The sequence below is a fragment of the Xyrauchen texanus genome, chromosome 7 (genome assembly GCF_025860055.1).
Source record: "Xyrauchen texanus isolate HMW12.3.18 chromosome 7, RBS_HiC_50CHRs, whole genome shotgun sequence".
NCBI classification, from domain to species: domain Eukaryota; kingdom Metazoa; phylum Chordata; class Actinopteri; order Cypriniformes; family Catostomidae; genus Xyrauchen; species Xyrauchen texanus.
In genome coordinates, this window is record NC_068282.1 from 15,959,829 (window position 1) to 16,016,567 (window position 56,739).

General features: G+C 38.3%; 2 protein-coding genes and 1 long non-coding RNA gene across 4 annotated transcripts; 2 read left to right on the top strand and 1 right to left on the bottom strand.

Moving 5' to 3' along the window:
- The first annotated feature begins 4,457 nt into the window (after window positions 1–4,457).
- LOC127646589 (signal transducer and activator of transcription 1-alpha/beta-like) lies at window positions 4,458–25,840 on the top strand. 2 transcript variants are annotated; one of them, XM_052130344.1, is made up of 25 exons: window positions 4,458–4,655; window positions 9,583–9,714; window positions 11,465–11,612; window positions 11,714–11,809; window positions 11,901–11,993; window positions 12,073–12,160; window positions 12,340–12,416; window positions 12,903–13,054; window positions 13,152–13,310; window positions 13,407–13,496; window positions 17,059–17,118; window positions 17,225–17,245; window positions 17,989–18,082; window positions 18,344–18,391; window positions 18,862–18,945; window positions 19,030–19,128; window positions 19,241–19,376; window positions 19,924–19,976; window positions 20,078–20,172; window positions 20,258–20,397; window positions 20,562–20,750; window positions 22,012–22,069; window positions 23,332–23,390; window positions 24,620–24,652; window positions 24,852–25,840. In XM_052130344.1, exons 2-25 carry the CDS (start codon window positions 9,584–9,586, stop codon window positions 25,220–25,222), a joined length of 2,574 nt encoding a protein of 857 aa, XP_051986304.1. In that variant the 5' UTR covers window positions 4,458–4,655; window position 9,583; the 3' UTR covers window positions 25,223–25,840. The 2 variants fall into 2 exon arrangements, with proteins under 2 accessions (XP_051986304.1, XP_051986305.1); XM_052130345.1 differs by having other exon boundaries at window positions 12,076–12,160.
- Window positions 25,841–28,225: 2,385 nt separating this feature from the next.
- On the bottom strand, window positions 28,226–41,704 carry LOC127646679 (G-protein coupled receptor 84-like). Its single transcript, XM_052130483.1, has 2 exons — window positions 41,543–41,704; window positions 28,226–31,256 (listed from the first exon to the last, which is right to left on the bottom strand). Exons 1-2 carry the CDS (start codon window positions 41,653–41,655, stop codon window positions 30,029–30,031), a joined length of 1,341 nt encoding a protein of 446 aa, XP_051986443.1. The 5' UTR covers window positions 41,656–41,704; the 3' UTR covers window positions 28,226–30,028.
- Window positions 41,705–43,507: 1,803 nt separating this feature from the next.
- On the top strand, window positions 43,508–47,326 carry LOC127647104 (uncharacterized). The gene is made up of 3 exons (XR_007970996.1): window positions 43,508–43,563; window positions 45,756–45,811; window positions 46,867–47,326. It is a non-coding gene; the product is annotated as an uncharacterized LOC127647104 (long non-coding RNA).
- The last annotated feature ends 9,413 nt before the right edge of the window (window positions 47,327–56,739 follow it).

The window sequence follows — 56,739 nt, forward strand, 5'->3', positions numbered from 1 at the left end:
TCACAATGACAACGTTTTCACACATACCAAAGTTTGCTGCAAAAACAGCACGGGCACAACCGATGAATTCAGATATCGACCCTTTGTTTCTTTCGATGGTCTGAAATCCTCAGGGGTAAAATATTCACTGCACACCCTCCAATACTCATGATCAGGTATAGATAATTGATGAAAAGACAATTAAACTTTTGTACAGCGCTCCTCTTGTAAACGATGCACTTTCTGCCTCCTCCACCATGCGTGACCTTACCAACGAGCTTACTTCATCCCTCTCATGAGCGCACGTCACAGAGATGTATGGAAGCGAACATTTGTAGTTAAAAAGTATATGAGTATTGTTTTGTTTCTAAAAATAATCAATCGTTTGGGTTCAGAAGAACTTTATTTGTCGACTGGAGTCGTGTGGATTATTTTGTTGCACCCTAAATATGCATTTTGGACCATCGAATAAAATTTAATACATTACATATTGTTTAAAGGAGGAGGCCTGAAATGAAATCCTTAAATTCTGTTTTAATGAAGGAAGAAACTCTTGGATGGCCTGAGGGTGAGTAAATTATCAGCAAATGTTCATTTTTGGGTGAACTATTTCTTTAATGAAGGACAATGCTTGCTGTGGGCATATATATAAATATATAAATTATCTACGGACATTCTAAGCATCTATTCTCAGTTTGGCCGGAATCATCAGAGCAAAAGCGACCTTCCGTTGATGTAAGAGATTCTTGCATTCCCTGAATCGTTCATGTTTTTCTCTTGTCGAATTCGCAAAGTCTGGGAACAAGAAAATGCTGTGATTCTTCAAAGAAAGCTTTCCTTTACTCCTCGCCTTGCATAACACGAGATCTTTATAGAATGATTGCTGAAATTTGGCCAGAATTGATCGGGGCTTATCTCCCTCCACGGATCTCTGATCTGGGACCCTGTGTGCCCGCTCGATTTCCAGTTTATGGCCTGTTATGTCGAGCAGACTCGTAAAGAGCTTGTCTAGGAATTTCACCATATCTCGGCCTTCTTCATTCTCAGGAATTCCAACAATTTGGACGTTGTTTCGCTGATTACGATTCTCCAAATCCTCTAGTTTTTCCCAGATGCTCCAACTCTACCTTGGTCACTAGCAGGTTAGCAGCTAATCTGCAGCTAATCTGTTTCTCAACAACCGACATTCTTGTAACCATCTTAGGGAATTTAGTCTCCATGGCATTGATCGATCGACGTATTACAACAAGATCCTCCAAGTCTGCAATGACCTTCGTTGGCATTACCTTAATATTTCACAGTTGATGCCAAATCTCTTCCACCGCACAGGCCGAATTGGGTCCCGTGCTTTCGGCCTGTTGTTCAGGGGCTTCAGCTTGAGCACATACGTGTCTTTTAATGTCTCCAGACCCCGAGGATTTAGAATTCTTCTGTTCACCGTTCACATGTCCAAACCACACATGCCAGCACACAACTCCCAAATGTATTAATTCTTAAGTAAACATGACTGTGACAGGGCGGAGGGTGGGGCCAGGTCGTGATTATACACACCCGGTCCCTTATCAGGCTAATTAATAAAAATTAAAGGCCGACTGCGGAAGGTGGTGCGACAAGAGAGAGATCGTTTACGGTCAGCTGACCGTCATGTGTGTGTTTGTGTCTTTTGGTTACATTTTTCATTAAACTATTATTTATATTGTCAAGCCGGTTCTCGCCTCCTCCTTGCCCATTTATATCCCTTAACAATGACATTTATATATGGCCATTGTTTTCATATGTGGGTTGATATTGTGACAGGTCTAAATCTTCCTCCTCAGTTCTCATAATTTGTAAACAATAGCCTTAAAATGATGAAATGATTGTTATGCTTTGTAAAGTAATTTTTGTCTTCAACCAGATCTAATGAAGGAATTTATGGCCAAACCTTAAACAATTATAATATACAGTAAACCCTGTGACTATTTTAATATAAATAAACACACAGTATTATTAAGGGTGCTTTTAAAGTAATTGCTACTTGTGTTGAAAGTGATAGCTAAGATGAATATGGAAAAATATTTGGCCCCTGACAAGTTTTCATATGGATAATCTTGCCCCTGCAAGAAAGTAGTTGAAGAGCCCTGGTGTACAGTATGCCTATCCTCACAGCAGGGACGTGTCTAGAGCATTTTCAGTGGGGGGCCATGCTGGGGCACTGCCTCCAAACGGGGTGGCCGCCAGTGACCAAAAAAAAAAAGCTAAATTCTACAATATATTACATAATCCTATTGATTTTATTGTTTTTTTAACTTGAATAAAGTTACTTGTAAACAAATGTAGTAATAAAGTTAAATATTTGGGGATTATTATTTCTAAAGATAAAGATGTTATGGAGAATAAAAATGTGTTGAATAACAGATAAATGTAAGTCCATATTGAATAGATGGCTGCAGAGGGATCTTACAATTTTTGGAAGGGTTCTTTTATCTAAAATGGATAGTTTGTCCAGACTCATCTATCCAGCCTTCTCCTTGCCCATATCGACACGAATGATTAAATTAATAAATAAGGTGAATTTTTAATTTATCTGGAGAAATAAGTGTCAGTACATTAGAAAGGAGGACATGATTAAAAAATATGAAGACGGTAGGGTGAATGCTATCGTTTTTGACATTATGAATGGTGTTTTGAAATTGAAATGGTTAAAATCCTTCATTCAAAATAGCCACTCCTTTTGGTTTATTGTCCCCAATGCTATCTTTAACAAACTGGGGGGAATACACTTTCTGTTATGTTGTGACTGAGTGCACCTCGTTACCAGTTAAACTTTCAGCCTTCCATCAGCAAGTGCTGCTCTATTGGAAACTATTGTTCAAACATAACTTCACTCCTCACAACACTCCAGTTTGGAATAGTAGATATATAAAATTTGGCAGAAAATCTGTATATCTTGAGGAATGGATATCTAAAGGGATTTGGGCTATTGCCCATTTCTTGGATGATAATGGAAATGTATTACTGTATAGAGTGTTTTGTGAGAAATTCCAAGTACAGTGTACCGTTAATATTTTTAATAGAATGATTAGAGCTATACCAATTCCGTTAAGATTAATGGTTAAAGAAGACATGTTGTACTCCAAAATCTCCCCAGTACTGAGACAGCTCTCCTTAGAAGGTTATGATTTTTGTGATAAAAAATTTACAAATAGAGTCATTAGAATTTTTTTTTTACAGGCTTAGTACCCAAACCCAATTAGACGGGAATACGTGCTTAAAGATTTTGATAAGGTTGAAATAAAAAAAATTAGGAAAAATGATTTGTCTTTTCCTCTCCCTCCTAAAGCTAAGGAGGTGAACTTCAAAATTTTAAATGAGATTTATCCTACTAAAGAATTTTTAAGATTGAAATTTAATTTTGATGTGAATATTTGTGTTTTTTGTGAAACAAATATTGAAAATCTAGAGCATGTCTTCTTTGATTGTGATCTGGTGCAACCCTTTTGGAGTGAGGTGCAGAAATGGTTAAGGTCTAGGAGGGTTGAACTCCCACCTCTCACGTGGAAGTTAATTAGGTTTGGTGTTTGTCTGGAAAACAAAGATTGTGATTTTGTTATTAATTTCTATGCTCAAACTATGGCTGAACAATTGAGGTTATATTCAGAGATTTGTTGATGTACTTGTTTGTTTGTGTTGTTGAAGGATAACAGTAGTTATTTGAGAAAATTGTTATGTATATTTTGATAAGTCACTTGTGATTTGTATCCTTTTTTTTTGGCAATAAAGATGACTTTATTAAGCTTTAAAAAAAAAATACTTCTTTGAATCACGAACTTCAGTAGAGTCTATAAACTGATTGGCCGTAAAATGAACCAATCACAAGACGTCTTATAGGGGGCACCTGGGGTGGCCAATCGAATCCCCGGCCACCACGTAGACCCGCCCCTGCCTCACAGCCTAGTTTTCATATACAAAATTGAAGTATGAAATATGGCGCTGCTGTGATTGTGAATAATGTCAATATGAAATCACTTCTGATGTATATAACATGTAGGCTACTTGTAACATCGTAAATAAATGTCATGTTTCAAAAATAGGCTATTCTGTGTTCATATTCTCTGTTATTGTTTATTTACTCGTGTTTTGTATGCATAGCGTGAAATCCTCAATAAAGTGTAGAGAAGAATATACTGTACCAATTATATCTCTCCTAGATTTATCTCAAATTCGAAATACATTCACAAAGAAATTGCATTTAAATTTCCGCGGTAGCCAACATCCCTACGTAACACCACTTTCGCTTCGTCATTTCTTGGAAAGCGAGAAGAGAATCATTGAGTTTCGTTTCTTATGATCTTCAAACAACACCCCTCTGCTAAGAAGGTAATGATTGACGGGTGCTTTAACCAATCGTGTGGACACGAGGTTCCACATGTGCCAATAAACGAACGCTCTCAGTATAGGTACCTAAATGGGTGGGATTAACCTGTTTGAAAGTGGGTGGGTAAAACTGCAGAGGGAAGTTTATTATTTAGCCGTCAATATACAGAGAATTGCGTTTATTTACTAATCAGCTGAGGGTCAGTTCACTGAACGCTGAAGCGCATACTCGTGTCTTGCCTGTAGCCTACGCCTGCTAAAAAAGACTCGCAAAAATAATATGATCAGGATCACTTCTTAAGTGCAGACGACTGTCGCAGGTAAGGTAATCATGAGTATGAATAGTTAATTTTCTTAGTAAAGTTTACTGTAACATGCGAATTATGCACACTGCATCACTATATATGCTGTTGAACTTTTGCAGTCATAATCACAAGTTGTCATGCGTTATCAGCACGATTGGAAGAGTAGAAAACGCAGTTCTTTAATAAGTTTTTCCACTGTTTGCAGAGGAGTGGTTTTATTGCAAGTGTGCAAGTGAGTGCGCGCGCTCGTGCGTCCGTGTGTTGCCTTTCTTCTGGAACCGCAGCGGGTCCTGCTCGCGCAGCTCTCGACGGCCAGATGTTCTTAAAATAGTTTTTGTTTTGTTCACATTTTGCATATGACAGCGAACATGAACTAGTTATTATCATACCTGGCAGGTAAATGCGAAGTTCAGCAAAGTACTTCACTGATGTTTCTTGCTGGATTAGCTGATATGGGCGCGTTCCGATCGAAAGTGATAATCCCTATGCCCTATTTACTCCACAGGACAGTAGGCACTCTTAAGGGTACATTGCGTTACTGTATGAGTGTACCCCTCGCTAAGAGGCATGTGGATGGGCCGTTCGTGAAAAGATTTTTACTGCTCAGACTCTGAGCAGGTGTTTAGTTACCCTTTAAAGGCGCAAAAATGCAGTTAGGAAAAGGCTCTCTGCACTGTCGTTTGGAGAAGAGTGCCACATCTTTGTGTTAAATGGCGGGTTGGTGCCATAAGCACATACCGCCACCTACTGCACACTGCCTCACACTGCCTTTTCACTGCAGTTCGCTTTTTTCTCGTCTTAATAGTCACTGTTAAGATAACCTTTTTACAACATATGTAATTGTATACTATATTATTTGTTGTGGATTTATTCAAATTTTCAGTTAGGTTTCCAAATGTCCAGGGTTCTTTCCAAAGTTTTTTGTTATTTGTTAATTTAAGGCTTGGTATCAGTATGGCATGTGGTGGTGGTGTAGTGGGCTAAAGCACGTAACTGTTAATTAGAAGGTCGCTGGATCGATCCCCACGGCCACCTTGAGCAAGGCACTTAACTCCATGTTGCTCCAGGGGAGTTGTCCCCAATAAGTTCACTGTTAGTCGCTTTGGATAAACTCGTCTGCCAAATGCATAAATGTAAATGTACTCCCGTTGTGCCAAACAAACATGTTTTGGGCTGTTGTGTGCATTAATGCAAAGGCATACCTGACACGTTTATATTAGTCTAAAGGCACAGCAGTAATGCTCACAATCTAAATCATACTGTAAACAATTTATTAATAAATGAAATGACACTTTTAGTTTTTCATGCAATTAAAATATTAAAGCAATTCAGGAACACAATTCTCAAGTTGTTTTGATGCATAGCCTACATAAAGAATATGGCATGCAACTGCCCCACACAAAAATAGTATTTTAATGTAAATTATATTAATCTAAATTAATAAACATAATACAATATCAAGGGAAATATTTTTCAGTTATGAGTTTCTTCATAATCATGCAGCCCTCATAACAACACAATTCTAGAACATTAAGTAACAACTTGATTTCACTGCATTCTATCCATTTAAATTTGTAAAATGGAAGTTTACTTAATCCATTTGAGTTGGGAATACATGCATACTTTGTGTGGCGTTAATGTAGCAACAATGAAATTGGACTGGGGGGTTTCCTTGCCAGTCCCATAAACTCACATTTTTTAATTTTTTTTGCAGTCCAACCAAAGATACTATGAAATACGGATGAGATTTTGAAGTGTAGACAACATCTTTGAAAGGGGTGTCCTTAAGGGGTGTCCTTCAGTAATAATCAGAATTAATGTTTCCTCCACTAATTAATGTACCACATTAGCCTATCTTTAAGCTGTTTACAGTTTGCAAGCTATGAAGCAACCTGCATTTTAATATGATGCATTCAAATAGTTTGATTTAGACCATGGCATGATTGTTGTTGCCAAATGGGCTGGTTTTTCTGTAACCGCTGAACTCCTGGAAATTTCACGGTCAACAGTCTCTAGTTTACTTAGAATGGTGCCAAAAACATCCAGTGAGCGGCAGTTCTGCAGACGGATATGCCTTGTTGATGAGAGAGGACAATGGAGAATGACCAGACTGGTTTGAACTGACAGAAAGACTACAGTAACTCAGATAACCAGTTTTTACAATTGTAGTGAGCAGAATAAAATCTCAGAATTCACAACACATCGAACCTTGAGGCGGATGGGCTACAGCAGTTGAAGACCACGTCGGGTTCCACTTCTGTCAGTCAAGAACAGAAATCTGAGGTGGCAGTGGGCACAGGCTCCCAAAAACATAGCCTGATCTGAAAAATCTCGATTTGAAGCACCTTCACCCTCAGCTTCTTTAGCAAGGCAGTGATCATCTTGGAGGTGTGTTTGGGGTTGTTATCATGCTGGAATACTGCCTTGCGGCCCAGTCTCCGAAAGGAGGGGATCAAGCTCTGCTCTATTATGTCACAGTACATGTTGGTATTCATGGTTCCCTCAATGAACTGTAGCTCCCCAGTGCTGGCAGCACTCATGCAGCCCCAGACCATGACACTCCCACCACCATGCTTGACTGTAGGCAAGACACACTTGTCTTTGTACTCCTCACCTGGTTGCCGCCACACACGCTTGACACCATCTGAACCAAATAAGTTTATCATGGTCTCATCAGACAACAGGACATGGTTCCAGTAATCCATGTCCTTAGTCTGCTTGTCTTCAGCAAACTGTTTGCGGGCTTTCTTGTGCATCATCTTTAGAAGAGACTTCCTTCTGGGATGACAGCCATGCAGACCAATTTGATGCAGTGTGCGGTGTATGGTCTGAGCACTGACAGGCTGACCCCCCCACCCCTTCAACCTCTGCAGCAATGCTGGCAGCACTCATACGTCTATTTCCCAAAGACAACTTTTGGATATGACGCTGACCACGTGCACTCAACTTCTTTGGTCGACCATGGTGAGGCCTGTTCTGAGTGAAACCTGTCCTGTTAAACCGCTGTATGGTCTTGGCCACCGTGCTGCGTCAGGGTCTAGGCAATCTTCTTATAGCCTAGGCCATCTTTATGTAGAGCAACAATTCTTTTTTTTTCAGATCCTAAGAGAGTTCTTTGCCATGAGGTGCAATGTTGGACTTCCAGTGACCAGTTTGAGGGAGTATGTTTAATACTTTTAAATTTAACACACCTCCTCCCCATTCACACCTGAGACCATGTAACACTAACGAGTCACATGATACAGGGGAGGGAAAATGGCCCAATTTGGACATTTTCACTTATTGGTGTACTCCATTTTGTGGCCAGCGGTTTAGACATTAATGTCTGTGTGTTGAGTTTTTTTGAGGGGACATCACATTTACACTGTTATACAAGCTGTACACTCACTACTTTACATTGTAGCAAAGTGTAATTTCTTCAGAGTTGTCACATGAAAAGGTATAAACAAGGAGATTAAACTGAGTAAACCTCAGTTACACCAGTTCTGTCTGGAGGAATGGGCCAAAATTCCAGCAACTTATTGTGAGAAGCATGTGGAAGACCACCCAAAATGTTTGACCCAAGTTAAACAATTTAAAGGCAATACTATCAAATACTAACCAATTGTATGTAAACTTCTGACCCACTGGGAATGTGATGAAAGAAATAAAAACTGAAATAAATAATTCTCTCTTCTATTATTCTGACATGTCACATTATTAAAATTAGTGTTGGGGAGTAATGAAATACATGTAATGGGAATACGTATTTAAAATACAAAATAAAAGTAACTGCTTTACGCTAAGCTAAAATGCTAATTCTAGCCATTTTATATGCACAAGTTACTAGGCACTGTAACACTTTTCCCCAGAAATAAATGGTTTAGTCCGACAAATTACGGAGCCAAACATCAAAAGTCTGTATTCCACACATTTAATGGCAGGTACACAGGCTGCACGCTCTTCTCATACATGAGAAAACCATTAGTGTCACAAAACATAAAAGGTCAGAGAGAGCAGCTCGGTCATCATCCTCCTGCACCTGCACACAGACGGATTAGTAACTCTCTAATCACACAGCACACACATATGCAAATGAGTTCGCATCTTAAAGGTACCCTCTATACTAATAGAATGCATGTCTTAATCATTACAGAATGATCATATTTTTAGAAAATAAGAAAATTCATGTTGGATCATAACTTCTTTTTTTCTAGTAAGACCTTTGATGTTAGGGCAAAAATTCTTAATAATAATTTTTGTATTATTGTAAATATCAAAAAATCCTTAAAACAAGATCAATTTGATATATCTTGTTTTAGAAACAACACTGCATAAGATATTTAGTTTTTCAGAGAATGTTATTTTAACATGTGAATTTTGTCTTACTGTACTGGCAGAGTTTTTATAGTCAAAACAAGTGAAAAAATCTGCAAGTGCTGAAGAAGTAATCCAAAGTATTTAGAGTATGTTACTGAGCTTGAGTAATAAGTGGAATACATTACAGAATACATGCTATAAAATGTAATTTGTAATGTGTTGTGGAATACATCTCAAAAGTAACCTTCACAACCCTGCTTAAAATAGTGATCCTGACTGACCTAAGACAGAAAATGTTTTCTACAATTAAAAGTCAGGAATTGTGAAAAACTGAGTTAAAATGTATTTGGCTAAGGTGCATGTAAACTTCTTCAACTGTATGCATGTTATGCATTTTGTTAGCTACATTGTTAGCTATGCATTTTAGGGTTAAAAGCACTGTCAAACACTTGAGCTCAGATATTCCAAGCCTTCTAAATAAGTCATGGTGGACAAAGCGTTGGCCCTGTCCATTTACCTCACATTGTGTTGCCGTTAACGCAATGTTGTAACCTTTTTTTGACCTGTGAAACAAGATGTTTCAAGTCCTCATCATTTGTTCATCAGGTGAATAACCTTTCATGAAATATGTTTTCATTTGTAGAATGACACAATGGGAAAGTTTGCAGCAGCTGGATACAGCGTATCGGCAGAAGGTTTTTGATTTGTACAGTAGAGATGTATTATCTATGGATGTTAGATATTATCTGGCACATTGGATCGAGGACCAGGACTGGTGAGTGTTGTACCTGTGTGATAATCTGTAAAACTTGCATTTCCATCTGAACACAGATTGCTTGTACAGCTCTTCATTACTGAATGTTATAAATAACCATAACTGAACATATATCACCCACACATGACCACACCAAGGAATATCAATAGCACCAGTGCCTTCTGCACTGCTACCTGAATGGGGAAACAACAATACAAAAATGTTTTTTTTTTTTTTACAAAACATTAGTTGTGAGCTTTCACTCGGTAATTGAATGTGATAAGATAAAAATGTACCTCAAAATAATGGCATGAAAAAACATCTAACTATTGTCTGCTGTCTGCACTCGTAAACAAGCATTCAGTGTGACTAGTGTTAGGACTTAATGACCGATTTAGGACTCAATGACTGTAATAACTGGTTCTTTTAATGAAAAGCACAAAAAGATTCACAAACTCACAAGTTATTGTTTTGAATCAGTCTTTCTGAATCCATCAGTGTGGTTAATGCTTTCAAATTTGATTCACTGAACTGCAAGAATTTATTGTAATCTATTTTAGTTTGTCTAAAATTGTATTGAAATAATTTAATCTGTTTTGTTTACTGAAGATTCATGAAACTTAAATCAGTACCGTTACTGAGTGGTTGTATGTAGGGATGTAACTGTGTCACGGTTTCACGGTATACACATTTTATATATGGTTAGCTAACCGTTGGCATTTTTTAATTCAGGTTATTACATTCACTGTATTACTTTGATTTTTTTTTTGATTTTTTTTTTCTGAAAGGCATGTAAAGGAATTAAAGTATTCATTGTAAATCTAATTTAAATTATAAGAGAATCTGCTATATTTACACAGCATCATATTAACTTGATCAAATTAATCTCTAACTTGCAATATTCTATTGTTTTACACAACCGTCATTTTAAGAGACACACATGTGAACAGCATGGCTGTTCAAACGCATGCAACACACATACAGTATGCTTACACTCAAACAGATGAAAACATCAGTCAGAGATGGTAGAAGCATTTTAAAGTGGCCATTTAGAAAATGTTGCCTATACAAAGTACTTTATGCAACCAGTTAATTAAATATTTTATCCATCATAACATTCGTTTTCTAACAAACTTTAAATTTCATCACACTCAGTCAGTGAACCGGATAATTAATGTGAAGCATAGAGGGTTCAAATATCAGAAATATCCACAGATAGCCGGTCTCAACAGGCAAACTGTTCTAATCACAGACTAAAAGCTATTTATTTGTATACAGCATAGCTATATAGCATAGATATCTGTATTTCCAGAGCTAATTTAATCTTCATTTTGAGCGAATGAATGGAAGTCGGGACTGGGGTGGCTGCTCCCGGGTCCTATTGCCTGCCGAATACAAATCTGTCAGTGGGACTTATACAGAGATGCGACTTATAAACAGCTATGACTCTATGAACAATGCAACCAGGTGCGACTTACATTCAGGTGTGACTTTATTTCCGGAAAATATGAATAAATATTAAACTAATAATTTTAGCAAAGCACCTTAATACCGTAACACCACCGTATTTTTTTGTGAAGGTTATCGTGCCTTGAGCATTTCTAATGTTCAAAATGTAGTTAAAGATACACATTAGCAGTTTTGTAATGAATTATATTTAAATTTGTACAGATATTTTGTATTTTCAGCTACCCTCCTGCAAAAAATGCAATCTGGAGGAAACAATTAGAACATTGTGTATAATGTGATGTTGCATTTGTGTTTTTTATAGGGAGCGTGCCTCTCGGGACTCTTCCCAAGCAGTGCTCTTGTATCAGGTGTTTCTGGAAAATCTCGATAACCAGTTCAGTCGTTTTGCGCATGAGAGAGAGTTTTTCCTTCTGCAACATAAATTCCGACAATACAAACAAAACTTTCAGGTCTGATCATTTCTCTCCCTTGCATCCCTGTTTTTTTTTTTTTTTTTCAAGTTAAATATATGACACCTATCTCATAATGGGTCGTGTTTCCTGGTTTCCAGAAGTATCAAGAGGAGCCCTGTATTCTAGCTACTAGTATTCACTGGTACTTAGTTAAGGAGAAAGAAATCCTAAATGAAGCAGAGCTTGCACAACAAGTCAGTAACTAAAAACTTCTTAATTATCACCCATCGTCTTCATTATCGCCATCATGCACATCTTCTGATTTGGTCTATCTCATTGGCTCAGGTAAAGATGTTGCAGGTTCAGCCAGCTGCAATGGAGTTGGAAAGCCAGAGACAATTAGAAAATAGTTTAAATGCTATCAAGACCAAAGTAGAGGTATGTTTTTGTGTGTATGAATTTATGTGTGTGTGTGCATGTGTGTTTTTTTTTCAAGATAATGATTCAGTTCTTGTAGCAGGTGATGGAACACAGCATAAGGTGTTTGGAGGAGCACCAGGATGAGATTGACTTCAAATTTCAGACACACCAGATGGAAGGTGGAGGTGTGGTATTACACTCTCCTTTTTTGTCCTTTCTGGTTCTCTATATCTACTGTCTCTTCTTGAATGATATCACATTTCTGTGAAGCAGGTGAAGTGGTAGATGATAAAAAGGATGTCTGTGTTTTATCCACTGGTAACTGATGTCAGAACTTTGTGTGCTTGTGTATGTATGTGATTAGTTTGCTCAGAAGAAGAGAAGAAGCAGCAAACAGAAGAGATTCAGAAGATGCTCAACGCACTCAATAGGTCTAGAAAGGTAGGTACATGTTCTGAGTATGTTATGTTCTGTAAGTGTGAAGATTATTCATTAATGTGGTGGGTGATGTGCTAAAGGCTTCAGGTTGGCAAACGGAAGGTTGCTGATTCAACCACCACCAGGAGCAGCCCATAAACCATTATTAATTATTTGCTCTTAAAGACACTTAAAGTCAATGTGAAATGATTTTTGCAACCCATTTTATTACTTTAATCTGAAATATTTCCAAGTGAAACTAAATATTCAGCAAGAAGAAAATGCAGGATGGGACTTTTATCCATCGGAAATTGATTGATCATGAGAAATTGGAGTTATATATCTCTTTGGTGTCAGGTGGTAGGAGGGGAGGGGTTGAAAATCAGGCACAATTAGAAGTTCACCAGAGCTAGTCATAAATATTCTAATCTGATGTTTCCAGTGTCTTCACCTCTCAGTTATGTCTTTGTCTTTGCCCTGTTTGCCCTTGCTCTTGTATCCTTGTCTCAGACCTTCCTGTCTTATATGTCGACTATGTTGGACTCTGCTGATTCTTTGTGCTCTGTACTCGTTGACGAGGAACTTGTGGACTGGAAGCGGAGACAGCAGAAGTCCTGCATTGGCGCTCCAGATGATACAAGTCTGGAACAATTAGAGAAAAGGTAACCCCAGGACAAGAATTTCTTTCAGTCGTAGTCAATTTGAACCCCATTTGAAACCGTTACTAAACTCTGTCTGTCTTTTTATGACTTTCGTCAGGTTTACTCTGATGGTGGACTGTGTTTTCCAGCTGCGGAAGTTCTTACAGAAGCTTGATGAGCTGGTAGGGAAGATGACCTACACAAATGACCCCATTCCAGTTCAAATGTCCCCTTTAAAGAATAGAGTGGACACTCTACTGACCCACCTGCTGAAGAGGTACCCAGGAACGCACACACAGCATATTCACTACTACTTTCTAAATATACATTCTATATATGTGTCTATGTATGTTTTATTATTAATGTTTTTCAGTGCATTCGTAGTGGAAACTCAGCCAACCATGCCAAAATGTCAAGGCCCACTGGTGTTGCGCACAAGTGCAAAGTTCTCAGTCAAAGTCAGGTCAGGCTCTAAAATTTATCAGATTCATACCTGTCACATTATATCAATGTTTATGAAACACTATCAATATCACAATTTAAAGGGATAGTTCACCCAAAAATGAAAATTCTTTCATGATTTACCATCATGCCATTCCAGATGTGTATGACTTTTTCATCTGCTGAACACAAACAAAGATTTTTAGAAGACAATTTTTAGATCTGTAGGTCCTCACAATTCAAGTAATCAATATTTAAGTCATTTTTTTTTTACTATAAAGTATTTTCCCTGCCCATTAAGTGGCAATACAAGAAGAATGTTCATTGAACAAAAGGAGAAGAATTTGAAAGTGGGGGATTGATCATAAAAAAGGACTTTAATATTGATCTGTTTTTAACCCACACCTATCATATCGCTTCTCAAGATTCAACAACTGGAGTCTTATATATTACTTTTTACTCTGCCTTTATATGCTTTTTGGACCTTCAACATTTTGGTACCCATTCACTTGTATGAACTTATAGAACTGAGATATTCATGGTTGGTAGCTCATTCCACCACAGAGGAATTGTGAAGTGGACATTGTGCCTCTTTTCAAAGGGACCACCAGGTGCCTCTCGTTCATTGACCACAGAGTGAGTGGAGACATAGACCTGGAGGAGTGAATTGAAGTTAGAGGGTATTGTGACATTTGTTTTCATGAAGGCCAGAGTCAATGCCTTGAATTTGATATGGGCAGCTACAGGTAGCCAGTGGAATGAAATCAGAAGGGGGCTACTGCTTTCTGGACCATCTGCAGCAACGTAATCGTGCTAGCTGGGAGGCTGGCTAACAGAGCGTTGAAGTTAAGCTGGTCATCAACCACTACTCCCTGGTTCCGTGCAGTCCTGGTTGACTGTAGTGTAAATGACTCAAGTTGAATGTTGAGGTTGTGGTCAACAGACACGTTGGCTGGGATCACGAGGAGCTCTGTTTTGGCAAGGTTGAGCTGAAGATGGCGTACCTTCATCCAGGCTGAGTTCTCCAAGAGGCAGGCAGAGATACAAGCTGAGATGGTTGAGTCGTCAGGCTGGCACGTTGGGTAAACATTCGTATCATTTGCTTAGCTGAGGTAGGAAAAGCAATGTGACTTGTATAGATCGAGAAGAGGAGGGGTCCAAGCACTGATCTCTGTAGAACACCTGTGATTAACTGGTGTGACTTAAAACACCTCTCAACTCCAGGTCACTGTGTCAAAAGCAGCAGATAGGTCAAGGAGGATGAGAGCAGATGATGAGAGCAGATGATTTGAAAGTTTGCTCTCACCAATAGCAGGGTTTCAGCTAATGACAAGAGGGCAGTCTCCATTCGGTGTCCTTTTTTTAAGCCAAACTTATGTCTGTTGAGTAGGTTGTTCTGTGAAAAAAAAAGGAGTCAACTAGTTTAATACAACACTTTTTAAGCCAGGAAAGGTAGGAGAGAGAACAATCTGTAGATATCATCTACTTTTTTGAGCAGTCGTGTTACTTGAGCCTGCTTGAATGTGTTGAGAAAGTTTCCAGATGTAAGAGATGTGTTGATGAAATGTGTGAGTGGGGGCACAATTGATGGAGAGGCAGCTTGTAGAAGATAGTAGAGTATAGGGTAAAGGGGACATGTGGCAGGACAGTTAGAAAGAAGTACTTTGTATACCTCAGTCTCAGAGAGAAGGGAAATAGAAAAACAGAGGATGGAATGTGAAAAGAGAGTAGTTGTGGCTGAGTGGTGTAGAGAACTGGCTGCAGATGCTTGCTACTTTGTCAGTAAAAAAATGTGCCAAAGTCATCAGGAGTCAGGCGGAAGAGAAGAGAAGAAAAAGTTGAAAACACTTTGGGGGAATCTGAAGTATTACTTGCTTACACATTTGACATTTTAATGCTTTTTTGTTTAAAATGTTTCAAAATTATAAAACTTTGTTTATTTCCAGGTTTAAATTAGAATATAGATTTACCTTTCAGGGTGGATATTGCGAAACATTAACTCATTAATTATTTGTATGTTCATTATAGTATGTTGTTCTCAACTGGTGGGTCGCGACCAAAAAATGAGTCACAGATATCTACTGATAGGGTCGCGAACAGCAGGATGAATAATGCTAAATGCAAATAAAATGAAACTAACAATATCACGTATAATTAGGATGGTAAAATAAAATTCAGTGATTGATTTGATTTATGGACATTTTGTTTACTTTTTGTATGACAAAAAATGTTGGTACCATTTGGGTCACTACTTGTGTCCAAAGTAAAATCTGGGTCCTGAAGCAAAACTGCTCTACATGACCCTACCAGTTTATTAGGCTTTCCATGAAATTTTACCCAAATCATTATCAAAGAACAAATATTATTTACTCTAGCCATTGCTGGGTAATATATTGTGTATATGTATCTTTCATTTAGCCTACAGAATGTATTTTCAATTACAAGTATGTTGTTTTGTGGTTTGACAGCTTGAAAGAAAGACCTATTCAAGGCTAAATACAGAGAAATTGCTAAATAAACAGCCATTTCTGATCATTCAGTTTGCACAGTTACACCAGTTTCATACACTAACCTGCAAAACTCATCAATGTCACGTTGTTCATTCTTGAAGAAGTACAACATCTTGGACTGCCATCTGTTGCGGCATTCAGCTCGACTGTCCCAACTTTTTTGAAGCGTGTTGCAATAATCTGATTTGAAATGACTGTACATTTTTTTAAAAACTATGAAATTCACTTGGTAAAACATCATATAATGTGTAGTTGTTGAGCTTTCAATATAGCAAAGGGTGATTATAATTTACAAATCACTCCTTTTTGTTTTTATTAGTATACTATTTTTCATACTGTCCCAACTTTTTCGGAATTGGGGTTTTAATTTAAATGTCAGCTATTTTTAATATATTGATGCAAAAAAATTCAAAAACGTATCGATAAAATAACATGCTGATCAGTAATCGATATATCGATATTTTATGACATCCCCTCAGTTTATCCATTCAAACATTAACTGATTAGGTATTTGTATATTTATAATACTTAAAGCAGACTTGTATAACTCATTTAGTGTGTTGTTCTGTACTTGACCCTAATAGTTATGAGGAACTAAGTACTCAAATATTTGTTCCTGCTAATGCCAGCACTTCATTTGTATGGTTGTATTTACATTATGTATTTACATTATGCACTTCCATTCTCATACATTTGCATGAGGTGGGTGGGATGACTCAGAACAAAAAATATAAAACAAATTCAGTAAAGAGACTATGCATTGCTAATCTCAAGATAAAACATGGGTTTACTCTTAAAAAACATGTGGCTAGAATACAAAATCTATGTTGTAAGTTATTAATGTATTCAGAAGTCATTTTTCAATTAACTTTTATTTCTATACATTTTTCCATGTGTGCTTGGAATATTCATCAGAAGTCTCTGTTTTAGTCCAACTTCTTTCCATCAGTGTTGTGAAAACAGAAAATATATTTGCAATCCTGATAATGAAAATTACCCAAACCTGAAATCACTTGTTTGTTTATACAGTACAGTTCTCTCTGTTTACTTATACCATCACTTTCCTCACTGCAGATTCTTGTATAAAGTTCCTGAGCTTAACCATGTTGTGAAGGTGACTGTCTCCATTGACAAGTAAGATTTATGTCTCACTTTCTTTCTTTGACTGTAATAGGATTATTGAGAATCATATATGAGGATAAGTTTACACTCTTACGCTCTCCTTCATCCATTGTTTCAGGGCTGCTCCTCAAGTAAAAGGGTCAGTGTCGCCATACACACCTACAGAACACACTTATTTGTCTTATTTAGCACACATTAAAATACTTTACTTTTGTTAAACATCACATCTGGGGTTTTAGAAATTACACAGACCAGAATCAAACAGTTATAATGTCAAACAGAATACATTCTTAAACTTCATAAAAACGTGTTAATCATATTTCATTAATCACATGCCTTAACACGTTAAATTTGAAATGTGTTAAAAAAATACACATTTTCATCAGCAAAAGGACAGTGTTTTAAGGAAATGCATTTATTATGTATTCACACTCTTGTGCTGTTGTTGTTTTTTCTGTGGAACACAAAATTAGAATTTAATAATCTTTACGCAGAATTTTTCCATTCAACAAAAGTTGTCATTTCACAAGTATTCCTTTAAACCATAAATATTGCCACAAGCTGCAGTATCCAGGATCCAAACTCAACCAAGAGAACAATTTCACCATGCAGTTGAGCAACATTACCGCCACCTCCAATTTAAAAAATAAATGCAGCAAAGTTTGCTCTAAAAACTCTTGCAAGCACAATTAGCACTTTTTGTGTGCTCTTTTTTTCACAGTAGCTTGTCAGGCTGTTTGACCACATCTCTTATGGTCCAATGTTTTGTATTGGATTAATTATTCAGCTTTAGAGAAGAAAGCAGAGCTTCAGTCCAAGCAGAATATGAAGGAATATGATGTGATAATATGAAGTAATTTTAGTAATGTGTGTTTGTGATAGGGTTCGGAAGTTTAATTTGCTGGGTACAACGAGCAAAGCCCTTAACATGGTTGAGAGTAAGAATGGGGGTATGGTTGCCGATTTCAGACATTTGGTGAGCTTTCAAGTGTGTCTTTGAATGTGCTGTTATTGTAACATTACGTCTTCATTATGTAATAAGAAATACTTATTGTACTTAAATAATCTGAGGACTATCAAAAGAGAAACCAGATGCATTTTATTGTTCAGTTGATATTAAGTGGTAGCACAACAGCATTATATATATTTGTTTACTTCTATATTGTATGTGTGAGAGGTCAGGATTATGATAAAGAGAGGGGGAAGAAACATTATTTGTGTGTGCATTTGTTCATAGACTTTGAAAGACCAGAAAGTTGGTGGTGGAGGAAAAGGAATCAATGAGGTGAGTTTTCTAACCTGTCCCTGGAGTTAATGCAGATTAATGTGTAAACGTGTTTGTGCATCCTTCAGCGCTGTATTTATTTTTATTTTCTGTGTAAATGTGCAAGACGGACGTATTTGACCATTGATCCGCATCTCAAATTTTTTTAGCATCTTGTGCACGAGCGCCACATTTTTAAGCGTTTTGTCAAGTTAAAACAACTTCAACTTTTAAAAATGTGTTTCGAGATACCTGCCTTCTGTTCTATTCGTTGAGCTGCATTTAGAATTGTTTAACTCAAGAACGTGTTTGGTCTGAACGGCCTTGTAAGAGTCACCCCTAAAAACAATTATTAGTATTGATTCCTAAGGCAAAACCGCTAAACCTTTCAACTTTTTCAGAGGCATTTGGTGCAACCATTTAGTCACAAAATGCGTTCTGCATTGTTTTGTTTATGTGTATGAGTGTATATCCTGTGACATGTTTTGCAGCTCTCATTGAGTGTGACTGAAGAACTACACAAAGTAAACTTTGAAGCACAGTTTGACTATCAAGGCCTCTCTGTCTCTTTGGAGGTGAGACATTCCTCATTCAAAACAGTTGAACATTCCAGAGACTTGACACTCAGATTTTATAATCATACTTCCCTTTTCTCTCAGACCTCTTCTCTTCCCATTGTGGTGATTTCGAATTTAAGTCAGCAGCAGAGTGCCTGGGCATCTGTTCTGTGGTTCAACATGCTCTGTTCAGATTCTAAGGTCAGAGAGCAGCAGTTATGCTTGCATTTTTGTGAATGAGTCACAGTAATAGTGCAACATAGAGCATGTTGTAATTCACATCTTAACAGTTCATTTTTGTGTGTGCATCTAGAACATACCATTTTTTGAGAGCTCTCCTGTTGCCACCTGGCCGCAGTTTGAGGAAATGCTGAGTTGTCAGTTTCTCTCCTGTGGAAAACGGGGTCTTGACAACGATCAGTTGGAGACCCTCGCCATCAAACTCTTTGGTAAGCACGCATCACACCTTTCGTTACTTAAATGAAAACATCCTCATATAACATTATCTTCCTTTTGGACATTACACACCCCTATATACATGATTTTATGCATTGCACTGATGCCACACGATTGGCTGATTTGATAATAGGTGTAGAGGTCTTCCTAATAAAGTGCTCAGTGAGTGTATATAAACACTATATGTCACTATATACATTTGCATTTTTTTCATTGCAAAGTACAGTATATTATCAGCATAAAAAGCTTGTTAACTTCAATGGAAGCAATGATTGTCCAAAGGAGTTATGATCAGAAATGTGCTTGTTTGATTAATAACCTAGAAATGAAAGTAATTTTAAAAGCTTTTTCATTTTACATCATAATGTTTACTGGTTTAAAATCTTTCAAAAATGTATTTCCAGGTTTAATTTTATTTTGAATCCCAGATTTTTTTGTGTGATCTTTGAACTCCACTGTATATAATATTTATCATGGTAAAAGCTAAAACGTAATCTCCTATTTGATATTAATGTGAACGTGTATTTATGTCTAAATCAGGTAAACAACAGCATTATGACAACTGTAAGATATCCTGGGCCAGATTCAGTAAGGTAAGAACAGCCAAAGACAAGGATCTTATAAAGCTCTTACTGAAATGTCTAAAATGAATGTGTAAGTGTTTATTGACATGTGCGTGTGTGTGTGGTTTTAGGATAATATCCCTGGTACAACCTTCACCCTGTGGGAGTGGCTGGATGGTATTCTCAACCTGGTTAAAATGTACCTGTCAGATCTGTGGTGTGATGGGTAAGGATACATAGAGATATAGATATATAGATAGATAGAAATCAAGCTGTAGATGTTTGTTCAACACAAGTATGTTTGTGTGCAGATCTATAATGGGTTTTGTGAGCAAAGGAATGGAGAAGAAATTATTGAAGAAGAAACAGAATGGCACTTTCTTGTTGCGTTTCAGCGAGAGTATCAGAGATGGTGGAATTACGTTTAGCTGGGTGCAGTATTCTAACGATGGTAAACCTATATTTATATATATATATATATATATATATATATACTGTCCAAAGGGATGCAGCTAATCTCATTTCAGTCTATGACCACATTTATCAAATACAATTCAGAATAAATGCACACATTGTCAACAACATTTCAACACACTTTTCTATGTTCTCTTTTAGGCAAACCGATTGTTCGAACAGTGCAGCCATTTACCAGTGCAGACCTGAAGCAGATTGCTTTGCCTGAGATTGTCTGCAATTATCAGATCATGAAAGCAGCAAATGTTCCAGTTAACCCACTGTGTTACCTTTACCCAAACACACCTAAAGACCAGGCGTTTGGCAAGTACATCAGAGAAAACACTGGCGGTGAGCAGGTGTATGTCTTGCAGATGTGTGTGCACTTGTGTGAGAGAGAAAGATACCTTGAGAGAAAAAGAAAAATGCAAAACTATGTAAAAAAAAAATTCAAAACGAATTGCAGTGAGGTGAATGTGTTTATGGTATGAGATTTGTCTCATAATTTAAATCTGAAGTTTGTAACTTTTTTTGATGTTAAAATACTTTCTCCTTTCCCAGTTTAATACAGTATGTAGAAGCAACTATTAGTAATTTATACGTACATTTTCTGAACAACTGTAAACATTATACCTGTGGCGCTGTAAGCACTGCTTTGTTTGTTGAAGTAGCCCGTCCAGCTCGACACAGCAACACTGACTCAACCAATGGCATGAGTTTGGGGTGGAACTATCTGTTTATTCAATCAATGCAAGTAGGGAGTATTCAGGAAAGCTATTTGAAAACAATGTTTATTTTCGCAGTTCAGTTTGTTGGCACTAGAAGCACAGAGATTATACACATAAGCTTTAAAGTAGTTAAGTTACAGTTAAACTACCCTTATGATAAAATAGTTTGCCTCACTTAAATTATCTAGAAAGCTTAAATATTAGTAGCTAATAAACGATTTAAAATATCTAAATACATCAATTTGATCAGTGCATGTGATTTTAGCTGTCTTTCGGAATATTTTTCCCATTAATGTTTTCCATGAAGCCATGAATAAAAAGACAAAGGTACTAGATTGTGTACTTTTTTTTTTGTCCCATTTTCTCCTCAATTTGTTACGCCCATTTCCCAATGCACTCTAGGTCCTTGTGGTGGCATAGTGACTCTCCTCAATCCAGGTGGCGGAGGACGAATCTCAGTTGCCTCCGTGTCTGAGACAGTCAATCCGCACATCTTATAACATGACATGTTGAGCATGTTACCACGGAGACCTAGTGCATGTGGATGCTCACACTATTCTCCGCGGCATCCACGCACAACTCACCACGTACCCCACTGAGAGCGAGAACCACATTATAGCGACCACGAAGAGATTAAACCAATGTGACTACCCACCCTAGTATCTGGGCCAATTGGTTGCTTAGGAAGCCTGACTGTATTCACTCAGCACGCCCTGGATTCGAACTTGCGACTCCAGGTGTGGTAGTCAGCATCTTTACTTGCTGAGCTACCCAGGCCCCCATTAGATTGTGTACTTTAACATCTTTCATGAGGAAATAAACTACAATCCCAAGAAGCCTTTTGTCTCATACATACGGTAAATGTGTTTGTTTGTTTGTTTCAGAGGAGAATCCTTACTTGATATACCTCAAAACCAAGTTGGTTTTTGTCTCAAAAAAAGAGTACGTATATTTTGTTTATTATAATTATTTTGGTTTATATTTCTGTGTTGTGTGCATGCATAATTATTTAAAAAATTGTGTAGTGTGTAGTTCCTTTTTTTAATCTGCAATTGATGATACTGACTGCTATCTAACTTTTGTGACTGTGCACACATGCCCTGGTGCTGGGGTTTAGTGCCATTTTTATTTTATGATATTTACAGTGGTGGAAGGTTACTAGGTATTTGTTCAGCACTGAAGAGCTGTGCATCATTCGTGCAATTCGTTCCTTGTTTCTTGTTGGAATGTTTTGGTACTTTAATAATTGTGTATGTTTTAGAGTAGATGTGGTCACAATATTTTATTTATTTTATTTTTCCTTTTAGGTGTTTTTGCTGTTGAGCTTTAATTACCGTGCTGATGATTAGCTATTGGACATGATAAAAGCCTCTCAGAAAAGTTGTTTTTAAATGTATCCACTTTAAAGCACAACCGCTACAGCCATACATATTCAGACAGATGCTTTAAGCTGTTGTGTCGTGTATTGCGCTGTTTTCTGACATGAGAGTATTGATTTAATAAGTCAATTTCATTATGCTCCATCTGGCTTTTTTTGATAGCAAGTACACTTATGTAAATGCTCCCGAAGAAAACTTGTTTGATTGGCATCAAGTGAACCAAAAACCAGCCTAATTATACAGAGCTTTATTAAGACCAACTAGTCATTTAAGCAACCCACTGTCTGGTTGAATTGGAAAATATGTAATTTTGCACATCCCTATTTTAGAGTTACTTTTGGTGATACTTTGTTACATGGTTAGTAACTGTAGTAAGTTTTAAAAATCTGAAAGTTTGTTCTTGTTGGGCTTTCCATAAAAAGTAATCTAATTTATATAATAGCCAGCATTATACTATAATATTTACTAATGACTTGTTACATGGTAGAGACCGAGTGGTTTTAAGCTAACTCGGGTCAGGTCAGATGGATGTCCAACACACATGCATGCGTATGCTGGCTTCATTCAGAGCTTAGATAGGTTGCTGGATGCGCAAGAAGATCAAGTTGTAAATCACTTTCTTTGGCTAGTGAAGACATGTTTTACCTGGATGTTGTAACGTTGTGACCTAAAGCTTTTCCTACATAGTTACTATATTGTCTGGAAAATTATGCCATGCATTTGATGTGAATATTCAGGAGTGAAAGAATATGCTGTAAAACCCTGGTATGAGTAGATTAACTGGTTTCCATAGTAAACTGAGTCCTCTGTGCTTGGTTGCTGCAGGAACGGATGTACAAGCATCAGAGAGGGGCCAGATTCTGACCTGTGTACTCAGTACAGAGGTGAGTCCAGCCTCCACGGCCCCTCAAAACCTAATCACCTCATCTCTATCCTGTCTCTCACTTGCTGGATGATCATTGTGGTGATACTGTACACCTTGGATTTCATAACGCATGACTTTCTGATAAATAGAGATCTATAAATAACTAATTAAAGCTTTTTCAGAGACCAGTTCAGGTGTCTATAAATAGCCAGGATCTTGATTAGACCCTCCATTTCTTACTCTTTCCCTCCCGAAGTGCTTTTGGTTTACAGTGCACAAAGGGAACTTCAGTTTGTGTGATGGACTTTGACTGGGGAGTGGGCATTTATACTTTTCTGTTTCAATAACACAAATGTAACCATTATTCTTAAGCGATTCCACACACTGAATATATGGAGTGGAGAGTGTCTATGGAGTGAATCGTTAGCGTTGCTCCCGGCGGTCAAAAATTCTAATTATTTCAACTGTGACTACCTTTTTGCTGTCCTTGCAAAGTGTCAGCCAATGATTACCAATTTACATATACACAAAGACTTTCTTAACAATGACAGGGCCAACTTTTCAGCAAAGTAACTTTCACGCACGTTTTTGTCTCACTACTGATGTCTTTTAAAGTACAAACCAACAAGAAACATTTAAAAACTCTATGAATATATATATATATATATATACACAATATTTTCTATCCATAAATATTTACCTTATTGTTTCCGAGCATTCAGACTCCAGAGACCTAATTTCTTTCATTTAAAGGGGTCATGAAATGCAATTTTTAAAATAATTGTATTATCTTCCCCGAGGTCCAAAATAAGGTTTGTAATGTTTTTTGTATCAAAATTTTTTGTAATATATGATAATTTTCCACCCTGTCATTGGCCCTCTGACTGAATTTTTGTCAAAAAGAACTAGATGTTTAAAGCTTGAAAGTGCTGGAAAAGTGCTTGAATTTCACTCTTAAAAACCTCTGCGAACCCTACTTGTAGGCGTTTATGCCCGACACGAGTCATGTGTAAGCCGCTTAATTCAAATGTAGCAATTTTTGTGTGCATGGAAGCTAGTAGACTTGAGTTAACTCTTGAGGTTACATGCCATTCACATGAACTTGCTTTCTTAAAGTGATAGTTCACCCATAAATAAAAATTCTCTCATTATATACTCTGCCTCAGTCACCATTCACTTTCCATACAATGAAGGTAAATGGTGACTGAGTCAGTCAGTCTCTAACATTCTGTTTTTTTCCCCCCACAGAAGAAAGTTATTTGGATTTGGAACCACTTGAGGGTGAGTAAATAATGAGAAATTTACATTTTGTGTAAACTTAACCTTTAAATTATATTAAAATGCATGTAATGCATCCTCAGTTATTAGAGTCCACCAAAGAAGGAATGTGTTAGAACTGCAAGAATTTGCTGTTGTTGTAATGGTGCACTAATTTTGTTTATAGTATCTCTTTCTTTAATTCTCTTTCATTTAAATAAAGAACCTCCTGCTTCTGAGGTGGAAAATGATGTCATGCTCTATGGGCCTGAGAATTCACCCATGCTGTCCAGCTCTACCATTGATGCTGACTTGCTTAACATCAATGTAGAGGATGATTCCAGTGATTTTTTACAAGCATTCACAGAAACCGTTTCCAGCGTTTCATCACCATGCTTCCAAGACACTTTTCCCGAGCCTTGTGTGAACGACCTCTTTCTGGAAGCATTCTCTCCATTGCAAGAGTTTCTAAGTGATCCAAACATTCTGAATGGAATGAACCCTTCTTTCCTGCAGGAGGAGCTAGAGCCCTCCATCCTTGATCATGGTCTTCTTGATTATGGTATCCCTATTAGCATTCCACTGACACCCTGATTTTGACCTTTTTTTAAACTCAAATCCATTACCTAATTGAACTCTTTGTCTCACAAACACATTTTCCTTCCTAAAGCTTTCATCTTGCAGACTTAAGTTGCATCATTGCAAGCTGTTTTCCGTAGATCTGGTTCAGTATTAGAGATGCAAAATGCTTATTACAGCTCAGAACTTCATTTGCAATATTAATTTCATGATTAAACCATCCATGTATATATCTGTCTTTCTGTTCATCCATGTATCTGTTACTGGGATCTATTCTCTGTTTTAATAGAAGAAAGCCTATGATCATGCGCATCCAAGTCAAAAAACAAAGCCTGCACTCTAGAATGAGGTCGTAAGCTGCTAGTAAATGTTTGTCCCGTGAAAAAGAAGATGAATGGAACGAGGGGACATGTTTTATTGAAAGTAATTCAAAATATATAATATAACACCTTTGTCTTTGGAGAATAGTACATGGACATTTTGAGTTATATTGAATGTGTTTGTGAAAATACAAACCCTTCTATTTGATCTAAGCATTGATTGGCATTTTTAAAAGTCAAAAGAGTAGTTTGTCCTCTTCTATTCTTAAAAAAACTGGAGAGATATTAATAAAGATATATAATTGAATTGTTAATGCTGTAAACTTTATTTAGTCCCTATTATTGTGTTCATAGACGCACCTTAATGTCAATCAGCCATTACTTCCCAGCTAATGTTTAAAGTTCTGTGGTCACGTGCATATATTTATGAATATAGAACAAATTCTCCAAGTAACCTGAAGAAGTTTAAACTTTTAAGATGTGTAAATTACATGAAAATGTCTTAACATTAGTGTTTTTGATATGTTTTTATACCCTGGTTTGGAACTTTAAAAGAGATACAGTTGTCTTGGTTGTTGACATGTAATGTCTTATGTAATTTATGGTCAGTCATATTTTACACCACTATGAGATGGCACAATGTAGAGTAGTGCCTGAATGTGTTTTTGAATATTTTGTTTGAGTCAGCTGGATTTATTCAGTGGCATTTATCTGGCCAGGCAGAACTTTTTACAGGGATGCAAACTACTACTCACCTTTCAGCAAAAGTCACCTTTTCTAAAACTAATTTGCCCAAATTGTTTTACAATTTTCTACATTTCTTTATTAAAATCACTTGAAAGGGTTAAGCATAACATTTAAAAAAGCTTTATATACAACAAACAGTTCAAGAGAAATTATGCACTCAATGAGCACTTTATTAGATACACCTGTGAACCTACTTATTCATGCGATTATGTAATCAGCCAATCATGTGGCTGCAGTGCAAAGCATAAAACCCTGCAGATACGGGTCAGGAGCTTCAGTTAATATTCACATCAACTAACAGAATGGGGACAAAATGTGACCGCAGTGATTTGACTGAGGCGTAATTGTTGGTGTCAGATCGGCTGGTTTGAGTATTTATGTAACTGCTGATCTCTAAGCAGTCTCACACACAATGGTCTCTAGAATTTACTCTGAATGGTGCCAAAAAAGGAGTATAGCAGAATAACAGCTCAGAATGAACAGCAAGTCAAACCTTGAGGTGGATGGGCTACAACAACAAAAGACCACGTCGAGTTCCACTTCTGTCAGCTAAGAACAGAAAGCTGAGGCTGCAATGGGCACAGGCTCCCCAAAACTGGACAGTTAAAGAACGTCAACAACACAGCCTGGTCTAATGAGTCTCGATTTCTGATGAGACACGCAGTTTGTAGGATCAGAATTTGGCGGCAACTGCATGAATCCATGGACCCAACCAGCCTTGTGTCAACAGTCCAGGGCTGCATTTCCAAAAAGCATCGTAAGCCTAAGTAGATTGCAGAAACCATTGGTGCCAATGGCCTCTATGATCAACTTAAGCTTAAGATGCTTTTGGGAAATGGTGTGGGGAATGTTTTCTTGGCACACTTTGGGCCCGTTAATACCAATCAATCATTGCTTGAATGACAGCCTATTTGAGTATAGTTGCTGACCATGTGCATCCTTTCTTAGCCTCAATTTACACATTTTCTAATGGCTACTAATAGCATGTTAATGCACTATATCATAAAGCAAAAGTCATCTCAAACTGGTTTCATGGACATGACAATTAGTTCACTGATCTTCAGTGGCCTTCCCAGTCACCGGATCTGAATCAAATAGAACACCTTTGGGATGTGGGAGATTTGCAGCATTAATATGCAGCTGACAAATTTGCAGAAAATGTATGATGCAATCATGTCAACAGGACAAGATTCCTAAAGGAATGTTTTCAACATCTTGTAGAATCCATGCCATGAAGAATTTCGGCAAAAGCGAGGTTTTGAGAGCAAAGGGAGGCCCTACTCAATATTCATATAGTGTTCAGTGAGTGTGCATCTGGAACACCTGTTATGACTTTTTTCACTGCTCATGAGTTTACATCCCTGTATTTATATAGCCTTCATAGAATGTTGAGATGTCATGCCAACAGGTAAAAAAAATAATCAAATGGGTGAAGCAGTCGATATCTGTTCACTTACAGGTGCCTAATATTCAAATGGAATGCTTGTTAGAATTGACACATATTCCACAGTGTAATGGATACACATTTAGTTTATATATTTGATGATTTACAAATTGGGTATGACATTTTCTGCTTTCTACATTTGGTGTAATCTGGTTGAGTATTATCCCACAAATATAATAACAGCAAACAACTTTTTAGAGAGTATTAATGAGAATTTTGAAGCCCTTTAACATGGTATTTTACTGACAACAAAATAGCTTGTTTTTATCTTACCTCAGCTTTGCTGTCACTGAGTGTGTGGCTGTTCCTTTTTGCAATGTTGAGATTACGCTGTAAGAATGTCTAAGCTTGTGAAATGCTTGGTTTACTAGCATTACGGTATTGTGTGTGTGTCCAGACCAAAGCGGAAATGTCTATTATTTGTGACTAAATATAATTAATAAGAGAAAATAGCTCTGTCAAAAATATTACAACACTGCTGGCTTTGTTTAATTTCAGTAACTTTATTTAAAATGAAGCAGTTTACACATAAAAAATAAAACTTATTTTTTTTATATATATATATCAGGCAAAACACTGATATCAATATGCATATATTAAGTCAAGTTTTTTATATATATATATTTGACATTATTTTAATAAGATTGTGCAAATATTCCTCAAGACAAAATGCAGCTATGGTTTCTTATTTAATTTGTAGATGGCAGAGCATAAACAACTGACAGATGTTTCAAACAAAAACAGAAAAGTAAATTGAAGAGAGTACTTAAAATCTTGGCTCTTGTGGTTTCAAATGTGAGGTAATACATGAATCTGTGACATTTCTGTTTGTTTTCACTAGTTGCCTCACTTTAAACTTCCATGTTCATTTGTAAATGAGGTTACAAATGTCCTTTATCTTATGAATCATGTTACAGCACACAATATTTCCTCTTCAGAAAAGGGGAAGTTTGTGTGAGTGTGTGCGTGTGCAGTGAAAAGTGACAGGACACATTTTCTTTCAGATCTTTGACAGAACTGGAAAATCCCACAGCTTAAAAAAGAATATCTTACAAAGAATTATATGTTTAATTACAGAAGCCTTCTTTTTAAACTTTAGAAGTACTCCAGAAAACCTATTCTAATGTGCAAAGTAGCCTTAATAGAAAATAGGAAATAACATAGACAATACAAAACATACAAATATCAGAGCACATTGAACATCTGGGATTTAAATCTAACATAAACCTGAAAATAACATTTCAGGATTTTGAGAAATTGTCAACAAAGAAGAAAAAAAAACATGTAAAATGAGTGACACATTTTTACAGTTCTGCTATTTCACTAGGTCACTAATGATATTATCTAATTTATGACATTCTTTGTACAAAAGGTCAAATTTCCTTGCTTCCATTGAAGTACACAAGATGGTCATTGGAACATTTCTCATGTCATGTTGGAATAACATGGGTAGTTATCTTTTGCACAAACTTGTAGACTCCATACCAGCTGGAGTGCATCCTGTCATTGATTGTTTTTTCTATTCAGATTTATTGTGTATTATTAAGATTATTAAAATTTTCATTTAAGATAACTAAAAGCATCATTGGGTAAGTTACTCAAAATTTAATCTGTTACATATAACTATTTAAAATTGTAATTCGATTATGGACAACTTCATTGGAAAATTAGACATACTCTGCACCACAAGTTTCTTCTCTAAAATGACTCGTAATGGACATACATATGAATATTATTCATGTTTTTATATATTAAACAAAAATAATATTCTTTTAGAAATGTGTAACCCTCTCCAGCCAGGTCTCCCAAGCAACCAAATTGGCCCGGTTGCTAGGGAGTGTAGAGTTAAATGGGGTAACCTCCTTGTGTTCGCTATAATGTGGTTCTCGCTCTTGGTGGGGCGTGTGGTGAGTTGTGCGTGGATGCTGCAGAGAATAGTGTGAAGCCTCCACATGCGCTATGTCTCTGGTGATAAAATGCACGGATTGACAATCTCAGATGCGGAGTTAAATAAGATTGGTCCTCCACCACCCCGATCGAAGCGAGTCACTACGCCACCACCAAGGACAATTGGGAATTGGGCATTCCAAATTTGGGAGAAAGAAAAGAAAGAAATATGTAACCCTAGCTATGTCCTTGGAATTAAATTAACTGAAAGTAACTTATCTGATTACATCTGAATTAAAAATGTAAATGTGTAATTAGATTACAGTTACTACAAGGATTGAACCCAATACTGTTTAAAAGGCAATAGCTTGGGGTGAATTACAGTTCTAGTTCAGTTTGAAATGACTTGTGGTGTACAAATCTTCATTTTATCCTGAATCGTTGAGATCTCCATATCCATGTGAGTGGCTGTATACCTTTATGTAGCAGGTCTTTGTAGGCCTGGTTAAACTGTCGATTCATGGCTGCGTACAACAAAGGGTTAATGCAACTATTTAACCAAGTAAGGTTTGCACAAATCATATGAATGACCTGTGGAGCACGGTTTGCCTTATCAGCTACATTCAATAAAATAAATGGTGCAAAGCAGCCGACAAAACACAAGAACACCGTAAAACACATTCGCGTCACACGTTTAAATTCGCTGTCCTCTCCGGTAGTGGCTGCTGGAGTTGTGGTCTGGATTTTGAGCATTGAAGGCTTTGCATTGTTCTGAATGGTACTTGAAGTTGTCTTAGACTCTTGTTTAATTGTGTGACCCTCAGGATCTCCAGAGTTCTCAAGGGCTTTGTTATTGTGGTGCTCTGGTCCAACGGCACTGTTGTTGCTGATCTCACAGCTTTGAGTTGAAGCTCCAGCACTGATTCCACTGTCATCAGTCCCCTCAGGTTCAGCCTGCTTGCGTTTGGATGAGCGAAGACTGGGCCTGTACTTCAGAAATGCTTTAGAAGCGATACGGACCTTACGATAGATCAGAAAGTAGAACAGTCCCACGAAACCCAGGCCGAGAAAGAAGTAAATGAAAAGCAACACAGTGGTGTAAGGTCGCCCCTTTGTGCGATGGAAACTACAGGTGCACACCTGTGGTGCAAATACATAGACGGACCAAAGGGGACCAAAACTAGCCAGACCCAGTGTCCAGGATGAAATGAGGAGCAAAGCAATACCACGTTGAGAGAGCAGCAGACGAGCAAAGCGTGATGTGCGATGAGCAACAACCAGGTAACGACTCATAGCGATGAGACATAACGTAATAATGGAAACACTGTTAGATAGGAACAGGAGAAGTCCAAACATCTGGCACCAGGTGGCTGTGCCCCTCCAGCGCAGGTGTAGGTAGGAGTCAACGCTGACTGGCTGAAGCATAGTGCAGTAGAGGAGGTCAGCGACGGCCAGGTTTACAATCAGAACATTGAAACGCGTCCTCAGGTTGGTATCAGTTGCAAAGGCGAGCACTGTCAGAATATTCCCTAATGTTCCTACTATGGTGACAGCTGATCCCAAGAGGACACCAAAATAGCGGTAGCCCTCCACCGATGGGGAAGCACAAGAAAAGGAATTGTTTTGCAGGTGATCCGTGGTGTTCCACATCCTGAGAACAAATAAAAAAAGTAACAATGTGATTAAAACTTTTGTTCAATTTTACAAATTAAAAATACATGTAAAAACCTTGTGGTCTAGATCTGTGGTTCTCGACTGGTGGATTACAAAACAAAAATGGTTGGAGGATAGTGTCAAGGAAAGCAGGGAAAAAACGATGCTATAAACAAATAATACAAATAATAAAAGCGCAACTAATCGTATAATCGTGCATAGTTAGAATAGCAAAATAAATAGGCTTGTCAACATCCCTTAACTTTCGTTACTTATGTCAAATGTTGCATTCTATTAAACTATACTGTATTTTGTATACTGTAAACTGTAAATATCACTTGGCAGACGCTAGCATAATTAGACTTTCGCCAACATGGACATAACATACCCTCATTCTCGAGATCCATGAACAAACACTATGCAAGGTAAAAAAAAAAAGAGCATGACCCAGACCCAGACTATAATAAATACAGGTTTTGTGATTGTAATTCTTAACTGCTGAGAGCATGAAACTATTAGGACATTTAGAATCCAATAATAAACCAATCAATAAACTTCAAGATTTTATTTTATGTGTATTTTAAATTCTGTACCAAATAATTTTTGGTAATTGTAGCCACTTGATGTCTGTGGAAAGAACAAAAGGTAGTCACAAGTATAATTACAACAGAAAGCAAGAATGGTGTTCCAAAAATAATGTTTAATTTTGTAGAGGTGACAAATGTGCAAATAAAACAATGCTTGAGTAGAATGAAACCATGGTCATAGTGATAACAGAATCATCACCTCTCAGTTGACATATGTTAAAGCTGACATTTAACAGCAAGAACTCTGTTCCTATTTTCATTGTGTGTGTGTGTGTGTGTGTGTGTGTGTGTGTGTGTGTGTGTGTGTGTGTGTGTGTGTGTGTGTCAGAAATAATATGGTATGGGTTTCCCGTTTTTTCTTCTCTGAATGTCTCGAGTTAAAGCTTAAATACCACTCATCTGTTCTAGAATATTTTGTTTAATTTATATAACTAACGTAGAATCTTTATGTATGCTTTCTCCAAATAAGGTCATGTTTAATGTTATTGGATAATGTAGTTAGTGCTGCTTTTTCCTGTTCTTACAAAGATATATAATGCTGTGCTGAACAATAAAGTACGAGAAATCTTTGACGCATACTCCGTGTCTGTGTCATTAATTTCTCTCTTCGCGAGAATCTGGATCGAGACAACGACAGCAGACCTGACTTGATACTCCAATCCTGAAAATTACTAATAATCAAAATCAACAACTGTTGAGATACTAAAAACAGCACCCACTCACCTCCCTAAACAACGTAGGTCAGACTCCTTGCTCTCGAGCACTGCTAAATAATAAACACCCTCATTTCACACGTGCTTAAAACACTTTCATCCCTCGTGTTGTTCCTCTAGTGGTGGTTGGCTTATTGCGCACATTTCCCCGCCACTACTAATTGGAACATACCATTTAAAAAAAAACATAGCTCTTGTCTTCTCATTCTTAAATTATATTATAGGCATAAATAATGATTAAGGACGAGAGTTAAAAGGAAAATTAATAAATACATACAATAAATAGGACGGATATTAAAAACATTTACACAATGAAACAGTTCAGATTTCCTAATATAGATTAAACAAACACTTCCACATTAGGTGTGTGCTTCCTAAATGGTTTGCTAAATTGGTTTCGCCCATTTGCTAAAATCAGGAAATCTAAAATCAGCAAAGCCCAATGAATAAATAATGACTGAAAAAATTTAATGAAATTGTAAGATTTAGAAGTTCATATTTCATATTTGGAAGTTGTAATGCTCAGAATTTAATATAATTTATATTTGAGTAATTTACTAGGAATGTATTTGCAATGATTAGTCAGTTAATTATTTACGTGTTTACATATTTAACACGGTCAGGATATTCTGCTGAATCTGCCTCTCTGATTCTCTCATGTTTACCTCAGTCTAAGTTCTCGCTTCTGATTGGTTAGTTCAGTCACGTGGAAGGTCTGAACAAGGAAGTGTTGTAGTTGTGATCGGTGTTCAGTAAAGTACTACTTTGGAAAGTCCTCCGTCTCCATTCTGTTGTTTATTATCAAAAGGAGTGATCCACCACCACATACAGAACCGTCACGTTACATTTGGTGGCAGCGTGGTGTTATTTTGGTGGTTTTGGCGCATTTGGTGAGTTTTATTCCTACGAACTGTGGATGCGTTCACTTTTTTTTTGTGCCGTCTGGATTTTACACTCTTTGAGAGCAGTGGATTACCTGAACACTAGTTGGAGATATTAATGGACTTTTGCAGTATTTTTTTTTTCTACTTTACGTGCTTTTTGTGATTTTTGGACTGAATATTTTGTCACCATGTCGGCTGATGAAAGTGAGGCTGTGCTGCAGTCTCCTCCCTCACAACGACGGTCGAGCTGCTAATGTTACATCGACAGGTGCTGCTTCTCTAGCCACACACGCTGTCTCCGGTGCCCTAAAAATTGATCTTCCACCTGCTTTTAAAGGAGATGGGACTGAATCATTCACAAGTTGGTCTCGACGTTTTGAAGTGGCAGTGCAGGCTATGAGTTCAACTGATACGGATCTGCCTACGGTGATGGCCGCCGCCCTCCCTACTCGCCTAGCAGATGTTGCATTTCTGTATTGGGACAGCCTTCCTTCTTCAACACAGAGGGACTATGATTCAGTAAAGGAGAAACTAAGGGATGTTTTTGGACCAATATACTCCCTGCCATTCTTCCAGACACATGTGAATGCTCGACCTCGTCGACCAGGTGAAAGTTTGGATGTGTACAGTGCTGACATCACTCGTCTTGTACTAGAAGCCTTTCCCAACTATGACCACAATGCACTAGAGGGTGAAAAATTTTGCCGCTTTGTTGCTGGCTTGGACCCAAATCTTCAGTCAAAAGTCCATGAGCTGGGTGCGGAAGATCTTGAGGATGCCCTGCGTATCGCCAGCCGCTGTGAGAGAGCACGTGCAGCGCTCCAACTGACAACTGTAGGGTCTCTACACACTCAATCTTCAGAGCAGGTAGCTATGGTTCGTCCAAAACCTACTGATGACAAACTTCTGCATGCAGTTGAACAGCTGACTCTTACTGTCAACAGCTTACAAAGTGAAGTACACCTGTTACGAGAGAAACACAGTTACCTGGCTCAGCGCGTAGACTCCAAACTTCAAAGGTTTTCCTCCGACGATGCTCGATACAGTGCACGCGGTGTCTCTCCACAACCCTACCATAACAGACAACACCATAGAGACAATTACTTACCTGAGCAGCATCATGGTCAAGATTCAGGGTCCTGCTATGAACATTGTCCTTCTTCCCCTGTTCCTCAGAGAGACCGTCAATGGCATGACAATGACAGACGTGACCGGCATCGCTCTCCCTCACGCCAGTCCTATCAGTACTCCAGATATGGTCGCCATGACAAGGATGACACAAACAGATACAGATGCAGCCCTAGTCCTGCTTCACAGGGAAACAGAGATGCAAGTCCACACGCTAGAGGCAGTGTTCGCTTCCAGTCTCCTGAAAGATACCCACACTCTGGCTCCAACCGTCAGGGAAACTTCCATTAGCTGCTGTTGAGGGGCAAACATCAGCTACTGTCTCACAGCCCCAGAATAATTCCCCCAAGTTAATGCCTGACAAGAATGACTCAAACCCTGATGATTCTGTCTCTTCTACAATCTTGGCTATTGTTGAGGGCATTGAAGTTTGCACTTAATTGACTCTGTTCTACTGTCTCCATTGTAGCAAGCTTCACCCAGCATTGAGAAAACGTCCCATGACTTCCTCCTCTCTGCCAGCTCGCTCAGTCAATAGACAGTGCCTGGACATTTTAGGCAAGTTAACGATTGGAATCAGACTTGGACATCAGGTATGGCAACAGGATTTCGAAATTCTCAGAGGTGCTTGCCAGCCAGTCATTCTTGGTTTCGATTTTCTATGGAAAAACATGCTCTCCTTGACATCAACAACAAAATGCTGCAACTTTGGGACATGAAAATTCCTCTCCTGCCCAAAGGACATGAAGTGGCCGCCTGCTGTAATGTGTCTGTGCTAGCGCCCACTAAGATTCCAGCTATGAGTGAAACCCTTATCACAGCCTGTGTGTCAGCTGCTACACCTGCTTCTCCCATGCCAACTGACTACTATGGTGTTCTTATGCCCAACCCATCGTGTGACGTCATTGTGGCACATTCTCTCAGTGAGGTTCAAAATGGCACAACTGTTGTTCGAATCTTAAATCCCTCCAGAGATGACGTTGAGCTGCATTCAGGTCAACACCTGGGTGAGTTTCATTCGGCTTCATCTGTTGACATCATATCAGGTGGAGGGACAGAGTGTGCAACCTCCCCCGTTCATGATTTATCTCCATCTGTCCAGATAAATGACAGCGACCTGTCACCTTCCCAAGCTCAGGCTCTGAAATCACTGCTTCAGAAATACTCAGCAGTATTCAGTAAACACTCAGAGGACAGAGGTCGCACGAGCATCATCAAGCATCAAATCTGCACCGGTGAGGCCACACCAATTAAACAGAGAGCCTATAGAGTGACACCAGACCAGAGAGCTGAAATACAGACTCAAGTTGAAAACCTGTTAAAAGCAGATGTCATTGAAGAAAGCTACAGTCCCTGGGCTGCGCCAGTTGTGTTGGTGCGCAAGAAAAATGGCACATGGCGTTTCTGCCTGGACTACAGAAAACTAAATGCAGTGACAATCAAAGATTCCCACCCTCTTCCGAGAGTCGACGACGCACTGGATGCTTTGTCGGGCTCTGCCTGGTCTCCACAATGGACCTGCAACATGGCTATTGGCAAGTTGAGCTGCAGGAGGTAGACCGTGAAAAAACAGCATTCACAACAGGTAGTGGCCTTTATCACTTTAAAGTTATGCCAATGGGTCTCACCAACGCTCCAGCCACATGCCAGCTTGATGGAAATGGTACTTCGTGGCCTCCCATGGGAAACCTGCCTTGTGTATTTGGATGATGTCCTCATCTACAGCCGTTCTTTCAGTGAACATCTCCAGCACCTGGAAGAAATTCTCTCCAGATTCCAGTCAAGTGGCCTGAAGCTGAATCCCTCAAAATGCTGTTTTGCCAGAGATCAGGTACACTTTCTGGGCCATGTTGTATCCAAAGACGGCATTCAGCCAGACCCGCGAAATGTGAAAAGTGTTCAAGACTGGCCTATTCCACGGTCAGCTACAGAATTAAGAGCATTCCTGGGACTTTGTTCATATTACCGTAAGTTCATCCGAAGCTTTGCGCATCATAGTGTTCCCCTGCACGCCCTCACAGAGAAGAATGCACCTTTCCAATGGACTTCTCAAAGTCAGGATGCATTCACTTATCTGAAACATGCACTCACAAATCCTCCAGTGGTTGCATTCCCTGATTTTACTGTGCCATTCTCCCTCTACACAGATGCTTCAGGCTCTGCTATTGGTGCTGTGCTTGCTCAGAGACAAGGGAATCAAGAAAAGTGGTTGCTTATGCGAGTCATGTCCTCACAAAAGCAGAAAGAAAATGGTCAACATATGACAGAGAACTCTGGGCCATTGTCTGGGCCGTGCGACATTTCCGCCATTACCTCTACAAACAACCCTTTGTTATTGTCACTGACCACAAACCTCTCTTGGGTCTCAGAAAAATACCCATTGACAATGACAGAACTGGTCGTCGTGCACGCTGGGCTCTTGAAATTGATCCTTTTGAATGGACTGTAATTCACAAGGATGGCCACAGTCACCTCAATGCAGATGCAATGTCACGTCGCCCTGCTGACATCAGATCAACAGAGCAGAGCACTTGCTCCAGTGCGCTTGGTAATTTACACTCTGACAAGAGACATTCTAGTCTGAGTCCTGTGAGTCTGTCTAGTCCGGTCAGTTGTGTAAATCACAGCCTCTGCAGTACGGATACAAAGACAGTTTGCTGTAACCTGACTGGACCACAGCCTCCTCCAGCATCCTCACAGTGTGTTTCACAGTCTGTCTCCTCCACATTTGTGCTTCAGTTCCCTGAAGAGGATTTCAAAAAGGAACAACAGCGGGACTCCTTACTGTCAGAGGTCATTAGCTGGACAGTTAAAGGACAGAAACCACCATACTGGTGCATGAAAAACGCACACTTGCTGAGAAGGCACTTTGGCACGAGTTCCACAGACTTATCTTTCATAATGGTGTACTCTGCCGTAAAGTTTTCAAACCATCCACAACATCAGTGCTCCATCAACTAATTGTCCCTCATGCTTTGAAAGACACTGTTCTGCAGATGCTGCATGGAAATCCTGTAACTGGTCATCTATCTGCTGATAAGGTCCTGAAACGTGCTCAACAACTGTGCTACTGGCCCTTTATGTCACGTGACATCAAGTTGTGGTGCAAGCAATGTACTCCATGTGACGCCAGACGGAGTCCCACACCTCATCAGAGAGCTCCAATGAAAACAATTGTTGCTACTGAGCCATTCCAAAAGGTTGCAGCTGACATACTTGAGCTCCCCATCACGAGTCGTGGCAACAGGTATGTGCTTGTTGTCCAAGATTATTTCTCCAAGTATGTTAACCTCTATGCTATTCCAGACCAGCGTTCCATAACAGTTGCGAAATGTCTGTTTGAAAACTTCATCTGTGAACATGGCATTCCGGAAATGCTTCACACTGATCAGGGACGTCAGTTTGAGTCTGACCTGGTAAAACATCTGTGTGACCTGCTGGGCATGCAGAAAACACGCCCATATCATCCTCAGTGTGATGGCATGATTGAGAGGTTCAACAGGACACTTATTGATCAGTTAGCCAAGACACTTCTTCAGCAGCCTGGTGAATGGGATGATTGCCTCAACCAAGTTGCTTTGGCTTACAATACTAACCCACACTCTACAACAGGTTTCACACCATTCTTTCTCACGCATGGTCACGAAGCCAGGATGCCGGCCAACATGCTGTTACCTAACAACACACCATCTTCCTCGATTACGGGTTCTCCTGCTGACTATGTTGCACAATTGACACAGAAACTTCAGTCTGCTTTCAGTTCTGCTGCATGGAACAGAGATTGGGCCCACAATCAGCAGAAACGACAGTATGACAAGAGTGTTAAGCACACTCCCTATGTTCCTGGAGACCTTGTCTGGTTAAATGACCCCACTAAAGCAAAACAAAAACTCGCTCCTCAATGGAAAGGCCCCTTTGAAATATTAGAGTGCCTTGGATCTGATGTGGATTCTCCTGGAGTGACATACAGGATTCATTACTTCCTGGATCAGTCTGATAAGTCCCAGATTGTCCACTACAACCGTCTCAGACCCTACCATGCTCCTGTGCCAGATCGTGGACATGAGACACCTACATGTGACTCTTTGCAGTCTCAACTTCCTTGTTTGACTGCATTGTCAGGTGCTTTGCCCTTTACGCCTTCAAAGTTGGCAGCCACAAAGAGCTACACTGTATCTGGCCACCGCAGTACTCCCTCATTAGTCCCTCCTACTGGCCATCCACAACCCCGAACACAGCCCCAATCCCGCTCTCCCCTGACTCAGTCTGGGTCTGCCCCCCCCTTTGGCTCAGTACACCAGTTTGACACTGTCCCCTCTTCTACTCCTCAAGCTCTTGGTTCTTTGCTACACCCTGGGAAACGTCCAGTTCGACCTCCCAGATTCCTTAAAGGGGTCATGACATGGTTTTTTTTATTGTATTATTATGTTCCCTTAGGTGCAATTATAGTATTAATATATATTTTTTTTAAGAAAAACTTTTAAAATCTAGTGATTTATGACCTTTTCCCACCCTGTTTCTCATCCTCTGATTCAAACAGTCTGTTTTGGGGGCGTTTTCCATTTAAGACTTCAGTGTTAACGCCCACTGTTATGATTGGCTAACGTCAGTGCCTATGTATCAATTATTGACGCCCCAGCCAGAACAATATGCAAGTAAACTAAGTAAAAACACTGTGATTATTCATAATGAATGAAATTGCGCTTTAAAAAGTAGTTTAAAGTTTAAAATAGATTACTTACAGTTTAGCGTCGTCGTTGTTCCCAGAATAGTCGGCACGGACTTATCTTTGAGCAACAGATTTCTGGCAAAGCCAGCATCATATTGAGATTTGTTCTCAAAACAGTCATCCTTAAAATGTACAGAACAAACGCTTAAGTTAACACTGCCGTGACTGGGTCGTCCGCAAAAAATAAACTGCATCCATTTTTCCCTGACGTCTGGATCTTTCGGCAGCTTATTCAGAGGTTTTGTTTGACCACAGCCAGGAACAGCACATCTGTGTGGCATCGTAATTTTCCTGTGCACAAGTAGTCTCTGTCAGAGCTCGCTGTCCATCGACTGAACACTTGTGAGGCGCACGGCGATACTGAAATGAGCGTAGTTGTCTTGCGCTTATAGCGTAGTTATGTTGTGCTGGAGGCGGTCATATGCAAACGCTGTTACGTCACTTCTAACCGACACGTCACTTCTAACCATGAATCCAGAACGAGCTGTATTTTGAGCTTGATTAAATAAATGATTCGTTTAGAATGGGGAGGACGTCTTAAAATATTAAACTTGCAGGACGTTTTAATGATACAAAGACCTCTTATATACCAAAAGATCAAGGCAAATTTGGTTTCTCATGTCATGACCCCTTTAAGGACTATGTCCTGGAGTGACACTGTTGCATTCTTGTTGTTGTTTAAATTTACGTGGTTAGTTGATGGGAAACGGGGACGTTTCTTTTGTGGGAGGGGGAGGAAATGTACGATTTAGACATATTTCATATTTGGAAGTTGTAATGCTCAGAATTTAATATAATTTATATTTGAGTAATTTACTAGGAATGTATTTGCAATGTTTAGTCAGTTAATTATTTACGTGTTTACATATTTAACACGGTCAGGATATTCTGCTGAATCTGCCTCTCTGATTCTCTCATGTTTACCTCAGTCTAAGTTCTCGCTTCTGATTGGTTAGTTCAGTCACGTGGAAGGTCTGAACAAGGAAGTGTTGTAGTTGTGATCGGTGTTCAGTAAAGTACTACTTTGGAAAGTCCTCCGTCTCCATTCTGTTGTTTATTATCATAAGGAGTGATCCACCACCACATACAGAACCCTCACGTTACAAAATAATACCCAAGTTCTTTGAACATTGTTTAGATCATGTGTCTGGAGACTGGCCCACAGGCTCTTTATTACAATGTCCACAATCTAGAACCAAATACAGTTACCTACTGATCTAGAACAATACGTGGCACATTTCTGTAGAATGCAATATATGAAGCCAGTGACCCTTATGCACAAACATACATTTTATGCAAGTGTTTATAGACCACCTGTCATTTAAAGAGCTGCTTTATGGGTTTTCCTTTTAACTGGATTCAGCAACATAAGATGTGGCATCACTACCACATCCTGTTTTCTGAAGCACCTTTGAAAATCTAATTTCAAGATTTCTAATTTTAATAGATGAGTGAGTTGTACTGTTAGCCTAGGTTATTTAAACAAAATTTAACCAAGCAATATGGACATTTCAAAAAGGGTGCCACATTCAAATGATCCAACTTTGTATACATTTTTGAGGGAACTATTTGCTGTCACTCAAGCAAATAATAATAATAAAAATTAAAAAAAAACATAAAATCTTATTTTGCCAATGAAATGTATTTTAACAAATCAATGGGAATGTTTTCTATTAATGTATTTGGAAAGTACAGAATTCTTTATGTCCATGATTTGTTTTAAATATGGTCATAATACAGCATTCATATTAATTATAAAAGATGATTTTATATTAATTTAAAAGAAGATTGATTATAGCATGTCAAACTGCAGGATGTCAACTTACCAAAATAATTTTATGTCAACAGTACATTTACGTGAGTAAAAAATGGGTTACTCAACATGTGCAATGCATCATGTAATGTGTCAAGAAACACATCTTGATGTGTAATGTGAACGTAAATACTAAGTGCATCCTATAATTATCATTAGATGAATGTAATTTGTATAAAATCATTTCAGATTAATTTGGCTTGACCGATTTGAAAGGACAAAAAATAATTGTAGTTGAGCTATACCTCTCACAAACCATATAAACTATGTTTAAACTTCAAGCATGTTAACAATAAGATTTCAAGGTGAAAAGCATACATTTTTTGTGGTAATAATTCCACTAGCAATTATTAGTGGCATAAAGTCAGAGAAAAAAATCGTTAGTCAAATAATTAAAAAAAATATATGATTTGGGCTCTCTGTGGCTTACCTTGCAACCACTCTGGTGTCGGTGTCCACTGAAACTCTTTTCTCTCGTTCTGTTTCTTCCTTCCTTCCTGCTTTTATATCTGTTTTCAGAACCCTTTTCTGTTCCCTTTTCATTCAATGCAATTTATTCTGACTCTCAGCCTATGTATGTCTCTAAACTCTGTTTTAACAAATTCACCAGCCACACCTTCACTGCTTCCTTCAACCCCCATAGGCTGGCACTGACATATTAACACATCAAAGTATGTGGGTGTGTTTGAGACATCTGTGCTCAGATGTGAGATCACTGTGAGCCAATTGTTTCTCAATCCTGGAAGAAGTTTACACTGTCAGGGTATTTCACCATATGAAGAAAAATTGGAAAGTCAGTGAAGAAACAAAGGCAAGGACTTTTCTAGTGCTGATGTTTCTCTGTATTTTTAGATGGAATGTATTTTTATATCTCTTCTGTCCACTGAATCATTAATTTTTATATAATGTTTGTCTTATGTCACAGGTTATATGCAATGGATAAATGCACTTGGCTGATAAATGGTGGTCACTGAATCACTCGAATTCTGCACATTTATTATCTGGTGTTTGGATATACTTGTATAAGAAACTGTATCTACAGATCATGATGGCACATCTGTTCGCTTGAGATGCCTGATCTGATCCCCTGCTAAGCATGCTTTTCAACTAAATGATTTTCAATAATTAATATCAAATTTATGGCAGGAATAATGCTTTTTTTGCTTTTATATAATAACACACAGCACTCTATTTGAACAAATATCACTCTAAAATTAAATGTTTTTTTTTAGCCACAATGATATTGGGGTTAGGCTATATTCCAACCCTGCTTCAGTAGCAGTGCTACTGTAATTCTAAGTTTGAAATTAACTGTAAATGTGGGTGAGAGGCAAGTTATTCTATCATGCTACAACATAACATTTTCCCTGACAGTATGTCAACAATCAAGTTGTGTGTCCTGTTTTCTCCGTTGGCTGTTTAGAAAAAACTAGCGATGTGAGGTTCTTGATTTAATTACTCTTTTGAGTCGGTTCTTTTGAATGAACCCCTTAAATGTCTTAGCAAAATGTTTTGAATCGTTTTGCAATTCATTCAGAATCATTTGATTAGAAAAGCTCAGTTGGTCTCTGAAAAACCTAAATATCATATACAGTGTTGTTTCTAAAACAAGGTCAATCAAATTTATCTTGTTTTAAGGATTTTATTTTATTAATTTTTTTTAGATATATTTACAGGAAAACCATACAAAAAATATTATAAAAATTAAGAATGTTGCCCCAATATCAAAGGTCTTACTAGAAAAAAAGAAATTATGATCCAACGTGAATTTTTTTTATAAAAAAAAATGATAGTGCCTAAGAACATTGCTAGAAATGGCATTTTAGCTTAGAATAAAGCTGACAATTTACACAAGCTTTATTTCTATTTCTTCTGCTCCAAACTTACTTCTCTGTCTGGTTGTATGAATGTAACATCATAAGAAAGTATTTCATCACTGTTCAAATGTACTTCAGATTGCATTATTTATTAGCATAAATATTTTCCATCTGAAAGCACTAAATATTAAATGATATTTAATAAAACCCCATGACAATAAAATGCAAAGTAATCTCTTCAGTAATCAAAATACGTTTTGAATGTAATTGTATTCTAATTACCAATCATTTAAATTGTAACTGTAGTGGAATACAGTTACTTATATTTTGTATTTTAAATACATAATCCTATTACATGTGTTCCTTTACTCCCCAAACCTGGCAGTATGGTATATCTAGGTACCATTATGTTAACATTTGATATAATTAATTGTATCTGTTATGTGTGTGGACGAAGACAGAGGCAGACGAGGAGGTGGGATCTACGTGCGGTTTTATTGAACAAAAGTGAAAATAAACAGACAGGAGCAAAGGAAATAACCACGATGGGTAAAACGAAACTAGAACACGAAAACACAGGAGGAACACGGAACTGGGAACACACGGCTGGAATGAACACGGGAAGACGGGCAAGGTAGGCAAAACAACAACATCCAGACACATCGAAACAGTAGAAACATAAACCTTCAACGAACGACAAGGAGTTGAGAACAAACAGGGTTATATATACACACACAGGATGTTCACAAATAACAAACAGGTGCGAACAATGACATCGTGTTGAGGACCGGGAACCATGGTGATGGTGACATGGAAAACATGGGGCAGACAACCAGGGAATCGTGACAGTATCATGGTACCAACACAACAGGCTACATTTTTTAAAGATAATTTTAAGAAACTCAAACTACTAGCGCTGTGTCATGTAAATAAGTATTTTAGAGATTTTAAACGTTTTTAAAAGTATTTTAGAGATTAGTTGTCTTTGACAGTATGCGTTACACATCTGGGTAGTTTTAAACATCTTTCTGTGGTACTTATTTTGGAGATATGTTTTGTTTTCTAATAACATTCATTCAATTACTGCTGACTACTTTTAAAAATTGGATTTAGTGTTCTAGTCAGGTAGTATTATTTGATCATAATCTTCCTTATCTGTTGCATTTATTGAGAGGAAACAGGGATGTCATTGTTTAAATAAAACTTTAATTATCCAGTTTATTTCTGATTTTTTCGTTATAAAATATTTATAAAAGTTATAAATGACAGGTAATTAAAATACCAGCATTACCTGCATCATACCAACAGCCCAACCACAGCCAACCTGATAATTAGTACAACAGCCCTTTTGCATGTGTGATATTGTTTCATTGTTGCAGTGAATTTATTTGATATGTTTCAGTATTAATAACATGCAGCATGACTATGGCCAAACAATTTGATATTTTAAATGTACTTACAACACTGTGAAAAATGTGTGCTGCCTTGAAAATATATCTGGACCCATCATGACCATCCCACTTGGAAAGTTTTGGAGCTCCCACTGGACACAGCCACATGCAATGTCCAGGTATTACACTCTACATATGTCATTTAATTCTAAATTGAGAATTGATTTATTTAAACAGACATCTGAAGTATTTTTAATACATGAAACATTAGGTTTTTCTCAAGTTTCAATACATTGTTTTGGTATTAATTCTTACTATTCACATTTGCTCACAGAAAAAAAATAGCAGAAGAGAGATGGCACAAAAATTCAATCAGGTTCAAACAGGTTCAGTGTGTTAGGAATGAGGAGATGACTTCAGGAACTGCTCAAGCATGTTCTGTGTTCAGTCATGTGATTGTGTTAGGTTTTATTCACCTCCTTAAATTTGCCCTGAGGCAATGCTGTCTAAAACGAATTTAAGAAATGCATCCATATGTATCCCTTGTCTTGCTTATTTTCAATTTATGACACACGCATGCATATGATGTTTTCGTCAGTTTACCCACTTTCTTTCCTCATGTTATATTATTATTATGCCACTTTTTATTATTTTGATTGGTCCATTCGCAGTTTATCAATATGTGTTTTCAGTCTGAATAAGTGAAAGGAGAGACGAGGCCTGGCCAATGAGATATGAATGGGTTTAAGAGTGTGGTTGGAATGATTGAATGAAGTGAGATGAGTGTGGGACTCCAAGTTTGCATCATGAACTTGCTGGATTAAACAGCTGCCATAATTGCTTCAACCAACCGAGGACTGCGCAAGATTTCACAGTTCTAAGTCTTTGGGAGATTCTGTATGAGTGACGAAGAGGGAGAGTTTTAATTCGAATGATTACAAAAAAAAAACAAAAAACATTGCCAATCACTTCTTTTATGTGAAATAGCAATTTCAGCAGTCTTCAAAATTTCTCTTCATGTGTTCCACAGATGAAAGACAGTCATGCGGTGTTGGAACAGCATGAAGATAAATTAATGATGCAGAATTATTCAATTTTGGTAGATTTTTATAATCATTTCTGCTGAATTCCTCCTACCTGTTTAAGCTGTTGTTGGTTCATCTTTCTTCAAACAATTACTAATTTGTTATTAGATTTTAGATTGTTATTCAAATTCATGACGTGGCAAAAAAGTTCCTACTGGTACATCACTGTTTTATATTAGTAGAGCGTTTAAGCTTTTCTCTATTTTCATTCGGTAATTTCTTTTCTTTTATTTTTCTTTTTTATTACACTTGGTCCTTAGAAAATCCAATCATGCAGACTACAGTTCTGCAGACTGAGTTTTATTTTTAACTGTTTGTGATCTCCCTCTTGTGATTTTTCCCATGAATAGGATGACGTACATCTCACTTCCACCAGAGGGCTGTTGTTGTATTGTAACACCTCTAGGTACAGTCTCTAAAGATCACCTGCATCCAAATAAATAAATAAATATGCTTGCATTTTTAATCTTACTCTGTGCATGCAAATCTTTTTATCATTAATTTAATCTTTATAGCTTTTGGCATACTAAGGAAGTATGGATATGGAGCAAAACTCTATAGTTTGTAGTTTCCATATAGAAAATATGCCTTTATTTTTATTCTTTTTATAACAACATTAAAATTATTATTATATTTAGGATAATTAGAATATTTATTTTTCTTATGAGATAAAGCTGAATATGTGTTGTCAAATGTGGATTCAGAGCAATCATCCATGCTGTCAATAAAATAAACAAAATAAGCCAAAAATATTTTATTTTAACATTAAAAATATATTATATTATTATAATACTTAATTAATATTGTGGATTATTTTATTATTTGAAGATTAGAGTTAAGATTAGTAATTTTAACTCTTTTATTATACCAAATTATTATATTAAAATAATTATTATGTAATTATTGTATTTTTTTCTCAATACAAATCTGGTGAAGCCCTGTCATTTTATTTTGTGTGGTATTGTGTCACTTTTTTAAATTTCTCCACTAACTTTTATTGGTAACAAATGTTTGAAATTGCACAAATGTGTGAACCTGCAACTACTTTCACAATGCAAGTGAACCACTCTTGAGCTCAGTGCATTCACCTGTTTACTCTGAAGTGCACACAGACATGTAGACTATTCCAGCTTATTGGCAATCCGATTTAAACATGAAATCACACAGTGCACATTTTCATTCATAAATAATTTAGTCATAATGGTTTCATAGACTCACCATGATATTGCCATTTTAGATATGTTTACTTAAAGTATCACTCTATCTTGCACTCTTTGGATAATACTTAAAAAAAATATTTCATTTTATTATTCTGTATAATTACAGGCATTCGGAAAGGCATTATATGTACCTTTCCGAATAAGGTTTTCTGCATTGGGCACATCCCTATTATGTTGTAACATGTTCAGTTTGATCATCGACAAGTCCTGTGACTCCCGCTCCTACTTTATGTTTTAGCAGGTAATATACATCAACAGACAAAAGAAAACAATGCTCGTCAAAACACTTCATGGTGACTTTAAGTTGAAGTCTGAACCAAGACCCAAGACCTTGTACCCAAGACCATGTGGCCCGACCCAACCACCACAGTTTTAAGCACAAACCCTACCCAACCCCAAAATTGCTCACTGTCTTTATAATTTTTTTCTCCAAGCAAGTAAATTTGTTGCAATATGCTGTATTATATTTAAGCTGTGTAGACAACATTTGTAATAGTATAGTAACAGTAAACATACACAGTTTTAACAAGACATGACAGCTTCTTAGCACACCACAGTAAAGGGGAAAAAACATTAGCTGTACCCCAAATGACACACTATGCACTGTGCACTTACACTGTACACTATGCAATCTGCAATCTAGTTTATTAATTTTCAAAGTGTAGTATTGTCCCGAATGGAAAAAATTTTTTTACTACATGGAGGCATTTACCGTTTAACAGCTGATGCAAGTGACGTTTCAAACGCACACAATGTGTTACCTCTAGCTTTATGGTATAAGCCAAATTCAGTTCAGTATATCTAACTTTAAGTTTTATCTCAAATAACGTACATATTCATACAGTGTGGGTGGGTGATGATTGTGATAACTTGATATGCAAGAAGTACTGCAAGAATTGCAATGCACAGTAATGAGCATAAAAGGGGTTATTCTGTTCATATGTAAACGTTGATACTTTTATATAGTGAAGTGCCGTGTAAAGTGATAACCTGCTCTTGAGATCAAAAGAACCCAGTTGTTTGATGACGAATGTTCCTTTATTTGAACCTTCACATTACCACATCATTTGGGCAAATAGGATCTATGGACATGCTGTTGATCAGCAGGCAATGTGTATAATTAGAATTGTAAAATTGTGCACTTGTTTCAAAGTGGCAGTTTTCCTCTGGAGGAAAAGTTAAGACACCTAAATGCTGGCTATAGGAACTTTATCAGCATTTGATGCAAAGAGATAATTGTGGGAGAGATATAGTTACATTTTTGAGGCCAATGAAATGAGAGGGCTCTGTCTTCATCCTAGACATGCCCACAAAGCACGGCCACTAAAATGTACACCCCTCAAAATAAAATCATTAAATATACCGCAACTTTAAAGTCTTTTTGAATTCAATCGTACTGCCGTATCATTAGATGGCGACAGTGAGGAGAAATTTAATGAAAGCGAACAGGAGAAGAAGCTAGAGGTATGCTAAGCTAATAGGCAAACCATTTAGCTTGTAAGCTAACTGGAGAAAACAGAACAGATAAATGTTTATCTGTCCATTTATATGCTTTTTATTATTGAATAAGTAGAAACTGTACAAACACATACAGGAATAGAGTAAAGAGCCCTTTACAAAATGTCACATTAAACAAGTATTTTCAGTTTACCATTTATATCTTCTGTTTAATAATATGATATTTTACATGTAATAAAGTTTTTATTTTTTATCATATTTAAAGAGTTAATAGAAAATTAACTCTTTAGAATTGAAAAAAGTGAAACCATATAGGCCTACAGTGGAACTGACTGTAAATGAACAAAATGTCAACTCTGAATGTTTGAAACCTGCTACAAATCAGCATGAGAAAAAGCATGAAACCTGTGAAAATCAAGCTGGTGACATATACAGGTCAGCCTATTAATGTAATAGGAGCAGCTTACAGTTTGTTGATATTACATACCAGGTGCAGAGAAAAATACTTCCTCTCATCGTAGTAGATGGAGATGGCCTTAGTTTACAGGTTGGAACAGATACATTTATGTTGGGGTGAAATAAAACATTTGAGAGCAAGGGTAGAAGAAGAAACCCTTAAAGTGACACTGCAGAATGTGTAACAAAATCATGAGGAAGATCTAAAGGAGGCATTTGGCACTTTAAAAGGGGCTAAAGCTACAATAGCCTACATATTAACCCCTGTCCACCCCCAAATTTTATTTTGCTTGAGATCAGTGTCCTTTGAAATGCACTCTAAAGTTGAGGGCATAATCACGCCAGGAAAATACTCAGTGTAGGCAGCGCCAATCGTCCCAATCCTAAAACCAGATGGATCCATTTGACTGTGTGGAGAGTATAAGCTTTGCACTCATGACCGGGCTTAACGTTTTAAAAACTAGATATTATCTATCCCTACCAGCAGATTGTTATGAATGAAGAATTCAAACAAAATCTCACAATCAACACTCACAGTATGCTTACCTATAATCTCCTTCCCTTTGGAGTGGCGTTGGCTCCTGCCATATTCCTGGAAGCTGTTCTCACAAGGTTGCAGGATACTGGGTTGCATCTAAAAAGGAACAAATGTGAATTCCTACAAAAAGAAGTGCACTACTTGGGTCACATAGTGAATGTCCAAGGGTTACATCCACAAAAAGATAAAGTGAAAGCTCTGAAGGAAGCTCCATGTCCCACAAAAGTCAGTGAACTAAAGGCCTACTTGGGTTTGTTAAATTACTATAACAAGTTTCTACCCAACATGTCTAGGCAGACCGCCTGTTCCTGAAGTGATGCAGGACGAAAGTATATCAGATCAATTTTTGATGTTGGACATGTTGGAGTTTAAGCCTGTCAGTGCTGCCCAAATTAAGAGCTGGACAGCTAAGGATTACTGTCTCAATTACATGAGTATGTGTTGAAAGGATGGCCTATAGATGTTGACCCTCAGCTCAGTCCTTAACACAGAAGGAAACTGGAACTGAGTGTGCGCGATGGGTGCGTGCTCTGGGGAGCCAGAGAGAGCGTGCCAAATCAAGGAAGGGAGATACTTTTAAAAGTGTTACACCAATCTCATTCGGGAATGTCTAAGATGAAAGGACAGGCTCGCTCATATATTTGGTGGCCTGGTATGGACAAAGAAGTTAAAAGAGAGGCGGAACTCTGAGTAATGTCAGAAACGCAGTCAAATGCCTCCTGTGGCACCCTTCATCCATGGGAATGGCCAGTCATCGTGACTTCATGTGGATTATGCAGGCATTTATTCTATGAGCTCATCAACATCTCAGGCTACCGCTGGAAACTGCGACAGAGTTTCAGTGTTTTTGGTCTGCCTCAAAATTTAGTTTCCGACAATGGCCCATGTTTCACAAGTGCCTAGTTGGAGGTGTTAATGAAAAACAATGGAGTTTGTCATGTAAGATCTGCACCGTTCCACCCTTCTTCCAATGGCTTAGAACAATGCGCAGTCCAAACGTTCAAAGAAGGCATGAAGATAGTAAAGTGGGACACCTTGGAAACCAGGCTGTCATGATTCCTGTTTAAATATCGCATTACACCACATTCTACTACAGGCGTTTCACTTGCTGAAATGCTCATGGCTAGGAAGCTCAGATCCACCTTTGATCTTCTCATGCCAAATGTAATAGCAAAAGTGCAAATCAAACAACAAACAGTTGCAAGAGAACCATAACAAAAGTGCCAAATTGAGAAGTTTTACACCTGGAAATGATATGTTTGTACATAACAACAGTTTTGTTCCTAAGTGGATCCCTGCTGTTATTGAGTGCTCCTTTGGTCCAGTCTCATATTCGGTTATTGTTGGAAGTGGTCAAATCTGAAACGGCACGATGATCAGATAATAGCCGATACACTGACATGGTTATGGATGACTGACACTTGACAGTGCCCACTACACGAGGGCCACTTCTACCAGAAATCCCATGTATTACCGAAATTGAGGTGCTACCGGAAGTAGTCACTCTCTGTCAGGACACCAAACAAATGGACACAGAGGAAGTTCCAAACTTCACTGTGGGGTCTGATGCAACTGTTGCACCAGTGGTGCAGCGCAAAAGAGACACTTCCCTGTTTGTTTGAGAGACTGGAATTTTTTCTCTTTGACTACAGTGCAGAGTTGTAAAAAAAACAAAACAGTATGTTCTTAGATGTTATTCAAAAAAATGTTACATGTAGTAACTTGATATGTTAGAAATAATGCTAGAAGTGCAAAGGACAGTAATGTCCACAAGAGTAGCTATTCTGTTCATATGTGAACGTTGCTATGCTTATTTTGTCATTTGAGTGAGTGAAGTGTTGTGTTAAGTGATAGCCTGCTCTTGAGATTAAAAGAACCCAGTAGTTGGATGACGAATGATCCTTTATTGAACCCTCATGATACCACAATGGTAAAGCATTCAACTCACATTTGTAAGGTGCAGTCTTCACATAAGTTTTTGTTAGTTGCCACATTTATTCACCATTAATTACAATTGATCTGTCAGGTCAGCATCACAGCCAGGTATCTGCTATGTAGTGCAATCCACAGCCATTGAGTGCAAGAAGTGTCCATACTGTTATTTAGTTTGAAGAAGTACAACATCCAGAAACTCATAGTAGTCTTCTTTTTGTTTCCCTTTTGAGTGTACTACGTGTACTACAGTGCAGAAGTGTTCGATTTGGGATGCGCCTATTGGCTCCAGCATTTATCAAGTGCTGAAACCTTACCATGTAAAGATCAGTCTGGAACAGTGTTATTATAGTTTTGGATTTTTTATTTAGTTTTTATTTCTATTTTATAATAAATTAATTTTTTCATTTCGATAGTTTTCATAGTTTTTTATGTTAGTTTTAGTTTAGTTTTCATTTTCTCAGTTTCAGTTTCGTTTATTTATACTTTAGTTTTAGTGTTTTTTTTATGACCGAACCTGTAAAGTTGAACCTGTAATGTTTAATGTATGTGTTCATGTATTTCATTTATTTTATTTCAAAAAGTTTAGTTCCTGTTCGTGTAATGTGTTCCCTAGACATGTGATTCCTGTTTCCCTCCATGTTCATGTGTCTTGTGTTTATTGGTTTATTGTTTAATTATCTTGTGATCAGGTCAGTCTTTTCATTGGTTAACTTGTTTGTCTTGTTCTGCCATGTCATGTATTTAAGCCTCATGTTTGCCATTGTCACAGATTTAATGTGAGTGTAGCTGTTTATGTCAAGCCGTGTTTTAGTCATGTTTATGTCTAGTTTAGTTCACATTTATAGTTAGGTTTTTGGGTTTCACGTTTATTTAATAAATTGCACTTGGGTTCTCACTTCATCGTCATTGCTTATGCCAGCAACATCTTACAGAACATTTACAGGTATAATTTAAAAAAATCTAACATTACATTTCTCAGGGCAGTCTTGTGTTACCTCTATCTGTAACGAGGACTCAGGCTGATTGGGATCCATATGCGGTTTATTAGAAAAACTCAGGTTAACAGGCGAGGATCGAAGAATGAGCAAACAGGAATATCAGAGGTAAACCGTATTCGTGGTCAGACAGGCAGAAGATCAGGGCAGGCAGCAGACGGCAATATCAGAGACAGGCGTAAACACAACAAGGGCAGGGGCAGACAAACTTAGTCGAGAATACAGGGCAAGGTCAATACACAGAAGATCGGTGGTGGTGGTGGTGGTGGTGGTGGTGGTGGTGGTGGTGGTGGTGGTGGTGGTGGTGGTGGTGGTGACGCTCAGAAATGTAGCCAGGGCAAACAAGACTCTGCGATGAATGAACAAACAGGCATGGTTTAAATAGAGTGATGATGATATGGAACAGCTGTGTTGTAATCGGGCAAGGTATGCGGGCTTATGGGAAATGTAGTCTTTAGAGTCAATACTCGGGTGAGGCAGATCTCCGGTGGCCGATTGAGGAGGCGCCTTCACCGGCGTTCGTGACACTATCTAATTATATTATCGTGTTTAATTTGCTAATTTTATAATGCAGGTTGAATATGGGCAAAGTGACAAAGGACATTTAAACTTGATCCCCATTGTATCCATGTGAATTTCTTTAAATCATTACTAAACTAATGTTTGGGAAGTAAACAATTAAAGGGTTAGTTGACCCAAAAGTTAAAATTATAATTTACTCACCCTCATGCCATCCCAGATGTGTGTGACTTTCAATCTATTGCAGAACACAAATTAGGATTTTCAGAAGAATATTTCAGCTCTGTATGTCCATACAATGCAAGTTATGGTTACCAAAACTTTGAAGCTCAAAAAAGCACAAAGGCAGCATAAAAGTGATTTAATCCATGTCTTCTGAAGAGATCCAATCAGTTTTGGCTGAGAACAGACCAAAATGTAACTGCTTTTTCACTTTAAATCTTGACATCAGCAGTTTCCTTGGCGAATTACAAGCTGAATTACACTTCCTTGCACCACCTAGCGCTATGTGCATGTGTGAAGCACTTGGATGTGTATTCAAGCTTGAAATCATGATCATGTCTAGAGAGTGCAATGGTAAAATGTACAGTGAAAAAGGAGTTCATATTTTGGTCTGTTCTCACCCAAACCTGATTAGATCGCTTCAGAAGACATGGATTAAACCACTGGAATTTTAAGCTTCCAATTTTTTGGTCACCATTCACTATGCGTAAACAAAATCATTGCTGTTAACGACTTTTCCCATATGCGAAGTGCTAACTATTTACGTTTTGACATTTATATAATATTATTATAGGCTATTAAAAAGATGGTCACACTTGCTGATTATCTATCTATTAATCAAAGGCATTTGATTAGCAGCTCCTGGCTACTACTTAGCCTCTTAATTCCTATGGAAGCAGTATGGGTGTACTTAGTTTTTCACATGTGGCTTCTCCATTTTGGCTTTGTTTTTGTTAAATAAATCATGACATGGTGTAATATGTTGTGTTGTTTTTCATCTGAGGTTGTATTTACCTAATTTTAAGACCTGCTAAGGACCACATGATTTTTATTACAGGTATGTCCTGATATGTAAAACCACAGAATCCAAAGAAGGTGTACTTTCTTTTTCACATTCATTTTTAAATAGTTTTACTCCAGTAAAAATCACCATTTATGCAATACATAAATTGATCTCATGAATGTTTCATATTGATTCATTTTATTAAGTAGGTATTATTTTAACAACTTTAAAATTAAGGAGTTGTTTAGACAAAAATGAAAATGTCATGTGCCATAATTGACTCACCCTAATGTTGTTCCAAACCGACATGACTTTCTTCCTTATGTGAAATAAATGTCCTGGGCCATCTATTACATTCAATGGCAGTTGATGGTGACTCACTTCAAAGCTTATAAAAAGCATCCAAAAATATAATGAAAATCCTCCATGCAGATCGTGCATCACACTCCAAGTCTACTGAAGGCATACAATTAATATAGCAGAGAAACAAACTGAAAGTAATTTTTCAGTGAAAATCCTGACGTCCATTGCATGTTCAAGAGTACATGAGAGATGCTCATTCACAGCGGCCCACTAGTGTTGTTTTTATCATCATCATGAACCAAGGGTTCCATCCATTTTTATGGTTTTCTTTAATAGAAAGACAGCTGCATTAATAATATGATCTGATAAAAAAAAATACAAATAATAAGCAAAGAATTCAATTTTCAGTATGAGGCAATCCTATTTGAAGAACCATCCTTCTTTATTTATTTATTTATTTGTGCAGTGCTGAGCAAACAAAACTTTTCTTTCTTTATCACTCTGGAATTTAGTGTTGAGATCTTCATCTTAGGAACCTCTTTCATCACTGCAAGAGGGAGTCTCTCTCTTTTTGAAAGAGTTCACCCAAAAATGAAAATTATGTCATCATAAATTCATCCTCATGTCATTCTAAAGCTGTATGACTTTTTCTCTCTGAACTCAAAAGTAAATAATTTAATGTCTTGAGTCAAGTGGCTCTGAAGGCCAAAGAGGACCATTGAGAGATCCCAGGAGGGGAACAGACTTGGCCGGGGAGGATTGAACCTCCAGACACCTTTAAGGAACCTGATAATCAAGTCGTGCTTACCCAAGGACTTGCCGTCCACTGCGTTGTGTTGGGCCACGATAGCGGCTACATACTGGGGGAAATGCGTAATTGCACAGCCCCCGGGGCCAGCTGTGTGCCAGCGCATCTGACCTGAGGGGAGCCTCCATTAGGGAGAACCAGAGCGGGCAATGGGAGGTCTCTTGGGAATCAAACAGGTCTACCTGTGATTAACCGCTCCCAAACCAGCTGGACCGCCTGGGGGTGCCTCCACTCTCCGCTGAGCATATCTTGTCGCGATAGCGCGTCCGCTGCCACGTTGAGGTTGCCCAGGATGTGAGTGGCGCGCAGCGATCTGAGTTGCTGCTGGCTTCAAAGGAGTAGATGGCAGGCGAGTTGTGACATATGATGGGAGCACATGCCACCTCTGCGATTTATGTATGCTACCGTTGTGGTGTTATCTGAACGGATCAAGACGTGCTTGCCCCGAATTGGCAGGATGAACCTCTGTAGGGCAAGAAATACAGACAGCAACTCTAGGCAGTTGATGTGCCAATGCAGCGGGGGCCCTTTCTAGGAGCCAGCGGCTGCATGCCCATTGCACATGACACCCCAACCCTGTTTGGAGGCATCTGTGGTGACCAGAACACGTTGGGATACCTGCTGTAAGGGGACACCTGTTCGCAGAAGACAGAGGTCTGTCCAGGGGTTGAAAGTCTGGCGGCAGGCAGGGGTGATGAACACACGGTGCGTGCCGTGGCGCCATGTCCATCTCGGGACTCGAGTCTGGAGCCAGCATCAATACCAGCGGCACGACCACTACGGAGGATGCCATATGCCTCAGGAGCCTCTGAAAATGTTTTAGAGGAACCGCCATGCCTGGCTTGAATAATGTGAGGCATTTCCACACTGACTGCGCATGCTCGTTGGTGATGTGCGCTATCATTGAGACTGAGTCTGACTCTATGCCGAGAAAAGAGATGCTCTGAATCGGTGTGAGCTTGCTCTTTTCCCAGTTGACCTGAAGCCCTAGGCAGCTGTGGTGTCTGAGCACCTGGTCCCTGTGGGTGCATAGTAACTCTCGGGAATGGGCCAGGATGAACCAGTCATCGAGGTAGTTGAGTATGCGGATGCCCACTTCCCTTAGCGGGGGAAAATTCGACCGCATCCAGGAACTACACAGGGGCGGAAAGACTTCACTGATATGCTAGATCCAACAGCATGCGCTCTGTAGAAATGAAGTGAACAGTCAGTGAATACAGCTGATCACACAACCGCTCGGCTCCAAAGGAAAATTCTGAATGGACAGATGCATTTCCCTCCCTTTATACCGTATGTCCGGGGGCGGGACATGCAAAATCTGTCTGCCAATTTCTCATTGGCCTTTTCTCAATTTCAGAGATGCACAAGGCTCTCAAGAGAGACCCCTAGTGTCGCTTCTTCGACACAACGTCGAAGTGAGGGACAGACAGGGAACTGGCGCTCTCATGTCTGTGGTCATGAAGTCATTTGAGAGACTGGTTTTGGCCTACCTTAAGGACATCACTGGACCCCTGCTAGACCCCCTTCAGTTTGCTTAACAAGCAAACAGGTCTGTGGATGATGCTGTCAACATGGGACTGCATTATATCCTGCAACACCTCGACATATCTGGGACTTATGCAAGGATCCTATTTGTGGACTTCAGTTCAGCCTTCAATACCATTATGCCTGATATTGTCTCAACCAAACTGACCCAGCTCTCTGTGCTAACCACAATCTGTCGGTGGATCAAAAGATTTCTGACAGATAGACAGCAGCTAATGAGACTGGGGAAAGTCACTTCCGGGACCCTCACTATTAGCACTGGGTCTCGCAGGGATGTGTTCTCTTTCCACTGCTCTTCTCCCTGTACTCAATGAATGACTGCACTGCAAAGGGCCCCTCTGTCAAGCCTCTGTCTGATGACACCACGGTCATCGGCCTCATCCACGACGGTGACGAGTCTGCATACAGACAGGAGGTTGACAGCTGGCTGTCTGGTGCGGTCACAACAACCTTGAACTGAACACGCACAAAACAGTAACAGAGGAGAAGTTCACACTTTTCCCACATATTCCCACAAATCAGACAGAAGGAAACTACATTGGACAGTCAGG

Excerpts from the sequence above, each read along its gene's own strand:
- LOC127646679 (XM_052130483.1), bottom strand. The coding sequence starts at position 41,655 with ATGAAAAGGGAACAGAAAAGGGTTCTGAAAACAGATATAAAAGCAGGA. Across the intron at positions 31,257-41,542 it reads GACACCAGAGTGGTTGCAAG|GATGTGGAACACCACGGATC; the intron begins GTAAGCCACAGA and ends ATTTGTTCTCAG.
- LOC127646589 (XM_052130344.1), top strand. The coding sequence starts at position 9,584 with ATGACACAATGGGAAAGTTTGCAGCAGCTGGATACAGCGTATCGGCAG. Across the intron at positions 18,083-18,343 it reads TTGCCGATTTCAGACATTTG|ACTTTGAAAGACCAGAAAGT; the intron begins GTGAGCTTTCAA and ends ATTTGTTCATAG. Across the intron at positions 22,070-23,331 it reads GTTTTTGTCTCAAAAAAAGA|GAACGGATGTACAAGCATCA; the intron begins GTACGTATATTT and ends TGGTTGCTGCAG.